General features: G+C 45.8%; 1 protein-coding gene across 1 annotated transcript; it reads right to left on the bottom strand.

Annotated features, from left to right (window-relative positions):
* Window positions 1-50,376: 50,376 nt before the first annotated feature.
* FERD3L (Fer3 like bHLH transcription factor) lies at window positions 50,377-50,772 on the bottom strand. Its single transcript, XM_075588633.1, has one exon. It carries the CDS (start codon window positions 50,770-50,772, stop codon window positions 50,377-50,379), a length of 396 nt encoding a protein of 131 aa, XP_075444748.1.
* Between the last annotated feature and the right edge of the window lie 21,317 nt (window positions 50,773-72,089).

The raw sequence follows: 72,089 nt of genomic DNA, 5'->3' as shown, positions 1-72,089 counted from the left end.
AAATTACATCTCAGTTTCACTGGAGGGACAAAAGCAGAGCCCCTCCTGCCCTGGGTACCACCACTCAAAAAAACCTCTCTCTCTAATTTATTTTTCTTATCTCTCTATCTCCTCCTGACCTGCCACCCTCACACATACTCATCCTCTGCACACCAACGAATGTGTAAAAAAGAGGCAGGGAGTGCGATTGGTAAAAAAAAATGTCCTCAGTTTCGGACCCTGTATAATCTTCAGAACAAATTCCTTTGTATTCCAGACTAGGATTATGCAGAAACCGTGCGGCCAGAATCCTCCAGTTGATTCAGAAGACTCCATCACAGATTCCGAGGGCGTAGTCAGCCTGGGGATTTCATTATACAGATTGTACTGCACCCAAAAAGTCGGGGGAAAGTTGTGGAATAAATTTTTACAGTTTCGTCGATTTCTATTGGCTATTACAAACAGAGAGAAGTATATATATAGCCCATTTAAGCTGATGTATCGCCGTTCACACAGCTTTTAAACACAGCATGGGACTAGCAAAGCAAGTACAAACCACTCACAGACATGGTTCAACCTTGATGGGTATCATCAGTGTGAGGATGGTTTATACTTGCTTTGAAATAAATGGGCTCCGTGTGAATGGATATTCCAGGCAAAAGGTGACACATTGTGTGCTCATTTGCATGTCATTTCCCAGAATCCCTTGCTGCAGTGGGACCATTGTATGCGAGGTGATAATGGTTGAAAGGCAGGGTTGCAGACCTGTCTAAGACTTGTGAATGTGCTCACAAGTGATATTCTTTATTGGATGTATGTGAATGTGTATACTTAGTTAAGTTATGGTAAACAAAAGTGACAAAAACCCTCCACAGCAAAGCATTTAGCAAATGGAAATATTACTGTATGCTCATTTGCATGTCTTAGACAGGTCTGCAACCTGTCCTTTCAGCATTATCACCCAGCACACAGCGCTTCCACTGCAGCAAGGGATTCTGGGAAATGACATGCAAATGAGCACACCGTGCCACCTTTTGCTTCAAAACCATTCAATAATGGTTCCTATAGGCTTAAGCTTGCTGCATGGTCACAGCACATCCAGGGTTAATATGCATAGCCAGTAAATCCACTCACAGACAGCTGTTTCGACCTTCATGGTTCTCCTGAGTGTGAGGTTGGTTATACTGGCTCAGCAAAAATGAAGCAAGGATAGGTTTTACCATACTTATACATATTTATATATTGTTATTTCATCACTGTCCTCTAGGGAATGAATAGGGCAACTACAGGACTTTTGCAGCACACAGAGTTAATACTCTCTAGAATAGCTGTTCACCTGCCTGCTAATTAATCAGGATGGAATCCCTCAGTGAATAAGTAAGTGTTTAAGGCAAACACAGAGTGATGCCATGCAGAGAGATAGTGTGAGCATTCGCCATCCTGGCGGTCGCAGACCATTTCCTCACCTCAACAAGCCGTCCGTGATGGACAATCAGGATGCGCGTGTCTTGTGGTCCCAGTATGCGTGCACGGACCTTGCACGGCCTGATTCCCCGTCCACGGATTAGGAACCCGCCCCTCGCTCTGACGCACGACTGGTGCGTTCGTCCAGCCTCCCTGCTGATGTGCGGTCCAAGCCCCGCCCCCGCTCTGGTGATGGACAGGACAGGCGTCGGAGTGACGCATGCTCTGGGCTCCACCCCCTGACCTCCGTGAGAGGCGCGGGTCGGCGAACGATGGTTCCCGCCCCCCTTGCTCTAAGGACATCCAGAACCGGCGTGGGAGTGACGCGTTCTCCAGGCTCTACCCCCTGACCTCCGTGATGCGTGCAGGTCGGCGCGAGCAGTTCCGCCCCCATTCCCGATTAGGCTGCGTCATAGGGCACACCTGTGTGCACCAGCAGCCTATCGGTGCTTACTTCCTGGTTCCGCCATGGCTAGCTATTGGAGGCTCTGCCTTTATATACCTTGAGCCTGCTCTCATTCCTTGCTGAGCATAGTCTAGTGTGACCCCGTGCCTTGCTGCATTCCATTTCCTGTGACCTTGCCTTGCTGATTAACCTCTTGTTGCCTACCTTGCTTGTTTTTTTTGATTCCGCACCTCTCCTCTCCTGATCCGGCTACGAACGACCATTCTCCTGTCTCCAGTCCTGACCTTGGCTAAGTACTCCAACGATCCGATATTCTCCTATCCTGAACCCGACTATCCGCTACTCTCCAATCCTGAACTTGGCAACGCACTCCGACGATCCGTAACTCTCCACTCCAGACCTGGCAAGAACTTACACTACTCTCAAATCTATAACCCTGACCTGGCTTGAACGACTCCTCTACATCCTAAGTGCGCCCCCATGGCAGTGGGTCGGCGTTAACCAATTCCCTACCTCAGCACCGTAGTCGCGCCTCGTTTGTGGTGAGCTACGCGTTACAGATAGGCTGTTTTCCCCAGAGAAGGGGGAGGTGCAAGCGCTCCCCATATGTGAAAACTGGTACAGAGGAACCTACAGGGGGAGTTTCTCTGGGATCATGTGGGACCGAGTTCCCCTGAGAAGGAAAGGACAACAAGTCCTGTGCTGAAGCAGTGACTTCTGCTCCGAAGGACTTTCAAACAGATAAGCAAAAACCCTTTGTTATTGCTATGTGGAAAGACTGTGTAGATTGTTGCATATGACAGGGCATGTTTTAGCTGGGAACCAGTATCGTTGGCCAGCGGTCTTTAGAGAGAACTGAAGTAAAGTGAGTTAGTTTCCCAAATGGGAATAGGATTTTATTATTTGGTTTTCTTAAAGGGTCGGTGGGCATGTTGTATGATTTTGATCCCTGTAAATAAACCCCTGAATAGAAAATACAATGTTTCCGGCCTTATATTGCGATGAAAGACACTGCAACATGGTGTGGGCATCACTATATATATATACATATGTAGCCCTTTTTCTGGACAACTTCCTAAGGGACTACTGTTCGCTGCATAACACCTACAGCTCCAGGAGAACTGAGCCTCCGCTAGCTGGGTTCGTTGGGATCCACTTGCACTATGGGACAGCGTACGCCGGGGGCCTCAGGTAATAGCAGTATCAAGGGCAGAGCTTCGGGGCATATGTCCTGTTCAGTGACATATAATATTTTGCGCCACAACTGGTCCCGATCATAGTAGTGGTCTTGCACTCGGGCAGTGTCCATAAGCAGGAGTTTTCTGACATGGTCTGTCACAGTGCCGAGTGAGAGAACGGCTGGGACATGCCCCAGGCTGAAAACACGTGTCAGAGGAATCTCATGCCGCTGGGCCCACTTGCGCACCTCAAGCGGCGAGGGCACAGACATGGTGGAGTACTTGTTGCACAATTGAGAAAAAAATTTAGGGGCACCCCAGGTCTGAATCTCAGCAGCGCCTCCAAATGTAGCCCTTTTTCTGGACACCTTCCTAAGGGACTACTGGTCGCTGCATAACACCTGCGGCTCCAGGAGATCTGAGCCTCCGCTAGCTGGGAGCCTGGGGTAATAGTTCTAGCGCAGCGCCTCCATTTACCCAGGATCCCCGTTACGTAAGATCGCCCTGGGCAAGAAACATACCAACAATGCGTGCAACCAAGTTTACTGTGCATAAGTAACCATGTCTTACTCTCTACATAACATCACACATAACTTATATTATACGTTAGAGTCCTGGTACTGCGCGGTTCAGCCGCCTTCCTAGTGAAATCTGTCCTGTATAACCGTGGATATGCCACGCTCTATAGAGTGCTGTCCTTATAAGAGGTTAGCTGATATACTCAGTCCGCTAGCCACTTGCTAGTGTCACTATTAGAGTTATTCCTAAGGCGGGATCAGTGCCTGATGACCGGTGTTGGTGCACTTGGTTTACAATTGTACCTTCCGGTCATGGCGGTGACCGGTGCCTCTTCGCAAAGGGTCAGTTGCCTCCGCTCGGATCCTCCGGACGTCGCGGTGTCCAGCCGTCTGATCCCAGATGACTGTGACTGTCCACAACTCCGTGCGCTGTCCTTAACTAAGGTGACAATTCTCTCCACTATCGGGCGTCCCTACAGTACAGCAGCCTACTGTGACTCAGGGATAATCTCCTATGGACCTGGGGGTAATAGTTGGCCTATGCAAGCGGGTCACGGACCCCCTGCAATCACACTCCTCCTCTCGCTCGGTCCCGAGCTCCTCTAACTAGCGTGGTCTCTGCCCCCATGCTTCCTGTTCCTGTCTCCGTAATCCCTGCCCTCTTATTGGCTCCTAGCATCAGGTGATTGCCCCCAGAGCTCGCGGGAGTTGCCGTCCATATCAGAGCCTTTCCTTATTGGCCCCCCTTACGCAGGCGCGACCTCACGACCTCACGACCTTGTCCGTGCCCTCGCAGTATTGCGCAACAACATGGCGGCGCCCTATATACCGTGCCGTCAGGGAACCTGCCATACTCACACACCGGGTTTTAGCACACCCTTACACTCTCCCCCCCGCAGAACCCAGCTTGGGCTATATCTACATAACTTTATACACAGGTCAACGCACACAGTACATTACTGACACTCTAGATTAAATTGCACAGCTCAGTAAACATTACTACTACCGACTGTACTCTGCGGCAAGCCCACTGCTGAGCCTCATAATGGGGTGCCCCGAATTGGTCGTACGCCATCCTCATTGGAGGTTGACCAGTTCTTTGGCTTCGGCGAGGTAGCTCTTCAGCTACCTCCTCTGTAGGAGAACAAGTTTCAGTGGGCATTCCCGATTCTGCCCTTGAGGGGTTCATTGGATCTACAAAGTCTCTTTGTGGCACAAAGCACGGGCTCTGTGGGTCTAACGGCTGGCTCACTGGAGTCAGCGTATCTGTCGTTGGACCAAGGGGCTCTTTACCCATAGCTCCTTCGGGAGATGCCCCCGCGGTCGGAAGGCCCCTTTGAGAGGTTCCCTCCATCGGATTCTCAGAGGTGGCATTTATTACAGTCTCTAGGCCATCCTCTGTAATTCCATCTTCTCCATCTATTGAAACGGTGGGCACTTCCAATTCGTTGTCCCCTACTTGAGGTATGGGGAGCAGATGATTCCTATGCCATACTTTTACTTGGCCTTCTGAATCCTTGATGCGGTACACCGGAAGGCCAGGCATCTGTGATTCTACTTCATACACCCCCTCTCTCCACCTATCAGCCAACTTGTGTTTCCCCGGAATGCCTAAATTACGTAGAAGAACAGAATCCCCCGGACGAATCTCTTTATGTCTCACTTTGTGGTCATAGCGCCTCTTGTTGCCCGCATTTAATTGCGCCGCCGTCTTTTCCGCTAATTTATACGCCTGCTGTAGACTGTCTTTCAGTCTCTGTACATATCGGAAATGCGTTCTGTTGGATACCCCATCGGTAGATATCCGCAGTCGCACATCCACAGGTAGTCTCGCTTCCCTTCCAAACATCAAAAAGTAAGGGGTGTACCCGGTAGACTCGTGACGGGTACAGTTGTATGCGTGCACCAGTGTCTCCACATGCTTGCTCCACTCTGTCTTCTGAGAGCCAGTTAGTGTCCCCAGCATGTCAAGTAACGTGCGATTGAATCGTTCAGGCATAGCATCCCCCTCAGGGTGGTAGGGAGTCGTCCGTGACTTGGCTATGTTTAACAACTTCAACAGTTCCCTAATGAGAGTGCTCTCGAAGTCTCTACCTTGATCCGAGTGTAATCGATTCGGTAACCCATAGTGCATGAAGTATTTTTCCCATAATACTCTAGCCACAGTCACTGCTCGCTGATCTTTGGTGGGGAATGCTTGGGCATATCTGGTGTAATGGTCTGTGATCACTAATACATTACTGATGCCCCTGGAGTCTGTCTCAATACATAAGATGTCCATACACACCAAATCCATGGGACCAGAGCTTTTCAAATGCGCCATGGGGGCAGCTCGAGTAGGTAAGGTCTTCCTCTGTATGCAGCGGGTACACTGTCGGCAATGAACCTCTACGGAGTCTCTCATCTTTGGCCAGTAGAACCGGTCCCGAATTAACCCGAATGTTTTATCGACACCTAGATGGCCATGATCATCGTGTAGGGCCCGAAGGACCATATTCCGCAGAATCTTGGGCAGGAATAGCTGTCGTCGGTCGGGATGATTATGGTAGGGTATGACCCGATACAGGAGGCAATTGTCCAGTTCGAATTTTCCGAACTCGTTTAACAAGAGTTTCACCAATTCTCTGGGGGCTTGCTTAAGAATAGAGGGGTTTCTTTGCTGCAAAGCTTGTCGGGCCAATTCTACCACTGGGTCTTGAATTTGATACTGCACTAGCTTGTTCCAGGGAATAATCTTGTCTTCTGTAATATTCATTCCGTCCCCGCTTCGGTAAGCCCGAGGGACAGCCCGGGGTCGGCACCCCAATGAGTCGGCTACTCTTAATTCCGAAAAGGCGATCTGATTGTCGACTACTGCGGCTGTAGAACATAGAGCACGTATACCAGTCCCCGGAATCTCCTCCCACACCTCCTCATCCAGGACAGGTGGAAGCCCCGGTCTTCGTGACAAAGCATCGGCCCCCACGTTGGTGGGCCCTGGTTTATACTTGAGGTTGAAACGGTAGTTGGCCAGTGCCGCCAACCATCGATGACCAGTCGCATCTAGTTTGGCGGACGTATTAATGTATGTCATGGGATTATTGTCGGTCCGCACTTCAAACTGTACCCATACAGATAGTCATGTAACTTGTCCACTACTGCCCATTTGAGGGCTAGGAATTCCAGCTTGTGGACAGGGTAGTTCTGTTCGCTGGGGGTCAAGCTTCGACTCGCGTACGCCACGGGGCGGAGCCCGGTGTCGTGTTTCTGATGCAACACTGCTCCGAGTCCGCTAAAACTGGCATCCACGTGTAGCACATACTCGCGATCAGGGTCGGCATAGGCCAGTACCGGGGCCTGTGTTAGACTGGCTTTCAGCTTTAGGAATGCTTGTTCACAAGCCGGGGTCCACCTTTCTCCGAAGGGGGTTTGTGCTGTGACATTTTTTCGACCGGCATCCTCAGGATAGATCTTTAACAGGTTATTCAGGAGTTTGGCTTTACTTGAGTAGCCCTCCACGAAACGTCGGTAATAGCCACAAAACCCCAGAAAGGATCGCAGTTCCTGGACGTTACTGGGCCGGGGCCAATTCACTACGGCCTCTATCTTCCCTGGGTCGGTGGAAATCCCTTCAGCGGAGACGATGTGGCCCACGTATGTCACGGACGTGCGGCAAAATTTGCATTTGTCCAGGGATAGCTTGAGCCCCTCCTTCTGAAGCCGATCCAATACCTTCAGTAACCGCTCCTCGTGCTCCTCCAGGGTTTTCCCAAACACTATAATGTCGTCCAAATACACTAGGCATTCTTGTGGGTTCATGTCTCCCAGGGTCTGTTCCATCAACCTCTGAAAGGTGGTAGGGGCCCCGCAGATCCCTTGTGGCATTCGCGTGAACTGGTAGAACCCTAGGGGACAGATGAAGGCCGTCTTCTCCTGGTCTTCCAGACCCATTGGTACTTGATAGTATCCTGACCGTAAGTCTAGTACACTGAACCATTTACTTCCCGTCAAGGCGTTCAGAAGGTCCTCAATGCGAGGTAGGGTGTATTGGTCGGGTACCGTGCGGTTGTTCAATGTTCTGTAATCTACGCATAGACGCACCGCCCCATTCTTCTTACGGACCACCACGATGGGAGAAGCGTAGGGACTGTGTGATTCCTGAACAACACCAGCTTTCTCCATTTCGGCTATTAACCTCCGCACTTCTTCCACATCTCGAGGGGCTAGACGGCGGGAGCGCTCCCGGAATGGGGCAGTGTCGTTCATCCGAATGGTATGGCGGGCGCTGCGACTGCACCCCACATCCATATCACTCGTGGAGAACACCCCTCGTCGTTCTCTCAGCTTGGTCTACAATCTCTTTCTCCAGTCTGCCGTTAGCGGCGAGTCTCCGAAGTCAAAGGCCAAGAGGGGGGCCACGGCATGAGTGGTGGCCGCCGGCCGTCCTTCCAAAGCCTCCTTTTCGGGTACCACCGGGTATATTCTGCCCAGCGGCTGCCGACGATCAATACACATGGGATACGGGGAGATATTCTGCACATACACCCAGGTTCTGTCTGGAATCTTCCCCGGCCACTCTCTTACGGAAGCTAACAGTTCATAGCCAAGCCGCTGGTCATCCCGTGTCATGCTCTCCAAGGAGAAGAGCTGATCTTCCAGACGTCTGTCCGGGTAGTGGCAGGCCACGATCATCATTCTCCCTTCCCCGGGCGGGATCTGGGTCAGTCCCCACTCTTGACTGTACAGCATTCCATGCTCCTCTTCAGTCGCGATTTTACCGCAAGCCTCTTGTAGGGCCAGACACGTAGTGAGGGCCAGCAGCGGGGCTTCGCCCGCTTCTTGTAGGTACATGCGGATCACTGACTGCACAATGTCGGTGTTGGTCCCCATGATTATCGGGGCGCTGGGGTGGTCTTGTCGCTCGGGACACACTAAGGCTTCCACTTCCATGGGGTGGTGCTTACCGGTGTTCAGCTGGGGAATGTCCAGATGTACTTTTACTACTCCATCGATGGGGTAATCTTCGTGGCTCAACCCCCTCAACCGTAAGGAGTCAGCGGATAACAGCGGCAGCCGGTGTAAGTGTTAGTCATAGAAGGGCCTATACTCTATGGTCTCCTGGGATCCCGTATCCATCAACGCCGACGCATTGATGCCTTCAATTACCACCCGAACGATGGCAGCGGGTCCAATCCGATTGCTTGTTGAGGGCTGGGACACAGCTCCACCGTCCTGGGGAACGCACGGCATAGACTGAACCGGCCGAGACGCCGTTCCCCGTTGGGAGGGGAAACGCGCCCGAAGGTGTCCCATTTTCCCGCAAGTGTAACACTGGATTTGACTGAGGTAGGTATCACTTCGGGCGGGAGGTGAGTTTTGCCCTGACACCGGGCGGGGCCGGGCAGCGGTCGGCGCCTCCGGAACCTCTTTGTCTGGGTCCCCGCTCTCGGAGGCCTCGGCTTTAGCCTCTGACTTTTTGGTGTCCTTGTTTCCACCCGACGCCTTCTTCCCAGGGGTTAAGTCACGCCCCAGCAGCACAGTCTCATGCGCCTGGACTCGGTCCATTAGATCACTGAATGCCAAGGCTTGCCCAGGTACTAGGCAGCCGCTGACACGTACAGACACCGGATGCAGAGGCAGGAGCCCCCTCAATAGCTGGGTAGTGCGCAACCCGTCGGCATCCACCTTCGGCACCACGCCCTTTCTCACCAGGGTCCACAGATCCAGATGCAGACGTCTGAGAAAGTCGGACACCATTTCTCCCTCTTTCTGGGCCAACGCATGAAACTTGGCCATCAGAGCGTAGACGTCCACAGGGGCTCCATAGGTCTTGGTAAGGCAGTAAATGAGTCCCGCCGCGTCAGCGTCCGGGTGATCGTCCTGATAGCAGTGCACCATATGGGACGCTGGGGGTCGGAGACATTCCACGATACGCTGTCGACGGACGGCGTCAGTGCAGGACCATTCAGGCAGTACCTGTTCCGTGTGATCCAGCCACTCTTCAAATCCAACTTCTCCCTGAGGCGTGGGTTTGTCACCTGAGAACGCCTTTAACTTCCGGTATTGGTGGGCCTGTGTGGAGTGATGGATGGCCTCTTCGAGCACAGGGATAGAGGCATTATCCATTAGGCTACCCCCGGCGGGGGAGTAGGCATTTAGGCGGGGCATACTGAGTCTAGTCAGGGCGGGCCTCAGGACGGACGGGGTGAATGAAGTGCCCAGGCCCATTGCAGCAGGCCACCTAGAGTGTAAACTGTTTTCAGGGGTGCGGTCGGAGCCACTGGTAACGGCACCTAACGAGCTGGGATAGCCCCTCTGGGGGGTAGAAGCGGCCAGTGGTTCGTTGGGATCCACTTGCACTATGGGACAGCGTACGCCGGGGGCCTCAGGTAATAGCAGTATCAAGGGCAGAGCTTCGGGGCATATGTCCTGTTCAGTGACATATAATATTTTGCGCCACAACTGGTCCCGATCATAGTAGTGGTCTTGCACTCGGGCAGTGTCCATAAGCAGGAGTTTTCTGACATGGTCTGTCACAGTGCCGAGTGAGAGAACGGCTGGGACATGCCCCAGGCTGAAAACACGTGTCAGAGGAATCTCATGCCGCTGGGCCCACTTGCGCACCTCAAGCGGCGAGGGCACAGACATGGTGGAGTACTTGTTGCACAATTGAGAAAAAAATTTAGGGGCACCCCAGGTCTGAATCTCAGCAGCGCCTCCAAATGTAGCCCTTTTTCTGGACACCTTCCTAAGGGACTACTGGTCGCTGCATAACACCTGCGGCTCCAGGAGATCTGAGCCTCCGCTAGCTGGGAGCCTGGGGTAATAGTTCTAGCGCAGCGCCTCCATTTACCCAGGATCCCCGTTACGTAAGATCGCCCTGGGCAAGAAACATACCAACAATGCGTGCAACCAAGTTTACTGTGCATAAGTAACCATGTCTTACTCTCTACATAACATCACACATAACTTATATTATACGTTAGAGTCCTGGTACTGCGCGGCTCAGCCGCCTTCCTAGTGAAATCTGTCCTGTATAACCGTGGATCTGCCACGCTCTATAGAGTGCTGTCCTTATAAGAGGTTAGCTGATATACTCAGTCCGCTAGCCACTTGCTAGTGTCACTATTAGAGTTATTCCTAAGGCGGGATCAGCGCCTGATGACCGGTGTTGGTGCACTTGGTTTAAAATTGTACTTTCCGGTCATGGCGGTGACCGGTGCCTCTTCGCAAAGGGTCTGTTGCCTCCGCTCGGATCCTCCGGACGTCGCGGTGTCCAGCCGTCTGATCCCAGATGACTGTGACTGTCCACAACTCCGTGCGCTGTCCCTAACTAAGGTGACAATTCTCTCCACTATCGGGCGTCCCTACAGTACAGCAGCCTACTGTGACTCAGGGATAATCTCTTATGGGCCTGGGGGTAATAGTTGGCCTATGCAAGCGGGTCACGGACCCCCTGCAATCACACTCCTCCTCTCGCTCGGTCCCGAGCTCCTCTAACTAGCGTGGTCTCTGCCCCCACGCTTCCTGTTCCTGTCTCCGTAATCCCCGCCCTCTCATTGGCTCCTAGCATCAAGTGATTGCCCCCAGAGCTCGCGGGAGTTGCCGTCCATATCAGAGCCTTTCCTTATTGGCCCCGCGTTCGCGCGCTCCCCTTACGCAGGCGCGACCTCGCGACCTTGTCCGTGCCCTCGCAGTATTGCGCAACAACATGGCGGCGCCCTATATACCGTGCCGTCAGGGAACCTGTCATACTCACACACCGGGTTTTAGCACACCCTTACACATATATATATATGGGGGAAGACACGGGTGCCCAATGCTACATCAAATTGACAAAACAAATATGGTAATGAGTATAAAGTTTAAATACTTGAATAATAATAGTAATTACTTGGTTGTTTAGTTAAACCCTTTGGCCAAAGCGTCGTAAGCCTGCATACCAACGTCAAGGTAAACCAAAAATGCAGGTCCTAACACTAAAGCTGTGAACCCTTCCTGTTACCTCTGTAAGAGGGGAAGGAACTGCAGTGAGTCCTGTCCATTGCTGCTAGTTGTCAGAACCTCCCAAGTTAAAAAGGTGGGGAGGGGCGAGCTCTGGGGGGAGGTGCCACCTAACCTCCATAGACTGTTACCAGTCAGAAATTAATTAACACACAATCCCAGATAGCTCAAACTCCTACATCCACCACATCATGAATATATATTTATGTCAAAATGAGTGCTACTGAGCGTGTTAAATGTATACGTACAACAGAAGACACGGGTGCCCAATGCTACATCAAATTGACAAAACATATATGGTAATGAGTATAAAGTTTAAATACTTGGCACCTCCCCCCAGAGCTCGCCCCTCCCCACCTTTTTAACTTGGGAGGTTCTGACAACTAGCAGCAATGGACAGGACTCACTGCAGTTCCTTCCCCTCATACAGAGGTAACAGGAAGGGTTCACAGCTTTAGTGTTAGGACCTGCATTTTTGGTTTACCTTGACGTTGGTATGCAGGCTTACGACGCTTGGGCCAAAGGGTTTAACTAAACAACCAAGTAATTAGTAATATTATTCAAGTATTTAAACTTTATACTCATTACCATATATGTTTTGTTAATTTGATGTAGCATTGGGCACCCCTGTCTTCTGTTGTACGTATATATTTGCCACGCTCAGTAGCACTCATTTTCGCATAAATATATATTCATGATGTGGTGGATGTAGGAGTTTGAGCTATCTGGGATTGTGTGTTTATATATATATATATATATATATATATATATATATATATATATATATATATATATATATATATATATGTATATGTATGAATATGTATATATATATACCCCCTGTTCATAAAACCCTACAATATAAATGCTCTGATTTATTTTATTCTTTGGATCTGATGGGTACATTTTCATCTTTGTTGATCATGTTGTAAAAACCCAGCTGGCAACCTGTTCAGGATGTTATTGTTTCAGGAAAGTGTTTACATACTTAAAATACCAAGAGACACATGTCGTAAAGAAATTCATGTTCTTTCTCTTCTTTGTCAAAATCAATAAAATGAATGGATAGAATAAATATACCTACTAATTACTAAACTTGTCTTATGTTTTAATGAGTGTGTATTGTTAAACATAATGTCATAGTCACTCAGGAATGTGCGTCAAGGTCCTAGTGTTACCGTCCAGAAAGACTAAGGGCCTCATGCAGAGAGCAGCGAATTTTAGAATTGGAGAGGGGGAAAAATTTTAGCTTTATTGGAGAGTTTTTATCTCCATATGCAGAAAGGGCATAAAACTGCCTTTCTGCATATGGAGAGTTTCAACAGCGCTATAAGCGCTGTTGAAACTAGTGGGGAAAAAAATCGTTTTTTTTTTTTTTTCCCTCCACCGGCCGCGGAGCGCAAGCTGCTTGGTGGAGAGGAAAAATGTTGAAAATCGCGCCATTTTTTTGGCGCGAACAGCCACTAGATGGCGATCGCGGCTCTCTGCATTAGGAGAGTTTTAAAACTGGCGAGATGTAGGTTCTCGCCAGCCGCGCGGCGAGATTTTCAAAACGAAAAAAAAAAATGGCGCTTTTTTCCAAACTCGCCATTTTCGCCTGTTTTTTGCGCGATTTTCGTCGGAAAATGGCGAGTTTGTTCATAGCGCTGCTCTCTGCATGAGGCCCTAAATGCTATATACATTTCGATCAATACTCTACTCTTTATAGCTGGTAAATTCATAGGGGGCTATGCACCAAGCAGCGCGTTTTTGCACCTGATTGGGAATTTTTTACTAGCCAATACAAAGTGAAGCCAAATGCGGGATTCACTAACAAGTGAAGCGCATTATGGTCTGGGCGAGCAAAAATATTGCTGATCGTGCAAGCTGCTTTTTCCCCCCAGCTATCGTGCTTAAAGTTCTACAGCCGATAGCACGGCTCTTGCAGGTGATCGTACTGTGCAAATATTCATTTTAATACTAGTGTACATGAGTAGGGGGTCTCCTGAGCTGAACTGCATTAGGTTCAGCTTCAGGGACCCCTACATCATGAGATACAGGCCCTGTTATGGGGTGCCGGTATACCCTATGCTTTTAAATCTCCCGCGTCACAGGATTTAAATCCTGCAGGGAGGATACCGGCACCCCATAACGTGGCCTGTATCTCATGTAGTAGGGGGTCCCTGAGACTGAAACCAATGTGGTTCAGCTCAGGAGACCCCCTGCACATCAACACTAGTATTAAAACACACATCACAATGAAAAATAATTCATTACCATTGCAGCTATCCGCTATGGTAATGAAGCTGCTTTAATATAATTTGTATTAATATTGTGCGGGAGCAGAGGGTCTCCTGAGCTGAACTGCATTGGGTTTAGCCTCGGGGACCCCCTGCTTCCCGAGTAACAAGCCCAGATATGGGGTGCCGGTGTCTCCATTATTTACATGTCACACGTCACGCAAGACACTGGCATCCGATGCCCCATACCGGGGCCTGTAACTCGGGAAGCAGGGGGTCCCTGAGCCAGAAATCAAAGCGGTTCAGTTGAGGAGACCCCCTGCTCCTGCATATTATTAAAAAAAATACATTCAAGCAGCTTCATTACCTTAGCGGCTATCCGCTAAGGCATGAAGGGGTTAAGTCGCAATAGCATGTTTATTTTGGACAATTGTCACCAATAAACATTGCAATACACAACACACCCACCCCCTGTGCCCCCAACAACCCCTATAACCCCAAGCATACATAAAAGATCTTTTTTTTTTTTTTTTTTAATGCACAGGAATTATACTATAGGCCAACGATGGCCCCCGGGTGTTCCCCGTGGGTGTCTGGGGGCCACAAAGGGGTCTCAGGGTGGTCCCCGCAGGTGTCCTGGGGTCCCCGCTTGCTTGCCGTACCAATCCTGTCCCAAAAAAAAGAAAACTTTTAAATAAATACACCCCCTCCCCTCGCCCCCTAACACATGCAGTACAATAATGGCCAAAATTACTATTATCCACATATGGATAATAGTGTATTTGCCCATTTAAAATACAACATTCAGCAGCATAAATAAAGCGAATAAATCTTGCACTCACCCCTGCCAGGCTGCAACGATGAAGACCGTTCTCATCCTCATCCCCGTCCATGTCCTCAGTTGCCACAAACAATAAAGTACATTAGGTACCATGTGACGGCAGCCATGTTGCTTTTGATGACATCATGTTAATGGGAAAGGAAGCACAGCCATTCTGATTGTCTGGCTTCATTTCCTTTACATAACGTCACCAAAAAAAAAAGAAAAGTCACATGGTTTTCACTGGCCAATCAGAGCCGTGTGAACCATTTTCTGAAAATGTGACATCATAGGTCTATAAAAGCCTGTGCAGCATCATATGGGTAAGAAGCCGAGGAGGAAGGACATCCTCCTCCAATAGTATGACAAGGACACAACTGCAGAAGCTGGAAGAAGATACAGATGAAAAAGAAGACCACAGAAGACCCCCCAAAGACCCCAAAATTGGATTACAGATGAAGAAATTGGATTTACAGATGAAGAAAAGGACTTTGGATATTTTTTTACCAGTGGCCTGTTCATGTTTGAGTTTGTGGATTGGTTCAAGAGCTTGCGATGTCCCTAAGATTCGGAGGGTGAAGACATCTAAAGGTAAGAAAAAACTCAGTGGCTATGCACTAAGCTCCGCGTTTTTGTGCCCGAATGGAAAATTTTTGCTTGCGTCAAAAATATGCCAGATCGCGCGAGCTGCTTTCCACACCCCTCCCCCCCTGCTATCATGCTTAAACTTGTAAAGCGCGATAGCTGATAGAAAAAAAAAACCTGTAAGAACTGCATGGAGATGCAGCGTCTCCATGCATGGCTCTTACAAGCGATCGTACTGTATAAATATACATTATAATACTAGTGTACATAAGCAGGGGAACTCCTAAGCTGAACTGCATTGTTTCAGCCTCAGGGACCCCCTACTTCATGAGATACAGGCCCCGTTATGGGGTGCTGGTATCTCTTGTGCTTTTAAAGCTCCAGCGTCATGTGACCGGGGGATTTAAATCCAGCTGGAGGATACCGGCACCCCATAACGGGGACTGTATCTCATGAAATAGGGGGTCCCGAGGCTGAAACCAATGCGGTTAGCTCAGGAGACCCTCTGCTCATGTACAGTAGTATCAAAACACACATCACAATAAACAATAATTCATTACCATAGCGGATAGCCACTATGGTAATGAAGCGGCTTTAATATCATTGCTTCCCAAGTTACAGGCCCAGATATCCCCTGTGCTTTGAAAGCTCCCGCGTCACGTGACAGGGGGATTCAAATCATGCATGGGGATACTGGCACCTTGTAACGGGCCTGTAACTCGGGAAGTATGGGGTCCCCGAGGCTGAAATCAATGTGGTTCAGCTCAGGAGAACCCCTGCTCCCGGACATGTTGCTTAAAATCTATATAGAAATGTGTTAATAATTTGGGCACCTACACACTAAGGCAAGTAAGGTGTTACAATAGTGTCCCCTGAGGTTCGTGTATGTCCCCTTAGTTTCCTGGGGGTATCTGTGGGAGAGTCCCTGGAAGGTGTGAACCCTTCACTATAATATCGTTGTTAATTACTTCCTTCATGGTTTTTATTAAATCATAGCTATGGTACTGTAGAGGTTAAGTGCTGAAATCCTGAACTGATTAAGAGGGAAGCACATGTGAGAAATTATAATCAAACGTTTGCGCGGAAATTTATTACACACCCTATATAAAGCAGCCATTTTATTCATTGTGTGTCGGTGCTGTTGGGAGTGAGGGTGAGATAGACTGGACTTGGTGGTAGGAGGAGAGATTTGTGAGTGATTTTGTTGTGATTGAGTTGTCTTTTGTTCTTCTATTTGTTTTCAAACTTTATTGTCTTGTTAGTGTGATAGTACTTTGCTAGTGTGTCATTTAAAAAAAATATTTTTTGTGACTGAGTGACAAAAAGTGGACGTGGGAATGGAGGAGTGGAGGAGTGTGGGAGAGGTGCGGTGGCTGAAGGAGTGGAGTAGCGTGGGATTGGTGGAGCAGCCGTGGCTGGAGTAGTGGAGGAGCGTGAGAATGGTGGAGTCGCGGTGGCTGGAGGAGAGTGGGAGTGGTGGAATAGCGATGGCTGGAGGAGTGGAGGAGCGTGAGAGTGGTGGAGTAGCGGTGGCTGGAGGAGTGATGGAGCATGGAAGAGGAGTTGCACGTGCAGGTACGTCCCGTACTAGCAGTGCAGGTACGTCCCATGCTGGTAGTGCAGGTACGTCCCTTGCTGGCAGGGCAGGTAAATCCCGTGCTGGCAGGGCAGGTAAATCCCGTGCAGGTACATCCCGTGCTACTACAGCAGGTGGGGGAGGGTAGCAGGAGTAGTGGACAGGGAGAGAGGGACAGTGTCCAGCATCAGAGCACTGAGGCAGAGCAGGCTGATGATGCTGATGATCAGCCTTCAACACCCATGCAGCGCGTGGAAGGGATATGAAACCCATGTTTTACACATAGAGAAAATTAGATCCTTATGAAGGTGTTATGGCGTAATTTCCTAAACTGTACGGATCATTGGCAGGTAAGAACATTAATCATCAAATTAAGTGTACTCAATAATTAAATGTAGCTAAACAGTTAAATGTTTACATAATTTAAAACACTTATTAACGTAACATTGAGATGTTAAATTTGTATGCTATAACGGAGGTGTGCTGCTGATGTATGTACAAATTTTCTTAGTTAAGAATGCGCACATTACATACACTAATGGGTGCCTGTAACTACATGTATATTTTCGTTGTGATACATATACTCATCCTATCTGTTACAACATCCATTTCATACATTACAATAGTTAATATATAAGCAGAAATTATGAAATCACACTACTGAAATGTAATTTAGCCTATAGTTGTGTATTAATCATTTTTAACATACTGTATATACACAGCGGGAACGAAAAGCAGCGAAAAAAACAAACTGTGGTCATAGATCAGCACATCTGTCCGTGCATGTGGTCAACTCAGAAAAACAGCCGAGATGTGCAAAAAACGTTTCAGCGATATTAAACTGCGCCTGAAATAGAAGATGGCAAAGGCTGGTCGCCATGCATTTGGCACAGGAGGCGGCCCTCCTGCAACTCTCAACTTGCAATCATATGAACAGAACATGTACTCCATTATGGATCATCAACTGGTTTTTGGGATTGGAGGGGACAGGGATATCGGTCCGATTCTTTCACAGACGTCACAAGGTGAGTACTATGATATTCAATCTGTCTTTTTTATGCATAAATACTGGATTAAAACGCAATCATTTATACATACAGAAAATATTCACTGTAGTTTATATGATGCTTTCAACTAATCCATAAATTACACAGGTCATTATGTTCACTTTTTATAAATCAGGCTTGTTATGTAACTGATACACTTATACAATTTATATATCTTAATAAATGTGCACTTACACGTATGTGTGTCTCCATCTATTATTATTAAGTATCTATACGGTCATGGTTGGGCCATTGTAGGTTTTGCATAACATTTTTGGGATATATATTACATCTCAAATACCACAAATACAAGAGTAGTGTATGTATGGGATCTATCTATCTATCTAATTTATCTATCTATCTATCTATCTATCTATCTATCTATCTATCTATCTATCTATCTACCTTCTATATGGCCCTGAGTGAGGTCTCTCTGTGGGACCGAAACGTTGGCTGGGGTGTAACTTTTTGTTATTATATATCTGTTTTTGGACTACTTTATGCAGTGTGCTGTCTCTCTTTACTGGACTTTGGCTGGTAATTATGTCATTTGGATTCCTATGGGATGAGCATCTGTTTTATGCCTATATAAAAGTGTGCTGACTGGCTTTGTGTGGATTATATATATACATACATATATATATATATAACAAAACACACAAACAAACAGTAGCGCTTAATAATTAATTATGTGAATATTAACGTGTTTAAATCTATAAAGATTGGGTGAATACTTAATTATAATAATAGTGATAATTAGACTAGTGCTATTAATAGCTATTAGTGTTATTACTAATTATAAAAATGGTGTTCATAAATCATAAAAAAAAGTCACTCAAAGTTCACACAGGTGTAGTCCATCAGGTCCACTGAGGATATGTAAAAATTAGGATGGTATCCAGACCCCAGATACTAATGGTTCATGCAGCTCCTTTGGTGTGGTATAGCCACCCACAAAGTACCTACAGAAAAAAAACAAAGAGCAGCGCAGGCACCATAGTGTTATACTGTATAAAAATAGAGTCCATTTAATAAGACACGCGGTCCCAAGGAATCGCACATACAAGATTTAAAAAACAATAAGCATGAAAGAGAATAATCCCTAAGGGGTTCGTCAGCTGGGTGGGAGGGGTCCAGTGTAAATACTCTGCTTGAGTAGGTTACAGCCGTTGGAGCTCCTGACACACACCGCTGTGCTGTATATATCAGCCTGATAATCCACTTGCAGTATAAATCCTTCAGTCAATGGAGATTCCGGCTGCTAGCCGCGTGTACAGCATGAATAACAGGGCTCCACAAAGGCAGAAGGCACCTCCTCTATCCGTCGCACGCTGACGTCACCACCTCGTCCCAACTAGTTTCGTCACTAACATGTGACTTCCTCAGGGGTATGGACACCTAAGAGCACTTCCTATATGTATCCTAACCAATGTAAACCTATCCCCATTAGTGGAAACAGCTAGCTGGTTCAACACAAATAAAAACATATAAACACTTCCCATACTGTATCTCCGGATTATAAAAATTGTATATCTACAATAAGATAACATTAAATAAGTATTAGTTATAAACTAAAGACACACATTAATTTAAAAATTGACCAATATAAGTAAAGTTAGATACTCAAAAGCAATCCATTCAATCAAATAATATGGATGATTGTGGATTGAATTGGTGGTCAGTACTCACGGCAAGTAAGATAGAGAATTCTCAAATAAATCATTCACCGGGACTGAGCATCAATCAACTCACAATAGGACTTGATATAATTATGATAAAAAATATAAATAGTTTTGACACAGATACATAGCAAGATGACAACATAGAATAAGTTGATAGAGTATGATTTGACTATTGACATGTATCTAATTGTTAAAATGCATGTTAACTCACGAAAAGGTGCTAACTCCCAGTGCTGATAAACATATATACAAATTGCCTCTGTATATAACTCAAAGGAGTCATGAAGAGAAAGACCAAAAGCATAATGACAGAGAACATCAAGATTGAAACCATATTAGTATTAAGAATGTGAGCACACAGCACCACAGGCGGAGCTCACGGCTCTCTCCTTACACTGCGCCGACCCTTCCGCTACTAACACGCAAGCCTCCTTCAGCTGCATCGCTTACACCTCGGCATGGTAGGACGCACCATGAGGTACTTTCCCTATGCTCTACGCCGCAGCCTTCGGCGCGGAATTGCCGCTCCGCGCGCACACGCGCACCCCACATTGCTTCTTCTCATGCGCACGTCAGACTTACAGTGCACTTACAACAGACCCTGAACTTACCTACGCTCAGGCTCCGCCCCCACACACTGCGCGCTTACAATCTGGCTCTTGCTGAGTGTCACCTGGGCTCTAAGAACATCAGCCAATGCGCTGAAGCTCCCTGGGATGCGCCAGGCACGCCATCTCTCCTGGTTGGCTGTTACAGCTTTATATACCTTCTCTGTCCTGTGCTTCCTCGCTCATCATAGTTCTGTTTGGGTAATTCACAGTGCTTGTTCTTTTTTTCTTTCGGTTTTGACGCGGCTTGCAGACTTCCCTCTTTGGCTCTTGACTTCGGCTTGTTCCTGTTTACGTACTGTGACATAGTCCAAAGATATTAGGCAGCTTTCTGCCCGGTTTTAGGTCAGAAAGTGCAGGAATAGTGTAAAATAATCCGTTCCACAGCTTCAATTAACTCAGGCTGGTGGATGGAAAATCCAGACCACAGTTTACAATGTGTCTAGTTCTCCCTCACCGGCTCTCCTAATCACTAGAACAGGTATTTAGAGGAGAGAGGTTGCTTTTCAGTCTCTCTTCTTAGAGCCTAGAGGCTGGGGGTTTCGCTGGTCCCCTGCATCCAGTTCGGGGAGGACACCCCTTTCAAGTATCGCAGTACCAGAGGATTTGCCTGGACACTTGGGACCGAGTTCCCACCACGAACAGATAAGACAAACAACCGTTTATTGCTGTATCTAAAAGATCTAGTGACCCTAAATGAGAAGGCATTGTTTTAAGCTGGGGAACCAGGTTAGTTGGCCCAGCAGCATTTAGAGAGGCTGATTCTGCTGTGTAGTTAGATCCCTGAATGGGATAGGATTTCTTTATGTGATTTGGTTTTTGTTTCTTGAAGTAACAGTGTGGGAAATATTATAACACTGATATGAGTAAACCGCTGAAGGTTAATAGCTGAGTGCCTCCTGCCTACACATGTTAAAGCTGCAGTCCCTAACTGGGATGAAAATAAAGCAAGCAGAAGCCTGAGTTAAGCAACGTAATACTTTGTATGATCCTGTTATTTATATAATTAACCCTAGAAGACTGTGTCGGGAAGATCCCAGACAGACGTGAGCGCTACAAAAGAGGGGCGTTTGTCACAGTACCTTCTGGCTCCCCTCAACCAAGGCTCTCACCTCGACTCTTCCGTACTTCTCCTACCCCTGATCTTGGCAACGGCAACGACCATTCTTCTGGAAAAAATGGTACCAGCATGTATTCACGCAATACTCCCCATCTGGCTTGGCACCACTCAATACCACAACCCGGACACGTCCCTTGGGCTGTTGGTGTGTGTATACATACCTGGCACCTCAGTTCTAGGGACAGGTCTGGTCTGCGGGCTACTCCGGCGTAACATTATGATGAGCCCACAAGACGCAGACCAGGCCGAACTGAGGCAATCTCTATGCTAATACAGCAAAACCAGGCCATGGCCGACCAGATTGTGTGCCTAACACGCCAGATGGCCAAACTTTCGGCTCATGCACCTGTACCTCTTTCTCCTCCACAGACTGCAGAACCAGTCAGACCCAGTAGTCAGGACGTGAAGATACCGCCTCCCAAGTCGTACGCCGGCAACCCGCAGGAGTGCAGAGGTTTCCTTAACCAGTGCAAGGTTCAATTTGAAATGGCACCCCTTCAGTTCGACACCGGCCGGAAGAAGGTAGCCTACATGTACAATCTACTGACAGGCAGGCACTGGCATGGGCCTCGCTAGTCTGGGAGTTGCGCCCGGACCTAACACAAGACTACCTAGCCTTCAAGGGTGAGTTCCAACAAGTCTTTGATTCTCCTGCGCTCCGGGAGATGGCGTCTGTTTCCCTCCTCCAGATAACTCTGGGGCGAAGATTGGTGACACAGGATGCGGCGGAATTTCGCACGCTCGCCGCAAAGATGAACTGGGAACAAGAGGCACTCATCTCCGTCTTCTGGCAAAGTCTCTCGGAGTCCATTAAGGACGAACTTGCTCGGCAACCCAGGCCACACCAACTGGAGGCGCTTATCGACTTGGCGGTACGCATTGATCAACGCATCCAGGTATGACGCTCGGAGCGTTAGCATGCTCGGCCACTAACCTTCCAAGCATTCTCCCCGACTCTCCTATGGTTCCTAGACCGTCTTCTTCACAGCAGCTGGCACTGGGGTCTCCCGAGCCAATGCAATTAGGGGTGCATCAGATCCGGAATCCACAACGACAACTCCGCTACGCCGGTGGACTCTGTTTCTATTGTGGATCCCCTGAACATCTGGTCCATGCATGCCCTTTGCGTCTGGGAAATGGGAACACTCAGTGAGTATGGAGGGGCTCTTACTGGGTGTTATCTCTTCTCGTCCCTTTCCTAAGGAGGCACTGCCTAAGAAACTTACGATTCCTATTAATCTCGCAGGAGCTGACTTCCGCACCTCTACTGCTGCCTTTATTGACTCCGGTGCTGGAGGGAACTTTGTAGATCTCGATTTTGCCAAACAGAACCGTATACCTTTGGTGAAGAAGGCCCAACCTATCGCCTTTGTAGAGATTGATGGATGTTCGCTATATCCAGCCTTTATCTCACTACAATAGAAAGTAGGAGAAAAAATCTCCAATACCGTGCTCAGCTATATGGTATTCCTTAGAAAGATATAAGTCATGTATCATGAAAAAGGACAAAGTGGAAAGGCTGTCTTCTCAAATATATATAAGTACCGTGTGTCCCATATAGTTAACCCCTTCCTCTAGCGGGCGGGACCTGAATCTACTGGTAAAATCAGTAAAAAATATCTGATTACCTAAGAACAGTTTATAGTCCCCCTGGGAAGTATATGGGTACAAGGAACATAACCCCCAGAGCGCAGGTGAGCGGACTGGGGTACTCACGGTTTGGAAGGTATCAGCAGTTCCTTAGGCGTGCATCACGCTGGTAATGGACGAGTAGAAAAATCCTGCAGGAGGTAAGCGGAGCACAGCGAAGCAAATGCAGGGGCTATACACCAGAGTAGGTAAAAATCCTTTATTGCATGATCAACATCATGTTAGTGGACAAGTAAAATCTCTAACGCGTTTCAGGCTTCTGCCCTTTATCAAAGAGAACTGTTTTACTCTCTGCAAATGCCCTGTTAATATAGATCTCTCCCCGCTAACAGCTGATCTCAGTAAGGTGATTTGCGCGCGAGTTCGCCAAGCTACAATCTCATTGGTTGTCTGATGCAACCAATGGAATGAATGAAACAATTCTACTGTGTGTAACGAGTGCGGGTAGTGTATCTGATCAACAGAGCGGCGGCAAACAAAGAGAAGAAAAATGGAACATTGACGCAAGAGAATAATGTAGTCAACATTTCGGGGATAGATCTAACAGAAGGAGAGACAAAGATTCTCAACAAGGGACTGAACTTTGGAATTCAGGACAATTTTGATCTTTTTAATACTGTTATAGATTTGCAAAAATACATTAGAAAATTATCTTTAAAAAAAATTTTCAACTCTAGGCAGCCTGCTGTCGGTGACATCCCTACACCAGATGACCCAGAAGATTCTATTCTGGGCCCTCTGGTGGGGGGGGGGCGCGGACGACAGGCTGTCCTTCAAAGAGTATACAGCTATACAAGATATGAATGACTTGTTTGATGAACAAAATTTGTCAGATGTTCAAAATGTTAGTGCCTCAGAACAGTTCCTCTTTTTGACCACTTCCAAACATACATCATTTAGGAAGAAATCCATTTTCTGTCCTATGTTTTCTAAAGGCCCACACCTAGAGACATATGAAAAATTAGTGGAAAAAGACCTGCAATTACTAGCTAAGGGGTTTAATTTCACCACTACAATACCCAATAATTTATCCAAAGAAGAAGGCCAATCGTTGGCAGCCTTAAAAGCTAGAAAAGACATAGTGATAAAAAATGCAGACAAAGGTGGGGCCATAGTGGTAATGAGCCCTGAGATGTACTGTTCTGAGGCAATGAGACAACTAAATGATACTGATGCATATTCCAAACTTACTAAGGATCCTACACAAATGTATCTTAAAGAAATTGAAAAGGTTATAGATCTGGGCAGAGAGTTGCATGTTCTATCTAAACAGGAATCAGAATTTCTGTTCAATCCCTCTCCCATCATACCTATTTTTCACCATCTCCCAAAGATCCACAAGTCGCTTGTGTGTCCGCCAGGCAGACCTATAATATCTAGCATTGGATCTTTGGGAGATGGTCTATCTAGGTATGTGGATTTTTTCTTGCAGCCGTTGGTTCAACAATTACCGTCATTTTTGAAAGACTCTTTTGATTTACTCCTTGACATAAAAAACTTCACATGGTGTCACACATACACTTGGGTCACATTAGACGTGACGTCTTTATATACAGTCATAGAACACACTAAAGGTATTAAAGCAGTCACTTATTTTCTGAATAATTCTAATCTTCACTTGGCACAAATCACCTTTCTATTGGATAGTGTATTATTTCTATTACAGCACAATTATTTCACCTTCAATAACCAATTTTATTTACAAACACAGGGCACGGCGATGGGGACTTCATTTGCACCCTCATACGCCAATTTGTTTATGGGACTTTGGGAAACTCAACACATTTTCGGTGACACCAACCCTTACAGACATCACATTAAGTTCTATCGTCGCTATATTGACGACCTGTTATTAATTTGGTCTGGAGATGCAAACACACTCTCTTTATTTTTTACATACCTTGAATCCAACGACTGCAACCTTAGATTTACACATATGGTACATGATCATCATATCAATTTTTTGGACCTCCACTTGTATGTGGATACTGATCTTTCCATACAAACTAATATTTACAGAAAAGAAAATTCCCGCAACTCTCTGCTCAGAGCGAATAGTGCACACCCTAGACCACTCTTGAACAGCATTCCCAGGAGTCAGTTCTTACGTCTCAGGAGGATATGCTCGAAAGATGAATGTTTTAATGACCAAGCAGAACAACTTAAGACAAGATTCAAGGCTCGTGGTTACTCAGATTGCATTCTTGAAAGTGCATTACAGAATGCAATACATTCTAACAGAACAGATACATTGTGTAGACAAAAGAACACTAAAAAGAATAAAAGCATTCAGGAGGGTGACATACCCTTATTCATTACCACATATTCAAGACAAGCTGGCACAATAAGATCAATCCTTAACAAACATTGGGAAGTACTTAGATTAGATGGGGACCTAGATAGAGTCACACTCTCTAAACCAAAAATAGTCTATCGCAAAGCCAAATCATTGGGAGACCACTTATCACCCAGTATGTACAGAGACAGAATGTTACCAGAGAAAGGGCTTCCAAAAGGATTTTACAAATGTGGAACTTGCAACTTTTGCAAATATGCATTCCCCATCAAAACAATGAGGAATATTTTCACGGGACACAAATACAGGATTAACTCATTTTTAAATTGTAACTCAAAATATGTAATTTATGTTCTCAAATGTGCATGTGGCTCTAGTTACATTGGTAGGACAATAAGACCATTAAAAATAAGGATCAGGGAACACATCAGAACCATTAAAAATAAATATGACAACTACCCAGTGGCCAGACACTTCAATAAATGTGTGCAGGGTTCTATAGATCACTTAACATTCAGTGTTTTGGAATACATACCTATTCACCCTAGAGGAGGAGACAGAGAAACACTCCTTAACCGTCGAGAAATGCACTGGATTTATACCCTTGGGACATTGGCCCCCAAGGGTATGAATATTGACTGGGAGCTGAAACACTTTTTAAACTAAATTGAACTAATATCAATTTATCACATGACATATAATGTCCAAATCATATAGTATATTCTTTTTGCAACAAGCTTGGCGTACCTTGACATATCAAAAACATAATAAAACAGTGCATGATGGGTTGTTATAATGTGGATTAAACAAATGAAATGGGAACAATTAAGAAATATGTATACATGTGACAGTCAATAAATGGGTGATTTCTGAGAGATTCTTCATGAATATCTGAATGATATATTGGGAAACAACATAGTTCTTCCATTGTAGACTCACATGTATACATATATTTAGTTCCATATTTATTATTATTTCTATTTTATTTTTATTATTTTTTATTTATTTTTCAATTTTATTTTCAATCTTATGATGGTACACTACTCACTCTTATCATGTATCTGTTTTCATGTATCTGTTTTTTTATGTATCTATTTTATATATACAAATGCCTATGATGAATAATGTACTGTGATAGTTCCCAACATCCTCCATTCATACAAGGCTGATTATAGTGAGAAGTATAAGGATATAATTAATATATAGAAGAACATACTAGTATAATTAGAAAATTATCAATACATCTATGCAACTGCACTATTTTTAGGCTCTTATAGCTTATTATATCACCAGCTAACTTATACTATTTCATTACACGAACATTAACAGCCTTGCTATATGACTCATACCATTCCGTTATCTCCCTACTACCATTTCAGCCAAGTAGATTGTTTTTCTTGTCTTTATTATATTGATACATTGTTTAGATTAGGTTGTAATGTTGTTATACACACTGTTTCTTTTTACTGACATACTCTGCAGCCGCTCTGTTGATCATATACACTACCCGCACTCGTTACACACAGTAGAATTGTTTCATTCATTCCATTGGTTGCATCAGACAACCAATGAGATTGTAGCTTGGCGAACTCGCGCGCAAATCACCTTACTGAGATCAGCTGTTAGCGGGGAGAGATCTATATTAACAGGGCATTTGCAGAGAGTAAAACAGTTCTCTTTGATAAAGGGCAGAAGCCTGAAACGCGTTAGAGATTTTACTTGTCCACTAACATGATGTTGATCATGCAATAAAGGATTTTTACCTACTCTGGTGTATAGCCCCTGCATTTGCTTCGCTGTGCTCCGCTTACCTCCTGCAGGATTTATCTCACTACAGACCGTACCTCTCCTCCTTTCTAATTACTCCCACAGCGAGAACCTGATCCTTGACGCCATTCAGGCCCCAGGTACACCAGTAACCCTCGGCCTACCTTGGTTGCAGAAGAACAACCCTGCCATTGACTGGGTCTCACCTACCCCCATCACCTGGAAACCGAGGCCAGGTAAGGCCCCCGAATCTTGGCTAACACAATGACTCTGGACTCCATTTTTCCCCCCATGTACCTCCCTTTCCGCGAGGCCTTTAACAAGGTCCGCTCAGAACAATTGCCTCCTCATTGGTCCTACGACTGCCCCATCTATTTAGTCCCAGGATACACCTAAGTCCAAGACTTACCCATTGTCGATACTTGAATCTCAATCCATGGATGACTACATAAAGGAGAATCTTGAGAAAGGGTTCATACGGCCCTCCAATTCCCCGGAGGGTGCGGGGATCTTCTTTGTGAAGAAAAAGGATGGTACTCTGAGGCCATGTATTGATTACAATCAAGAACCGCTATCCCCTCAACCTTGGTCACGGAATTCTTCGATAAACTGCGAGGGGCCAAGATCTTTTCCAAATTGGATCTCCGTGTGGCTTACAACTTGGTCCGCATCAGGTAGGGCGACGAGTGGAAGACGGCCATCAACACCTTCAGTGGGCATTATGAGTACCTCGTCATGCCTTTGGTTTATGTAACGCCCCAGCCATCTTTCAGGACTTTATTAATGACGTATTTCGTGAGGTGCGCACCATCTTTGTTATTGTTTACTTAGATGACATTTTGATCTTCTCCAAAATCTCCAGGATCACATTCGCCACACCTCGTACGTCCTCTCACATCTACTCAAACATCACCTATATGCCAAACTAGAGAAATGCACCTTCCATCAACGCTCTACCCAATTCCTGGGCTACATTATTTCTGATGAAGGTTTTTTGATGGATCCAGGTAAACTCCAGGCAGTTATAGAATGGCCCAGACCAGAAACTCTCAAGGCTATCCAGCGTTTTTTCAGGATTTGCGAACTACTATCGGAAGTTCATTCGCAATTTCTCCACTCTAGTGGCCCCCATCACAGCGTTGACTAGAAAAGGGGCTGATCCTTCTGCCTGGTCCGCCGAATCTATCTACGCCTTCCAGGCTCTTAAAGAGGCCTTCGTCACGGCACCGATCCTGCGCTACCCCAACACGGATCTTCCCTTTGTAATAGAAGTTGATGCATCGGACTGTGGTGCAGGGGCAGTACTATCACAGAGGTTCTCGCACTTCATCCTCGTGCGTATTTCTCCAAGAGATTTTCCTCCGCCGAGAGGAATTACGACGTCGGCAACAGGGAGTTATTGGCCATTAAGATGGTACTACAAGAGTGGAGAAATCTGTTGGAAGGGTCAAAAGAGCCATTTTCTATCTTAACAGACCACAAGAATTTACTATATATTGAAGGAGCACGTCGCCTCGGCCCTCGACAACCTCGTTGGGCACTCTTCTTCTCTCGCTTTAACTATCACCTATCCTACATCCCTGGAATGAAGAACATGAAGGCAGATGCATTGTCCAGACAATACTCCTCGGAAGACAGGCCTGAGGCATCTTTGGAACCCATCCTACCTCCCGAAATAATTTTGGCTACTTCCACCTTCAAATCGCTAGACAAAATCTAAAGGGACCAGCAACAGATCCCTTCAGACACGGCGATCCCCTCTAACAGGCTCTTCGTCTCACCCAGATTCGTTCCAGAGGTCCTAGTTTGGGGACACTCATCTAAAACCGCAGGACACCTGGGCTTCAGAAGAACGTTAGACTTAATTTGTCGGAACTTTTGGTGGCCCAGTACGTCTAAAGACATTGCGGAATTCACTCGCGCTTGCCCTGTTTGTGCCCAGAACAAGACTCTTCCTCAGAGACCTCAGGGACTTCTCCTCACATTGCCAGTGCCTGCTTGTCCATGGTCCCATATCTCCATGGATTTTATAGTCGATCTCCCTTGGTCTAGGGGCTTTAACACCATTTTAGTTGTCGTAGACAGGTTATTGAAGATGGCCCACTTAATTCCCCTCAAGGGACTGCCCTCCTCCCCCTTGCCTAGCAGACATTTTTTCCGAGCATATCTTTAGGATGCATGGCATCCCATCTTCCATTGTCTCTGACAGAGGATCCCAGTTCGTATCCAAGTTCTGGAGGACATTCACTAAAAGACTGGGAATTGTCTCTTCCTTCTCCTCTGCATACCACCCCCAGTCCAATGGACAGACAGAGAGAACTAACCAGTCGCTGTAAAAATACCTCAGATGTTTCATCTCCGATTCCCTGGACGATTGGTCCCAACTCCTCCTGTCGGCAAAATATGCGGTCAATTTGGCCTGAAGTGAATCCACCCGAGAGTCTCCATTCTTTGTCAATTATGGGTTTCACCCTCCCTGCTTACCTATATCCAATGTTGCTTCTGGGGTACCGACAGTAGACAAATGGATTTCCACTCTCCAAGACATTTGGTCCAAGATACAATCGTCTCTCCAGAAGGCCGCCTATACTTTTGGTCTACAGGCCAATCGCCACCGCCGGCCGTCTTCCAACTTCAAGCCAGGGGATTTAGTATGGCTCTCTTCTAGAAACATCCCCCTTCTCCTAAATTCGCTCCTAGATTTTTGGGCCCCTTTCCCATCGTGGAGCAGATTAACCCAGTGGCCTTTCGCCTTAAACTACCATCCTCCATGAGGATCCCAGACGTTTTTCATGCCTCGCTATTAAAACCCCACATAGTTCATCGTTTTTTTCCCCAAACAGATCAGAAAGCCAGACCCAGTCACGGTACTCAATAACGAGGAGTACGAGGTACAAGTCTTACTGGACTCCCGCGTCTCCAAGGGGCAGCTTCAGTTTTTGGTGCACTGGAGGGGTTTCGGACCCGAGGAGAGGTCTTGGGTTCCGCTCAAAGACATCCATGCCCCTACCCCCTTACTCCGGTGTCAGTTGCTGGGGCATCATGGGGCTGCCTGTGGGGATCGGGGCTGGGAGGGGGGGGTGATTGATGTGGGGCTGGTGGAATCGGTGCCGGGCTGGGGTGCGGGGCTGCTGGTGAGGGGGATCGGTGCTGGGCAGGGGTGCTGCTGGTGTGGGGGGGGATCGGTGCCAGGCTTGGGTGCTGCTGGAGGGGGGGATCGGTGCCGAGCTGGGGTGCGGGGCTGGTGGTGGGGATCGGGGGGGGGGTGGGGGGATCGGTTCTGGTAGAAGTGAGGCTGCTGGGGGAAGTGCAATGGGAATGCTGGGGGAAGTACGGTGGCTGCGAGGGATGTTTGCAGCTGCCAGCGCCTCACTCCACCTCTTCCCCCCTCCAACCTCCTCCTGATCGGGCGCGTGGTGGCCATTTTTTTTAAATTTAGCGCGACCCCGGGGACCGCTCTATAACAGGGCTGAGCTGAATATACTATGCACGCTCTTATGTGTATTTTTGACTGTTGACATCTATCAAATTGTCAAAATGCATGTTAACTCACGAAAAGGTGCTAACTCCCAGTGCAGATAAACATATATACAAATTGCTTCTGTATATAACTAAAAGGAGTCATGAAGAGAAAGACCAAAAGCATAATGACAGAGAACATCAAGATTGCAAACATATTAGTTCAAAAATGATAACCGACAATTCAGGTGTTATTAGGGGTCCTTAAAACATAAGGATCTTATGTTTAAGGACCCTTAATAACACCTGAATTGTTGGTTATCATTTTTGAACTAATTGTTACGCCGGAGTAGCCCGCAGACCAGACCTGTACCTAGAACTGAGGTGCCAGGTATGAATACACACACCAACAGACTGAGGGACGTGTTCGGGTTTTGGTATTGAGTGGTGCCAGGCCAGATGGGGAGTATTGCGTGAATACTTGCCGGTACCGTTTTTTCCAGAAGAATGGTCATTGACATTGCCGAGATCAGGTGTAGGAGAAGTACGGAAGAGTCGAGGTGAGAGCCTTGGTTTAGGGGAGCCAGAAGGTACGTAAACAGGAACAAGCCAAAGTTGTCTGCCAAGCCGCATCAAAACCGAGAGAATCAAAGAACAAACACTGTGAATCACCCATACAGAACTATGATGAGCGAGGAAGCACAGGACAGAGAGGGTATATAAAGCTGAAACAGCCAACCAGGAGAGGGGGCGTGCCTGGAGGATCCCAGGGAGCTTCAGTGCATTGGCTGCTGTTCTTAGAGCCCAGGTGACACTCAGCAAGAGCCTGATTGTATGCGTGCGGTGTTTGGGGGCGGAGCCTGAGCGGAGGTAAGTTCAGGGGCTGTTGTGAGTGCGCTGTAAGTCTGACGTGCACATGAGAAGAAGCAATGTGGGGTGCGCGCCGGCAGCTGCAAACATCCCTCGCAGCCACCGTTCTTCCCCCAGCATTCCCCTTGCACTTCCCCCAGCATCCTCACATCTACCAGCACCAATCCCCCCCCCGATCCACGCTACTAGCCCGCACCCCAACCCTGCCCCGATCCCCCGCCAGCAGCACCCCAGCTCGGCACCGTTCCCCCCGCAAGCAGCACGCAAGCCCGGCACCGATTTCCCCCCCCCCCCCAGCAGCACCCCTGCCCGGCACCGATCCCCCTCACCAGCAGCCCCACACCCCAGCCCAGCACCGATCCCCCCACCCCTGCACCAATCACCCCCCCAGCCCCGATCTACACAGTCAGCCCCACGATGCCCCAGCAGCTGACACCGCAGTAGGGAGGTAGGGGGGGGCTGTGTGTGTGCTGTGAGTGTGCTGTGAGTGTGCCTTGAGTAGTGAGTGTGTGCTGTGTGCAGTGTGCTGTGAGAGTGTGCTCTGTGTGCTGTGCAGTGTGCTTTGAGTGTGCAGTGTGTGCAGTGTGCTGTGCAGTGTGCTGTGAGTGGATTCAGTGTGCTGTGAGTGTGCTCTGAGTGTGTGCAGTGTGTGCTGTGTGCTGTGAGTTTGTGCAGTGTGTGTGCAGTGTGTGTGCAGTGTGTGTGCAGTGTGTGTACAGTGTGTGTGCAGTGTGTGTGCAGTGTGTGTGCAAAAAAAATGTGTTTTTTTTAAATTTCGGGGTCCACGCTCAAACCGCGCTATATGCGGATCTGTGTTATAGTGGATCGTACTATAACGGGGTTGAGCTGTACATGACATGATAACGATGATCAATTAATCTATCATGATTTCAGCATGTTGTGCTCATGTATAGTGTATCTACAAATATCAGTGCTGCATTTAATTATATATAGTTCATGTTTGACGGATATCTTATTCAAACTGTATACACAGTGAAGTGTGAAATGATTATACATATTTTACACATTTAAGTAGAACTTACTTTAATTCAGTAATGCTAAAGAACGTGAGAAGGAAATGTATATATGTGGCGCCTAACATGTACTGTAATATACACAAAATTAAAGGATATATAGAACCGGGACTGAAGAGTGATTCAGATCCAGAATCGTGCTCCAGCAGGTGATTATTCATGCTAGAAACAAAAACAAACAAAGTGCATTGCGTAATACTGCGTGATATAACAAGACTAACATACACATAAAAACAAATGAAAACAGATGGCTGAGCAAAACAACAGGTGAACAATTATTATAAACATTTAATAAAAGGACATACGACAAAATGACATGGCAATAAAATATTAAATATATAATGAAACACGTCCCACTAAGACCTCTGCTGCTTTGGTAAAAATGCCCACTCACCAGATGAATGGTAGTGGCAGGCAGTGGATATTTTTGAGAGTATCCCCTCTCGTCTGTGGCTTGGCAGCTTGGGCGCAGTTCCTCTTTGCCGGTGGCCTCCTAGTCACCGGCTAGTGTTTACCAAACGGAGCGCTCGCTCGACACGCAGGCAGAGTGGTGTTGCGCAATCAGCTGGAGATGGTGAACGGCCGTGGCAGATTCGCCACAGAGCAGCCCGATAAGCTTGCAGATAGTAGCAGCAGATTCGTTGTGGTACAGCCGACAGGAGAGGTCATCAATCGAATCAAACCAGCAGTAGGGTCAGTGGGACCACCCTACGCGTTTCAGAAGACTGAGCTTCCTTCCTCAGGGGTATAAAGATCAAGTCCCAAAATGTCCATATATATACATATATACACAATTTAATTAAAAAATGCAGTTCATCTGATAATAGTCCCGGACATGCGCAGTGGTGAATGCCAGAACTGCTTATAACTCAGCTAACACAGAGACAGAAGAAGACATATAAACGCTATACAATAAACATATAACGATGCATGAATAAATAAATAATTAAATGCTAAGTAAAAATGTAGTGGTGTGACATGTATGAATGTGATAGTGATGGAGGACAAAATAGCTCTCTAACAAAGATAAATGAACTATATACAGCTAAACCCAGTTATAACGCGCCTCGTTATACCGCGATTCGGTTATAACGCGGTTTTCCCGTGGCTCCCGTTTTTAACACACTGCACACACTCACTGCACACACACTGCTCATTGCTCACACTGCCACACTGCACACACACTGCACACTGCACACACACTGCTCATTGCTCACACTGCACACACTGACACACTGCACACACACTGCTCATTGCTCACACTGCACACACTGACACACTGCACACACACTGCTCATTGCTCACACTGCACACACTGACACACTGCACACACACTGTATACTGCACACACACTCCTCATTGCTCACACTGCACACACTGACACACTGCACACACACTGCACACTGCACACACACACTGTTCATTGCTCACACTGCACACACTGACACACTGCACACACACTGCACACTGCACACACACTGCTCATTGCTCACACTGCACACACTGACACACTGCACACACACTGCACACTGCACACACACTGCTCATTGCTCACACTGCACACACTGACACACTGCACACACACTGTATACTGCACACACACTCCTCATTGCTCACACTGCACACACTGACACACTGCACACACACTGCACACTGCACACACACTGCTCAATGCTCACACTGCACACACTGACACACTGCACACACACTGCACACTGCACACACACTGCTCATTGCTCACACTGCACACACTGACACACTGCACACACACTGCACACTGCACACACACTGCTCATTGCTCACACTGCACAAAATGACACACTGCACACACACTGCTCATTGCTCACACTGCACACACTGACACACTGCACACACACTGCTCATTGCTCACACTGCACACACTGACACACTGCACACACACTGCACACTGCACACACACTGCTCATTGCTCAAACTGCACACACTGACACACTGCACACACACTGCTCATTGCTCACACTGCACACACTGACACACTGCACACACACTGTACACTGCACACACACTCCTCATTGCTCACACTGCACACACTGACACACTGCACACACACTGCACACACACTGCACACTGCACACAATTATTATATAGAAATAAACAGACAACTGCACTTTAACAGATGTATTTTGCCTGTACAACGTCTTGTGACTTTTGTTTCACAAAGTTAAGGGGGTGGGAAGTCATTGTGCTGTGGGGGGGTGGGGGGGTGGCGGGGCCCTGCGCTGCGGCTACGGCGGGCCCTGTACTGCGGCAGGGGGGGGGGGTTAGCGGTCTGTGTGTGTGAGTGCGAGTGCCTGTCTGTGTGTGTGAGTGCGTGAGTGCCTGCATGTGTGTGCGTGCGTGTGTGTGTATGAGTGCCTGTGTGTGTGTGTGTGTGTGTGTGTATGTGTGTATGTGTGTATGTGTGTATGTATGAGTGCTCCAGCCTGAGTCCGTGGAGGGGGGGGGGGGAAGAGTAGCGGGTCCCTCCTGCAGCCAGTGGAGGGAGTGGGGGCAGAGTAGCAGCTCCCTCCTGCAGTCCGGGGAGGGGGGGGAGAGTAGCGGGTCCCTCCTGCAGCCCGTGGAGGGAGGGGGGGGGAGAGTAGCAGCTCCCTCCTGCAGTCCGTGGAGGGAGGGGGGGGGAGAGTAGCGGGTCCCTCCTGCAGCCAGTGGAGGGAGAGTAGCAGCTCCCTCCTGCAGTCCGGGGAGGGAGGTGAGATTAGCGGGTCCCTCCTGCAGCCCGTAGAGGGAGGGGGGGGGGAGAGTAGCAGCTCCCTCCTGCAGTCCGTGGAGGGAGGGGGGGGGAGATTAGCGGGTACCTCCGCTCAAGCCACGCCCCCCCTCCCTGTCAAACCTCCCACCTCCCGCTCACCTCCCGCTCCGGCTCTTACACTTACTTACACACACACTCAGACACTTACAGACACTTACAGACACTCACAGACACTCACACACACTTATGCACACTCACGCACACTCACGCACACTCACACACACTCACACACACTTACACACACACTCAGACACTTACACACACTCACAGACACTTACACACACTCACACCCACATACACACACCCATATACACACACACACTTTCTCTCCCATATATACATACACACACACACACTCTCTCACTCTACACAGACGGGGGGTGGGGTCGGAGCAGAGGAAAGGCCGCGACCAGCACCACCACCCGCTCCCCCCCCTCCTCCCGCGCAGGCAGCGGGAGCACCGGGGACAGCGGTGGGGAGAAGAAACCCCCCGCTACCACCTCCATGCAGGCAGCGGGAGCACCGGGCACGTGGAGGGATCTGAGGTAAGCGGCGACCTGAGGGACATCCCCGCTCCCATCTCCTGCCCCGCGGCCTGTCCCGCGGTGACAGGGGGAAGCGGGGACAGGAGGGACATCCCCGCTCCCATCTCCTGCCCCGCGGCCTGTCCTGCGGTGACAGGGGGAAGCGGGGAGCGGAGGGACATGCCCGCTCCCATCTCCTGTCCCGTGGGATGAATATGCGCTAAAGCGCGGCGGCCATTTTTTTTTTCCGCGACCCCGTTAGTAACGCGGTGGTCTTGGGGTGGACCCCGAGACCCGCGTTATAACGGGGTTTAGCTGTATGTATAAATATAAGCTAATGTACTAGAATAGTGTAATGTTGTGATAAAACTAATATGTGAATATTATATAATAAGTGAATATATAAATATTATATTATAGTAATGTTAAACTAAAGAATGTGTTAACTATATAAATGTTGAATGATAAATGAATGAACATATGAATAACAAAAAGGGGATGAAACCTCTATGAGTACTTGTAGACAATATGCAATATTGAGTGGCTCTTATTGAAACTGGAAAAGGACCATATTATTTACATTTAGGAGCCAACTAGAAAGGCTTTCAGATCAAACTCAATGTTGAGACCTAATGGGGCAAGAGTACGGAGTGCGTAGATCTGTGGGAACTACATCCCTACTCTGATTGGCTCTAGTAGACCATGTGACAGAGGCTTTGGGGAGAACGGATGTGACATCATCCAAAGCCTGTCACATGGTGTAGTTCCAATGCTCTGATTGGCTACCGTACCATGTGTGGGCGGCCATCTTTCTTTTCATGACATCATCTTAAAGGCAAATAAAGCACAGCCATTCTGATTGCTGGCGTCATTGCCTTTAAATTACATCATCAATTGTTTTTAATTTTCGGCCAAATCACATGGTTTTCAAGGCCCAATCAGGGCCGTGGGAAACATATGACGAAAATGTGATGTCATTGGCCTATAAAAGCCTATGTCGTCTCATTTTGAAGGCAGATGCCGAGGAGGACGGACCTCCGGAAGGAAGATGAGGACAAGGGCGTGGCAGCTGAAGGTAAGAAGACCCCCAGAAGATCCCAGAAGAACAAGAAAGAAGACGGAAGAACAAAGATCAATACCCCGTTGATGCTTTGGATTACAAATGTAGTGGTGTTCCCTGGCCCTCCCTTTGTACCTCCGCTGTGGGGGGTGGTCACGGGCGCTGTCAGGGTCACGCGGTAGATCTGCGGCACATTTGGAAGGTGGGGGCTGAGCAGGGAGTGTTCTGTGGCGGCCCGATAGTACAGGGCGCTGCCATGTTGTGTGTCGCGCATGCGCATTACCAATGCGCGACGGGAGGCCCTGAGGAAGTCGCACATGCGCAGTGAAAAGCGCGTGAATGGCTGGCCAATCACCAGGAGGCTCAGCAGTAAACTACAACCCCCATGAGCCTCAGCGAAGCCACCTGACACCAGGGAACGAATAGGATTGCAGGGATTGCTGACAGGCAGGAAAGGGAAGCATAGGGGAGAGACCACGCTAGTCAGAGGGCACCAGAGGAGCAAGGGGAGAGGTAGTGTATGTGCAGGGGCATGGGCATCCGCAGAATTTTTTTCATGGGGGGGGCATAATTTATAACCACAGCGCAATGGCGGTCCCGGCTGCGGCACAGATTGGTCCCGACTTGGGAGTGAGATGGCTTTCATTGGTAGGTAGTGTTACCAATGAGAGCCGCATCACTCCCGAGTGCTACCAATGACAGTGTGCTGCGCTTCCTCCTGCGTAGCAGTCCGTAGCACTAACCTACCACTAGCTGCCTGCCGCGGTGCCAGGGGCACCCACCCACCTCCGTCCTGGTCCACCCACCTCCGTCCCGGTCCACCCAGAGTCTGTTTTTGGCGTTTATAGCGCCGTAAACGTACTGTACGGCGCCATAAATGCCAAAAACAGCCCAGGACTGCGAGTGATCCAGGCAGAGCCGCCAACAGAAATCATGGGGCCCAGGACAAATGAAAGGAGCAGACCCCCCCCGAACCCATAGCGCCCCCCCCCGAACCCATAGCGCACCTACCACGAAAAAATATCTTTTAGAGCGCAACTTTTACTTAACTGTTTTCTTATTGTACTACAGAATAAAACATTACAATGCAACCTGTTTATTTTTATATTTTCAACAAAAGACATGTGTCTGCCTGCCTGGGTGGGTGAGTGGGTGAATGACAGTAGAATGACAGTGGGTGAGTGGGTGAGTGGGTGAATGACAGTGGGTGGGTGAATGACAGTGGGTGGGTGAATTACAGTGGGTGGGTGGGTGAATGACAGTGGGTGGGTGGGTGAATGACAATGGGTGGGTGGGTGAATGACGGTGGGTGGGTGAATGACGGTTGAATGACGGTGGGTGGGTGGGATAATGACGGTGGGTGGATGAATGATGGTGGGTGGGTGGATGAATGATGGTGGGTGGGTGGGTGGATGAATGATGGTGGGTGGGTGGGTGAATGTTGAATGTGGGTGGGTGAATGACGGTGGGAGAGAGTGACTGGGTGACAGTGACTGGGTGGGTGGGTGACAGTGACTGGGTGGGTGGGAGACAGTGACTGGGTGGGTGGGAGACAGTGACTGGGTGGGTGGGAGACAGTGACTGGGTGGATGGGAGACAGTGGGTGGGTGGGAGACAGTGACTGGGTGGGTGTGAGACAGTGGGTGGGTGGGAGACAGTGACTGGGTGGGTGGGAGACAGTGGGTGGGTGGGAGACAGTGACTGGGTAGGTGGGAGACAGTGACTGGGTGGGTATGAGACAGTGTGTGGGTGGGAGACAGTGACTGGGTGGGACAGTGACTTGACAGTGAGTGGGTGGGTGACAGTGACAGTGGTTGACGTTGACAGTGGGTAATGGTGACAGTGGGTAAGGGTGACAGTGGATGACAGTGACAGTAGGTTAAGGTGACAGTGGGTGACAGTGACAGTGGGTGACAGTGACAGGGTGGGGTGACTTACCTTGACCGGGTGGGTGCAGCTTGTCGCCGGACCCTTCCCCCTCCTGCCCCTGATATCCCCTTCTGCCCCCGATATCCCCGTGGCAGCTGCCAGGGACGGGAGGTGGGTTTGGGGAGGGGGCGCGGGAGGAGGGCTCGGGGGGGGGCACGGGAGGTGGGCTCGGGGGGGGGGCAAGGCCACGGGAGGTGGGCCGGGGGCACGTGGGAGGTGGGTGCGCGGGAAGCTGGCCAAGGGCGGGAAGCGGGCCGCAGCGGAGCTGGTACTTCCCCCTCCATTCCACGTTGGGGGCGGGAGGGGGAGCGGGCCGCAGAGGAGCTTGGCTTGTACTTCCCCCTCCATCCCACGTTGGGAGCGGGAGGGGGAGTGGGCCGCAGAGGAGCTTGGCTTGTACTTCCCCCTCCGTCCCACTTTGGGAGCGGGAGGAAGCGGGCCTTACTGCAAATGTGTACGTTATCATGCTCTGAGCTGTTGCTCCTTGTCTCCTCCTTCAATTTGCAGTGTACCTGACATTAGGTGATGTATTACAACCTGTTGCTGTAGGCTAAGGTGTGCTCCCTTGGCTTTATATTGTGTGTCTCTCTCTAACTTCTCTCGCAACTGTGTCACTTTAGACATACCCTAGAGACTTATGGGGTTAAGAGTGTGTTGCTATTATGTGATTTGACCACTTAGCCATAGCCACCGTAGTTTGGCCTGTTGTCAGCTTTACTGTGCTTACCTTTTCAGGTACCTTAGAGTACTATTGTTGTCAATTTTGACATTGGTTTTGTTCCCATTGGGATATACCTGTTGGAGGATTTGTCAAGTTTTGCCACGTACAGGGGATCCATGCCCTATTTTAAACTTTCTGTGCTCTGTTTTTAACCATTGTTCTGTGGCAACTATCCAATAAAGATTATGTGAATTTGTACTGAAAGGCATACTAGAGTGCTTTTTGTTTAGGGCCCTGTCTTTCTCTCACCCTATCTACCTGCCATTATAGCACCACCGACATATCACTGTATATTGATGAAACTTTAGTGTCGGTATTTAGTTGCATTTATCTATCTTGTGGATGCGGGGTCCTCCTTTTCTCCCACAATATATATATATATATATAGTTGCATGATGAAGCCACTGTACAAATGAATGGGTGAAGGGTGGGTATCGGGCCAGGGTGGCTTAACCCCTTAATTACCTTTGCGGTTATTATCTGATAAGGTGATTAAGGGGTTAATTGATATCAGAATGTAATTGCAATGTATTGGCTATGTATTTTGTTGGCAATGGAGGACACAGGGAATTTGCTGGCGAAGGGGCTTCATATTGATGAGGTTAGTAGAACTTTATTTATTTTAATATGCTAGTTAATGTGTTTAATAATGGGCAAATAATCTATTATCCATATCTGGATAACAGTTATGTTGCACATTATTGTATTGTATGTGTTTGGGGGGGGGGGGATTGATGTATTTAATGTATAGGATAGGTTTATTTTTTTACATGCAGGGTTGGTTCCTTAGGTCTGCGGGGACCTCTGGAGACCACCTGAGGTCTCCTCGGACTTCTCACAGGTAAATGGCTGCCGGGTCCAGGGGGGACACCTGAGGGGAAGAACCGGTGGCCCCACATATGTGGGGGCACTGCGGACCCATAGGGACCACCCAAGGGCCCCCAGACCCTTGTGGGAACCACCCGAGGTCCCTCAGACACCTGTGGATCTGACTCGGGGACCCCCAGACACCCGCGGGCCTACCCATTGAGACCCCATTGTGGCCCACGGTGACCCGCGGAGACCACCTGGTGGACCACGGCACCTGGCGGGGACCACCCATAGGCCTCCAGACCCTGTTTGAAACCTTTTTCTGGGCCACTGTGAGGTCTACGGACACCCATCAGGCCCACCGGGGACTCCCGTGGGCCTGGGGAATTAACCCTGTATGTAAAATAATAAATCATGTATTTATGGGGGGGCACAGGGGGTGGTTTATGTATTTAATAAATATAATGATGTTTATTGTGGGGCTGTGTATTGTTTTAATTGTGGGAACTGGGGGTGGGGGAAGGGGGTATTGGCCCCAAGGGTATGTGGGTAGGCCTCCCTCCTGGCTAGTGGGTAGGGGTGGTTAGGCCTCATGGGGTAGGTAGTGGGGGAGGGTATTTAGGCCTCCTGAGTGGTGGGTGAGTGTGGGTTAACCCCTTAATGACTGTAGTGGTTAATAACCACTAAGGTGATTGAGGGGTTAGGGGACATTACATGGGCTGTTTTTATTTTTGTTTATGTTTTGCAGCATCGGAGGGGGGCATGGACGGTAATGAAGAGGAGGATGGCCTTCATCGTGGCAGCCGGACATGGGTGAGTGCAATATGTATTTATTGTATTTATTGTTCTTTATGTATTTTAAATGGGCAAATGCACTATTATCCATTTGTGGATAATAGTAATTGTGTCCATTACTATACTGTATGTGTTAAGGGGAGGGGGTATATTTATTTATAAGTATTTATGTGTTGTTTAATTATTTTTGGGGGGCACGGAATTGGTAATTCAGGCCCATGGGGACACCTGCGGAGAACACCCGAGGGCCACTGCCGGGCTATAGTATCATTGCTGTGCATATATTTACTGTATGTTAGGGGGGTATAGGGGTTGTTGGTGTAATATATATTGTGACAGAAACCAGGGGATGGTAATAAATTCCATATATAGGGCTCCCAGGATACTGAACAGTTTCTGTCCTGTTTAGGCAGAACAGGGCAGCCTCACAATACATGCACTCCATCCCACAGTTTGGCAAGTGCTGGAACTGAGGGATGAGGGATCCAGACCAGAGTTTGTTTTCTGCCTGATTTCTGTCACCTGTCCTGCTTATTAGAAATCAGTCCCGGACAGACGGAGGAGCCCCTGAGTAAGCCGTTTGTCACATATGGGCACATGCGGGCAGAACACTAAAAGGTCTGAGGGTTAAAGAACTTTAAAAAAAAAAAAAAAAATTTCTCTCCAAACAAGATGGAAGACGTGGTGAGTGCGCTGGTACGCAATGTCGCTGTCCAGAAAGACGCGAATGCAGCCCTGCAACAGGCGAATGAAACCCAGCAACAGCTGTTAATAGCCCAGCAAAAGACTAACGCAAACCAGCAAGAGACTAATGCAAACCAGCAACAGACGAATACAAACCAGCAAGACACAAACCCCTTGCTGAGAGAGGAGCAACAACGGTTCGCTCTGGGCTTACAGCAGGAACTCGAGATCCTGAAGGGGACTATCAGTAACCTTCCACAGGCAGAGGCAGCCCCAGTCCCGAAAATGATCAGGGCAAGCCACTACCTTCAGAAGATGGGGCCCTCGGATGATGTGGAAACCTATCTTCTCACGTTTGAACGCACGGCACAGAGAGAGGGATGGCCAGAAGCTGAGTGGGCCCGTCTAATCGCACCCTTCCTAAGCGGCGAATCCCAGAAGGCTTACTTTGATCTAGAGCCAGCCGAAGCTAACATCTATGCAAAATTGAAGTTCGAGATCCTCGCCCGCCTCGGCGTAACCACGGCTGTTCGTTCCCAAAGGTTCCACGCATGGTCCTTCACGATGGATAAAGCCACCCGAATCCAGATGTATGACCTCATCCACCATGCTCGGAAGTGGCTACAACCCGAGTTCAACTCAGCAAGCCACATCAGGGAACGGTTGGTCATGGACCAGTTCTTGAGGAAACTTCCCTCTGCCCTATGCCGTTGGGTCAGTCAGAGTGACCCCCACAATGCAGACGAGCTTGTGGCCCTCGTAGAAAGGTACAATGCAGCAGAAGAGCACCCGCAACCCATAGTCGTGGAGCAACCCCACTACCCAAGGTTCCAGGACTCTTCCAGAGACAGTAAAAGGGTACCAGGGTTAAGGGGGGCTGAAGTGCGACGACCGCCTTCACACAGCACCAGCAAGAGTGGCTCGCACACTAAGAGCAACAGCCAACATGGGGAGCCGGAAAAAGGCTCTAAGTGGGACACAGACTATGTACCTAAATGTGTAAATTGTTATGAGAGGGGCCACACCGCGAAAGTCTGCCCACTAAATGCTGAACCCATGCAATGCAACAGCGTTGAACCTTATTCGCTGTAGTCCCAATGTATGGGCACTAGCCCAGAGGACCCCTTAAATAACCATCTGTGGGCATTTGTAAAGGTTAATGGTAAGAGGGTTCGGGCACTTCTTGACTCTGGGAGCATGGTTACACTAGTGTCCGAATACCTGTTGCCCATTAAGAAGAAACAGGTAAACAGTTCACAAAGAGTGGCAATTTGTTGTATACATGGGGATAATCATGAATATTCCACTGTTGATGTTTTTTTTGAAACAGAGTTTGGTTCTTTAGATATCAAAGTTGGTATTGTACCCAAACTGGCACATGATGTGTTAATAGGGACCGACTTTCCCCATTTTCTAAAAATGTGGTCCTCCTCTCAGAATAGCGCCCAGAGTTCAATAGCGGACGATAACGAAGTAACAGAAGAAACAAATCCTTTCCCTTTTTCAGAAATAGAGGTTGACGAGGGCCCAAATAAGAAGGGGGAGTGCTGTAAAATTCCCTTCCCCATGGCTACCTTGGTAGGGAATACCCCAAATCAAGATGTTGAACAGGCACTTACCACCCCAGAACAGGATAAGACCCTCGCTGACCTAGAGGTCAGTCCTGGGAGTTTTAAGAAGGCCCAGTGGGAAGACCCCACATTAGCGGTAGCAAGGGGGAATATACGGGACCAGAATAGTACTCCTGGCCAACCAGATAGGTCACTTGTCTACCCCTACTTCGAGGTAGAGAATGACCTAGTATATCGGGTTGATAAAAGGAAATCAGTTACAACTAAACAATTGTTGGTACCACGGACATTCCGTAATGTAGTATTACACCTCGCACATAGTCACCCATTGGGGGGACACCTAGGGGTGGAACAGACAAAAGAAAAGGTTCTCCGAAGCTTCTATTGGCCTGGGGTTCTGGCAGAAATTACAAATTATTGCTCCTCATGCCCAGAATGTCAGATCACGCCCCGTTCAAAGCGTACCATAGCCCATTGGTACCCCGTCCCATAATAGATGTGCCATTTGACCGGATTGCTATGGATCTAGTAGAACCCCTAATAAAGTCCGCTAGGGGACATCAGCATATATTGGTAATATTAGATTATGCCACCCAATATCCGGAGGCAGTTCCCCTACGTTGCACCTCTGCTAAAAACATAGCAAAATAGTTAATAGTTCTGTTTTCCCGGGTCGGAATTCTAAAAGAGATCTTATCTGACCAAGGAACACCATTTATGTCCCAAGTAACAAAAGAGTTATGTAAACTCCTAAAAATCAAGCATCTCAGAACCTCAGACTATCATCCACAAACAGATGGTTTAGTGGAACGGTTCAATAAAACCTTAAAGAGCATGTTACGCCGGGCGGTCGATAAGGATGGGAAAAACTGGGATTGTTTGTTACCATACCTGTTATTTGCCATTAGGGAAGTTCCCCAATAATCCACAGGCTTCTCCCCATTTGAACTATTGTATGGCCGACACCCACGGGGCTTACTGGATATAGCCAAAGAGACTTGGGAACACGAGGTTACCCCTTTCAGAAGTGTAATAGAGCATGTTGCCCAGATGCAGGACCGCATAGCTGCAGTCCTACCTATTGTGAGGGAACACATGGAAAAAGCTCAAGAAGCACAGAGGAATACGTATAATAAGGGTGCTAGGGTCAGAATTTTTTTTCCAGGCGATAGGGTGCTAGTTCTGGTTCCCACCGTAGAGAGTAAATTCCTTGCTAAGTGGCATGGGCCATATGAGGTCTTGGAAAGAGTGGGAGAAGTAAATTATAAGGTGAGACAGCCAGGTAGGAGCAAACCTGAGCAAATTTACCATATAACCCTACTTAAGCCCATGAAAGATAGAGAGGTCTTGTTAACTCTAGTACCCCCAGGTCAGTCAGAGAATCGAGAAACTGACCCAGAGGTTAGCATAGCTGAAACCCTGTCCGTTCATCAGAAACGAGAGGTTCAGAATTTAGTGAGAAGAAACAAAGAAGACTTCTCTACACAGCCAGGTAGAACTAGCGTAATTGAACATGACCTAGTCTCTGAACCGGGGGTCCGAGTTAACCTTAAACCGTACCGAATCCCAGAGGCCAAAAGAGAGGCTATAAGTTTAGAGGTTAAAAAAATGCTAAAACTAGGCGTAATTGAGGAATCCCAAAATGGGTGGAACAGCCCTATAGTTTTAGTCCCAAAGCCAGATGGTACAACAAGGTTTTGTAATGACTACCGGAAACTAAACGCGGTGTCAAAATTTGATACTTATCCTATGCCCAGGGAAGATGAACTTGTAGAGAGACTGGGCAAAGCCCGATATCTCACAACCCTAGACCTAACAAAAGGGTACTTGCAGGTTCCCCTCACAGAAAGGGCAAAAGAAAAGACAGCCTTCTCAACCCCAGACGGCCTCTTTCAGTATAGGGTGCTGCCTTTTGGCTTACATGGAGCTCCCGCCACATTTCAAAGAATGATGGATAAAATTTTAAAACCACATGCTCGGTATGCTGCCACCTACCTGGATGATGTGGTAATCCATAGTGAAGATTGGCAATCCCACCTTCCAAAGGTCCAAGCTGTGCTCGACGCAGTTCGGTCTGCTGGTCTAACTGCTAACCCCGCTAAATGCACTATTGGTCTGGAGGAGGCAAGTATCTGAGGTATTCTATTGGCAGAGGTTTACTCAAATCTCAAACACTCAAAGTAGAGGCGATACAAAATTGGCCAAGGCCAGTTACAAAAAAACAAGTAAGGACCTTTTTGGGGTTAATTGGGTACTATAGAAGGTTTATTCCCAATTTTGCAACTAAGGCAACCCCACTAACCGACCTCACAAAAGCAAGAGGACCACTAATGGCAAAGTGGTCCCCCGAAACCGAACAGGCCTCTAGAAGCCTGAAAGAAGCTCTCTGTGCCCAACCAGTGTTGGTCACACCTGACTTTTCCAAAGAGTTCGTAGTCCAAACCGACGCATCTGAGGTAGGGCTGGGGGCTGTACTCTCCCAGGAGTCTCAAGGTGAGGAGCACCCCATCCTTTATTTAAGTAGAAAACTAAATCCTCAGGAAAAAAATTACTCCATAGTCGAGAAAGAGTGTCTCGCAATAAAGTGGGCTGTAGAGACGCTCAAATACTATCTGTTGGGGAGAAAATTCCGGTTGGTCACAGATCATGCACCCCTTACCTGGATATGTCAAAACAGAGAGAAGAATGCTAGAGTGACCAGGTGGTTCCTAAGCCTACAACCCTTTAAATTTTCTGTGGAACACGGGTCAGGGCACAAACATGGCAATGCCGACAGGTTGTCAAGGATGCATTCCCTAATATCCATGGTCGCTCATCCCTTGGGGTCTGAGCTGGGGGGGAGGATATGTGACAGAAACCAGGGGATGGTAATAAATTCCATATATAGGGCTCCCAGGATACTGAACAGTTTCTGTCCTGTTTAGGCAGAACAGGGCAGCCTCACAATACATGCACTCCATCCCACAGTTTGGCAAGTGCTGGAACTGAGGGATGAGGGATCCAGACCAGAGTTTGTTTGCTGCCTGATTTCTGTCACCTGTCCTGCTTATTAGAAATCAGGTACTTAAGACAGATCTCCTGTTTTCCTCTCCCCTCTCCCCCAAGAGCCTGGAGACAGGAAGGCTGCTGAAAGCAAAGAGGGGAAAAGCCTCTCCCCAAACAGGTTAAAACATTCTGTTCTTTTTGTCTAAAACTGCAAAGTTACTTATTTTGTTGTTGGAAGTGGAAAGGCCACTTCCACCCTGAGTTAGGGAAAATCTAAGTTAAGTTATCGCTCAGGTGAGCAGCTTTTTGTTTTGATGTGTTTCTGTTGTATGCACTGTGGCAGTCTCAGTGCCTGGGACTGAATAAACCAGGCATAGCCTGTTTAAAGGAACAGCACGTGACGCCTCGTCATTTAACCTACCCTAAAAGACCGTGTTCTAACAGTCCCGGACAGACGGCGGAGCCCCGGAGTATGCCGTTTGTCACAATATGTATATATTTATTTATTTCTATATTTATTGTGGGGCTGTTGTGTGTGTATTTTTTTTATTGTGGGTAGCGGGGGTGGGCAAAGTGCGTATTAGCCCCAACGGTGGGTGTTTAGGGCTTGCGGGTGGGTAGTGGTAGGGCTTAACCCCTTCATGTCCGCAGCATGATTGAAGGTAATGAAGGGGTTAAGTCCACCCACAACCCCCCTGCAAGCCCTAAACAGCCACCAGGGGCCAAAAACACCCTTCACCCAACCCGCTACCCACAATAAACTTGGCACGGCTGGTTAACCCCTTCATTGCCTTAGCGGTTAGCCGCTAAGGTAATGAAGTGGTCTGTAAATGGATTTTTCAGCCTCGGATGCATGCCGGGGGGCTCCGGTGCTGGTATTAATGGGTATCAGCTCCGGAGACCCCCGGCATCAATCCCAGGCAGGAAAAAGGCCTGATTTTTTCTAAGTGTCGACCTTGCCGATGCTTCTCCCCCACCAACTTGACAACTTTAGTTGGCGGGCCGGATTGCCGTGAAAATCTAAATTCTAGAGTGCCGATCAGCAGCGAAAAGCTGATCGGGGCTACTAGAATTGAGCAGGTTTCAAAAAGTGCCGATAAGTGCCGATAAGTGCCAAAAATTAGCTTATCGGTACCCGGCTGCCAAAAAGTTTTTTCCAGCAATAAAAAAATGTTGATTTTTGGAGCTTATCGGCGCTTATTGAATCAGAGAGGCAATATTGGTGAGAAAATGGCGAAAAAAGGCTTTTCGGCGCTTACTGCATGAGGCCCTTAGTGTTTTCATATATCCAAAACTGTAAATTCTTTGCAACTAAGGACCTGCACTTTTTCTTTAAACGTACCTTTACATTAGAGAATTTACAATCATATCATAAGCCCGTGGTCTATCTCTACCTCTCCTTACTGACTCTCTTTACCATTACTCTCCCTTTCTTTACATATCCTCTGCTATGTTTTTTATTTTGAGTAACCAATTGTGAATATATTTTCATGTGTATATATGCATAGCAATATTTATAGTAATTAATTTAGAGTAAATTATTTGTTTAAATTGTGCTTGTGTTGTGAAACCTGTTTTGATGGTGCTGATCTGCAGTAACATAATAATGTTATCAGTTACAGATATATCCTCAGCTGAAAATGAAAACATGCAGAAAGTCATTTACAAAGGCAAATAAGTTCTGCAGATGCCACAAATTAGACAACATGCTTTAAAAATATAATTCTGTGCACCACATCTTCTGTATGCAGCCGTGTGAAATTGCTGAAAGGACAATTTATAGCAAAAGCTTGTAATTTCATCCTGATTCTTGAAGTAGTTCAGTACATATCCATGTCCGATATTATCTCTCATTTTTTACCGGACAGAGTAACCAACTACCGGGCTGTCGATACCGGGTTCAATACTGGACACCTGGCAACCCTACTCTCCCCAGCTGCTGCTGCGCCCAACATGGGAGAGAGAGAGGAAAGCCTGACAGGGTGCCCACAGCAGCTGGGGAGAGCCAAGACACCAGAGGCCTAAGAACATCCCCAAGGTAAGTGTGTGTTGTATGTATTTAGGGTGGGAGTGGGTAGTGTAGTATGTATTTGGGTGTCATGAGTGGGTAGTGTAGTACTGTATGTATTTGCAGGGGGTAGTGTTATATGCATTTGGGAGGGTGCAGTGTAGAATATATTTGGGGGGTATAGTGTTGCATGTATTTTGGGGGGGGTAATGTTGTATGTATTGTGGGGGGATTGTGTGGGGGAATAGTATGTGTATTGGGGGGTAATTGTGTGTGTGTGGAAGGGCAGGAGGGGGGTTTGAGGTAGGGGGAATGCGTGAGAGTGGGGTAATTGAGTGAAAGCGGAGGGGGAAGGGGTGTAAGAGATGGAGTGAGGATGAGAGAGTTTGAGGGGGGAGTGAGAGTGAAAAAGAGACAGGGTAAAAGTGTGAGATGGAGGTTGAGAAATACATGGGGAGAGGGGAGGGAATAGAGGAGGGGGCTCATGAAGAGGTGTGAAAGGTGGGGGGGCTTGCAAGACCACCAACATGGGAGGTGGGTGGAAACTCTAGTCTTTGGCCCTGGGAAATCTGTTGGTGGCCCTGCAGGTGAGACGTGTGAGAAGTTCAAACTTTAAGCAAAATAACATAAAATACTCTGGTGTCAAAAGATGTCTGTTCAAAATGTATTTCTTTGTAGCTTTAAAACCAATATGATAGACATGTATTTGTTTACAATTCCAGCATTAAAAAGCTCCTTATATTTAGACAAGAATTAAACGGAAAAAAAGCTTGAGTTTTTGCCTTGTGTTCTATGTTTTTTACTGATGTTTGAAGTAAGTTAAAGTTCACTAAGTAGAGAAGGTAGGAGGTTGTAATCACTGGGTGCTCCAATAATATTTATTGTTCTACAAGCAGAAGCTTTGGATAATAGAAATAGAGTGAAATAGAGTGATAAGAGTCATTACAGCTTTATGTTGCTGTTTTTTTTTTGTCAATTTTTGGCCCTTAAGAAAAAATCTTTATAGTGCTCTCTGATCCCTTCCAGTGCTGAATCTGTTACAGTATGTGATTTTTATAGCATATTTTCCCAAAAATGTAAACTGTTTATATGTATTTATACTTAAACTTTTAGAAAAGAAACTACAACTTGATATGATACTTTTAACCTGTATTTGATGTTGCTTCTTTCTTTAACCTACATTCAGTACTACCCCCAGGCATTTTGTTACAGCATTATCAGATAATGCCAAAATAATTAAAGTTTTTCTTGCATTTGACTTATCCTGTGAAGTTAAATCCCTCCCACCTGCAGGTGTAAGTGCAGCATCCACTGCTATCAAAAGCCAATTAGTTCGCTGCAAGTGGCTAACACAAAGGATGAAACTCCAGGGTTTCTCAGGGCTTCCAGCAGTTATGTGCCAACACTGAGACTAAAAGTGGCCTCTTGGTCAAACATTCCACTCCGTCTTTTTAATATCATCCATGTCACAGCCAATAATGCAGAAATATTTCACACTTAATTGCATTTTATAGTTGTTTCTAGTTTTCAAGACTCATAACAATTGACATATTATTTTCAAGAACTGCAGATTTGTCCCCCTTAGAGTAGTGATTCTGATTTTTAAGAGCAAAACCTTGATGAAACCAGAAAAAAAAGCTATAGAAATGCATGCATGTAAATGTAATTGCTCTAGATATTTATCTACTTTAAATTGTTTCTCATAACAATCGTACAGTATGTTTCAGTTTTACTCATCAAGGTTCAAAATTCTAAAGGCTCACTTCATTTTAAAGTTTTTGGAATTAAAAAACAAATGCACAATATTATTTAAATTAAATAGTATTTTATTCCTTACGTTAGCCACATTTCTCAAAGCGACATATATGGAAATCAATCCAAAATGCATTTTCAGTCTACACACATAACCTACTACAAATTTAATATATATTTATCAATATAATTAGAATCACACATAAACAAAATGTTTTCAGAATGTTGGATTGCCAAATACATCAGAATTCATCTCAAATTCAGGCGATTAGTAAATAACAGTCATTTTCATTTTGTCTCTATATATTAACTCTTCGTCTCGTGACAGATATTTTATTTTCAGCTCATACTCAGCATCAAAATTGATATAAAAAAGATGCAAATGATATCTGTGAAGCATTCCCGTTCTTTAACTACTCAAACACTACATTTTATATATGTATATTGCTATTGATTTGAATGTTAAATTAGGGACATCAGTCCTCTTGATTATGAACTTTCCTTTTTCTTCTCAGAGCTGTTGAGCAGTTCAGTCATGAAGGAAATATAGACTATTGCAAGACGTAAAGTTTCAATTCTGGAAAGTCTTTTTTCATAGGCAAAAGTCGGTACCTTCTTTCGGAGCAAATCAAAAGCTTCATTGAGGTTAAACATCCTCTTCCTCTCTCTAATATTGGCAGCTTGGCGTTGGGAATATGTAATCACTCGTTTTCGTTTGGACCGGCCCAGTGGAGAACTTAATTTCAATTCGTCCTCATCTTCTGTATCCTCATCTTCAAATCTGGATATGGAAGGTACATCCTCACGAAAAGAAAGGGTCCCATCTCCAAATGAAGCAAAATTATAGATTCTGTCACATAGGTTCAGACTTTGAGTGGGAGACATCATTATGTTGGAAGAATGGTGATTAGCCCTGTAGGAGAAATCCATTACATTCACATCAGCAACAAAGTCTAAACCTGTGGAATCCATTACACTTTCCTGGTAATCCATTGCTTAATAATAATTTTGCTGTTTGGTATATTTTTGGAGTAAGATGAGATTCTGCTATTGATATCTTACTTTGCCAAGGATTGTGTGAAACAACCATCACATAGCAAATAGTACGAGGAACATCAATATTTATATCCAAATAGGTAAGAGGATTAGAACGAAAAAAATTGTTTCTTCTTAATGTTGATAGGAATAGACACACAAAATCTTAGGACACGTGGATATTCCAATGATGAAGTAGTTCAGTTCCTAAAATCCTGTTAAAGCGAGGAAGGAAAGTTTCTTTTTGGCAACAGCTCCTAGATCTCACCCACTGAGTTCTTTGTGGGTTCAGAATAATTGTATAATATTGATTCTTCAAAGTAGATGACCAAAGATCTTCTTTTCCATGCAGGGTTTGGTTGTGGCTGCTCTTTTACTGGAATTTCTGAACCTTGTAAGAGAGAGAGATTTTTCCAATTGATATGAGACAAGTGTATGCATGGTTCTTTATGATCTTCTGAAGAGGGGACTTGCCTGCAAAGGGTCAAATGGAAATGTTTACCCTGTTTCCCAGTGCAGAGGCAGCTGAATGACAGGACCTCCATTAGCCTAAGCAAGCAGTGTAGCGTACCCAATATTGCATTCCCAATTGTAACTGTTGGAATCAGCTTTATCCTGCAAATAAGTTCAAATACTGTATGTTTCCAACAGTGCAGTAAAACGCTTCCTTCAATTCCAAAGGTGTGTTTGTTTCTTCTATTATGGCAATCAAATGACTTTTTAAAGATTATAAAACTTCCTCTGGGCTCATCTTATACTTTCAAAAAGTCTTTAAAAGGAGACGTATAAGTAAAGAACAGAATCTTATTTTTAAATTAAAGGAATCAATAGACTTCTCAATTCTCATTATGAGGTTTGTTTTATACTTTGGAGTTCTAATGACGTTTTAATTTTTTTCATGTATTACCTGTTTGTATTTAGAGTGTGACTTTTTGTCAAAATAGTTTTATGCGTAAATTAAAGTTAATTATTTTCCTATTACTATCTTTGAGCATTTCATTACCAATTTATGCTCACATTGGAATACTTTTATTTAGAACATGCCTGAATTTTGCTAATGATCAAACAATATGTAATTTACTTTACAGACATAAATAGACCAATGATTCTTATTCTGTACCTATCCTATTATATACAAAAAAGTATGCCACAAGAAAAGAAAAAAAAAAACAGATTATTTAAATTGTTTGTAAGATATAAATATGATTGTGTTAAAGAAATATTAGACAAAAGTTCTTAGAAATGTTAAATGTGTATTTGGAATATAATGCATGGACATAATTATCAAAATAATAATATGGCTCTGTAATTGAAAGAGAGGAAGCTATTTTATGAATGAAAATGTCAGATTTTCATTATGTTATTAGAAACATATCATTTAACATTGCCAATGAGGTGCAATATTGAAATAGAATACATAGAAAATGCTGTATTTCTTTTATCAGGAATAAAGGGATTTATTTGAATACACGGCAAAAAAGCTGGCACAGTCCCAGTAAATAATCTTCATTAAGAATTCTTCAATACATTTCATCCATTAGTATTCTATTGGTTACTTTACAGATCAGCATCTGGATCTAATTACTATAATTGCAAGAGTTATCTAGTATTAAAATCAGTGCATTAAATTACTTTCATCATCATTAAGGACATTTAAAAAAACAATATATGAATCTTTAGTATAACATTTCATACAGCAAACACTTTCAAAATGAATTATTAACCTTTGACGCTGATGTGAGAAGTAATAGAAAATTGAGAGCCTACATTGCGATTGTACAGTTTTAAGTTCAAAATTATGTATTTAATTTATTACACTTTACATGTGAATAGAGATGTGCAACACTGTTGGGTCTTTTTTGTCTTTTATATAGGAAATGAATATGCTAGTAATATAAAAACTTAACGCTAGACCAGTGGTTCCCAACTCCAGTCCTCAAAGACCACTAACAGTGCAGGTTTTAAGGCAATCTTTTCATTAGCACAGGTGGCTCAATCATTGTGACTGAACCACCTGTGCTCAAGCCGGGGTATCCTTAAAACTTGCACTGTTACTGGTCCTTGAGGACTGGGGTTGGGAACCACTGCCCTAGACCAAAGAAGGTACTGCAACATGCTGATGGTCACGCAGCTTTCCTCCCTCTCCTAAGGCCTCGGTCAGGGTGGCACTGAGTGGGTGCTCACGCTGGCCATGATGAAATACATTGCGGCAATATGTGTGGCCAGCGTGAGTAAGCGCCTGCGCCCGCGCCCGCTCAGCACTTAGAGCTTATTTGATTTTACTGCTCGCAAGCGCGTCACGTGAGCGGTTCGCCGAATGAGGACGAACCAGCTCTCTGACGTCGTTGCCGCGCCCCCAGGTGAGCGCGTGCATAGCCGGCCAAAAATCACCCAGCCGTGCAGGGTGCAGCAGCGCCAGCGTGCCCATTTCCTTCCTGGCCGCAGCCTAAGACTTGCGAACTGTCCGGAGATAGTGGGATAAAAGCAGTGTCTTCCTGGGCATGGTCGCGTCCGCGTGTGGGCACCAGCACAGGCAAAACAACTGACAGCACGCTTTCAAGGTGACTTCGACATGAAGAGGTCACTGGGAGCAGTCAGAAAAGTGCTTTGAAACTAAAACTGTCCTACATTACATTACTGCCCACCTGTGTGTATAAGAACCACGGTGCAGCAAAGCGGTTTTGAAACGTAGGACAGTTTGCGGATCCCAAGTGTGAATGGACCAGGACAAAAGAGGACAGAGTCCATCACTACAGTATATGCTGGGAAGCTATCCACAACACTGATGCAAAAAGTGCAGTTTCTGAGTGCATTATTATTTTTTACCCAGTCTATTGTAATAACTTTATTGTGCCATGATATTTTCTCTTCTGTTTACATTAAGCGAAGAATCCTGATTAAGCTTAAGTTTAGCCTTATCCAATTGATGTAACCTCTGAATAATCATCTGGGAATTAAATTATAAACTGGAATAACCAGCTAAATCTGTAAGTGTACCTGCAAAACTTAAGTGTCTAATTGAGTCATTTTGCTCATTAACACACTGCTATCTTTCTGGCATTTACCTTATGTTTGGCACCTGTACTTGAGTCTACGCGCCAGAGGACACCTTTTCTTCTCTACTTGCCATTTTGGAGGGACGTGGAACTCTCTCGATGGAATCTGGCAGCCGGACTGGAGTATACCTTTATTTACGGAACTATTTTTTCGTTAATATTTAATGTGCTCTTTTGAATACATTTAACACATATATCACATTATGGTTTATATATTATTACTAGGTTAGTGGTTAGCACTACTCCCCCCCTCTTTTTTTTGTTTGTTTCACACAACAGAAGATGATTAGTAGCCAGAGAATATACAGTTGGTGTTACGTGACAGTGAACTATGAACTAAATGATTTCCAAAAAAGATGGTTCTCTCAGGCCATATATCGATTAGAGAGGCCTAAATAAAATCACCGTAAAAAAAAAAATCAGTATTCTCTACCTCTCATTCCTGAACTTTTCGACTGCTTACGCAAGGCTATGATCTTCAACAAACTGGATCTTTGTAGAGCTTACAATTTAATTCGGATAAGAGAGGGTGATGAGTGGAAAACAGCCTTTAATACCTGTGACGGTCACTACGAATACCTGATCATGACATTTGGGTTATGCAAAACAACAGCCGTATTTAAAAATGTAATCAATTAGATTTTCCATGATCTACTTGACCAATTTCTCGTGGTATTTCTGGACAATATCCATATTTTTTCCAGTTCTTTGTCCAAACATCGGGCATAGGTTAGACTGGTCCTCCAAAGACTTCGGGACCACTCCCTCTTTGCCAAGCTCGAGAAGTGGCAGATCGAACAAAAGAAGATTTTTCCTTGGGTATTTCACCTCTTCCCTTGGGTTCGAGATGGATCGTGCGAAAGTATCTGCAGTGCTGGATTGGCTCTTACTGTCAGGTCTCAAACCAATGCAACAATTTCTTGGATTCGACATCTACTACTGACGATTTATCAGGAAGTTTTCCAAGGTGTTACGGCTCTTACTAAGAAAGGGGTTAATCCTAAGATATGACCCAATGAGGCTGTACTGGCTTTTGAGAAGCTCAAGTCCGCCTTTTCTTCCGCACCTGTGCTGATCCATCGAGATCCTACGAAACCCTTCGTGCTTGAAGTGGACACATCTGATCTGGCAGCCAGAGCCATTCTTTCCCAAAGGAAGGATTTTCATGGGAAACTCCACCCCTGTGCCTTCTATTCTAATAACATTTCTGCCATGGAAAGGAACTATGATGTTGGAACTTCTGGCTATGAAAATGGCCCTTGAAGAATGGAGACATTTGCTTGAGTGGACAACTTTTCCGATTACAATCCTTACAGACCACAAGAACCATGACTACATATAAGGAGCAAAGAGATTCGGGATGTGTCAGGCGAGGTGAGCTCTCTTCTTCACACGGTTCAACTTTGTGATCTCATCATCCAGGATCCAAGAACATCAAAACAGATGCTCTATCCCGACAATTCTCTCCTGACGGTTTCGGGGAGGTAGAGAAGGCTCCCAACATTCCATCTTCACAGATCCTCTCTGCTGTATCATCATCACTTCTGCAACAGATTTCGCAGGCTCAGGCAGAGGATCCTAGGTCAACATCCACGCGTTCATCTAAATTATTTGTCCCCCCGAATTCCGAAGTGAGGTGTTGCAATGGGATCATAACTCCATGACGGCTGGTCACCTGGGGGTTAGAAAGACAATTTCCTCTAACAAATCTTTTGGTGGTCAGAGATCCGCAAAGACATAAAGTCGTTTTTGGCAGCCTGCATTATAGCCTGCATTATATGCGCTCAGACAAAGGTGCCAAGGACATTACCCTGTGGGTTGCTCCAGCCCTTACCTGTTCACACCTGCCCGTGAACCCACTTATCCATGGATTTTATCGAGGAACTACCTCCCTCCAGTGGTCTGACTATCATACTGGTAATAGTCGATCGCTTTACTCGCCAAGCTCATTTTGTTCCTCTCAGGAAACCACCTACAGCTTCAGAAAAATCTGAAATCTTTATTAAGGAGATATTTCGCCTTCATGGAGTCCTGATGGATATAGTCTTGGACAACAGATCCCAATTCGTCTTAAGATTTTAGAAGGCCTTCTGTCAAAGAATGAGAATCTCCCTTAATTTTTCTTCTTCCTACCATCCCCAGTCCAATGGACTACCGGAAAGGGCCAACGTCCTTAGAACAATTCCTGTGATGCATTGTATCTGAACTTCAGGATCACTGGGTTGATATGCTCCCACGGGCCGAGTTTTCCTGCAACTCTATGAAACACGATTCCACACTGGAATCTCCATTCTTTTGTACCTATGGGTACAACCCTGCTGCCCATCCTCCTTCCAGTCCTCTCTCTGATGTTTCTGCAGTGGATTATAAGATCCAAGAACTCCATTTACTCTGGAAGAAGATCCAGGCCAATTTGACTAAAGCAGCCCTCCAGCAAAAGACCCAGGCAGATAAACAGCGATGACCACATCCCCCATTTCTAGTGGGAGATCAGGTTTGGCTGGCTACAAAATTATCCATCTGAAACTGCCTTCTTCCATACTCTGAACTAAGTTCATTTAACCTTACTAAATTCTGAAACAGGTCAAACCTATGATGTTCAAATTAGAACTTCCGACTAGCTTGAAGATACCTCCAGTGTTTTATGTCTCCCTCCTCAAACCTTTCATGCAGAACACCTTCTCTTATCCTTTTCTCCCTCCTCCTAGACCGTTCTTGGTGGACGGCCATGAAGAGTTTGAGGTACGTCAAATAATGGATTCCCATAGCTTCCATAGCGGGCTACAGTATTTGGACCACTAGAAAGGTTATAGAACAGAGGAGAATTCATGGATCAAATCCAGGGATGTCCATGCCCCCAGCCTGGTCTGGGCGTTTCATCAGAGATTTCCTGTCAAGCCGGCTTAGATTGCCCGGAGGTCGCTCCTGAAGAGGGGGGTACTGTAAGGATTCTGCCCAATCCGTGCCAGGTTTTGCAGGAGTTCGGGTTTTCCAGGTTGCCTGCTCTTTCTGCTCAGTTCAACCATTTTCCTTACTGGCAGTCTGCTATATAAGGCTGCACTTCCTGGTGGGAGTCCCTGAGCAAAGTTCTAACGTTTGCAGCTCTTGTTGGTCTTTGCAGTCACGCTTAACCCTTTTGCCTGTTTTGATTCCCCTGTTGCTGACCCTGGACCATGACTCCAACCTCGCTGCTTTCTGTCTGTCTCCTGGACTTTGCAACTCTGCTGCCAGCCCTGGCCCCTGCCTGCTTACCGACTATGGATACTCTGTCCCTGGGCTCTGGTCAGTTTATTTGCATCCCTACCTCAGCCCGAAAGGTCCACTTCCTGATTTGAGATGAGCACCGTCATAGCTCTCCACTCCTCACACTCCCTCCACTCCTCACAAGCACTCCACTCTTCACACGCACTCCACTCTTCACACGCACTCCACTCTTCACACGCACTCCACTCCACACGCACTCCACTCTTCACACGCACTCCACTCTTCACACACACTCCACTCTTCACACGCACTCCACTCCTCACACGCACTCCACTCCTCCTCCTTTCACAAGTCAGTCACACACATTATTCAACAATACTCACCACTACACACTTTCACACAACTAAAAGTAAGACACAGACAAATGACAAACAAATCAAAACATGCACATATCAACCCAACACAAGAACGGAAACAGTCCCACACAACAATGATAACAAGATAACACATTCAGACATCACACAAAACACGCTCAAATATCCCAAATACCCAGTACACTCTTCCTCCCAACCGCACTGCCAGCGTGTGTGATAAAAGCTTGGGTTTATATACTTTTCTACATGAGATAGTCTGGCAATATTTTGCCACCAGTAACGGAGAGAAGGGGAGATTGAGGGAATATATTGAGCTGGTAGTAGACACTGCGATACTGCACCGGCGTTTATTATTCGAGTGTTTTGGTACTGCTCATTATACACTGTGGCGCACTGGTAATACTGTGATCTGTATTGGTGAGAGAGATTACACTCTGACTACGAACACACTGTCCGTTATTGCGCTGTGTATATACTGCGGTTCACACATGTTATACGGTTACACCCTTTATTCACTCAGGGAGTAGGTTACTAGACAGGTTATCAATTGTAATATAAATAGTAGTATTTACTCTATACCTGTGTATACTTATATCTACTCTCACCTCACTCCCCCCTCCGATTCTGAGCTTACCTGGAGGGTTCACTTTATGAACTATATATGATACTAATATAGCATTCAATCTCCTGTTATCACCCACACCTTGTGTTTTAATGGTTTTTATGTGTATTGATCATGCGTCATTATGTTACATTAACTAGAATAAATTCTTTATTGTTTTGCCTATTAGGCTTTTATTAGTAATTGTTCATCCATAGAACTTGGTGCGATTACATTTGATTTCCCCTACAGCTTGTTTGCACACATATCAGGGAGCATTATACCCATATTAACACTTAATTAGCCTGTCTGTGCAGTGTTAAAAGGGATCTGTGGGAGACTGTTCTTGTCTTCTTGTTTACTCATGGAGCAGAAGTATAGCTAGAACCAGCCATGACTACCCCTATAAAATAGGTATTCCCTAGATCAGGGGAGTGCAATTTTTTTCCCTGCGCCCCCCTGCCAGCTCTTCCCCTATCTTTGTGCACCCCCCCCTCTTACCTTGGCTCCGGCATCGGCGTCATGACGTCACGTTGCCGTGAAAATGTGATGTTGCCATAGCGACGCGTTTACAGAGGCCTTCACCGCTTCCCCGGCACTTAATTTATGTGCCTTCGGGAAGCGCGCATGGCCTCTATAAACCCTGCATCCCCCGCAGACAATCTTGCACTCCACAGTTTGCGCACCACTGCGCTAGATTAAGGACCCTGACAGAAAAGCTCTCAGATGGAGAGGCCTGTGTTCAGCCCAGTAATATTCTTACAGTCAAGTTAATTGAAGAAAACCTAAACCACAATAGTAGGTAGTTCCCATCTGCAGGACTAGGAGAGACCTGGGTGGGCTGCAAGTGATTTCCAGATAAATGGGTCTGGATCTGCGACCTGGCAAGGCAAAAGGCTTCACAAAAGGGAGATGAGCCACTATTAGTCTCATGGTGAGAGGAATGGACAAGTATGGAATTGTATATGCTGAAAATCTGTCCTGTTTCCACAAGAATTGTGCCTCTTCAAGAAGGTTTGTGATACTTACAGTATGAAATTAACTTCCCCTGTTAATAAATGTTGTAAAGTTCCTGGTGCCATATACCCTTATTTTTGACTCCTCATAGAAGCTAGCGCGGATCTTCAACCCTGAGATGCCAGGTAATGACTGAGCACCTACATACCTTTATTCAGGTACTGTACAAACTATGTTTAAAGAGACAGAGACACTTTTGGGACTATTAATGTTCCACCATTTTCACTGTACTACTTATCCCACATGCTCAGGAGGGGGGGGGATACAGTAGGAGTGTTACGTGTACTTATTTAATAAACAATGATATGATAACTACTGTACTTAGTGCAGACAATTAAACTATAACCTATCCTATTAGTTTCTGACCCGATGATTTGAACAGCAATAAAGAATCTGCCACATACCATCTGAGAAAGTGATTCTGAATGATCCTGGGAGCAGTGCAAAGGTAAATAAGAGAGATCAATGATGCAGGGGTTGTACATACTTTATCCTTTCTTATGTTTTGTTTATCTTTGTAGTGTAGTTATGGACAGGTCTTACGATCAATTGAATGGGTGGTAAGGTGTCTTATGGTTTAATACAGCTTAGTTAATATTGACCTAAAAGTGTAAGGCATCTCTAGAAGTTTCCAGATGATTATAGGTGGACTGGTAGAATTGAGTGTGGTACAAATACCATTCTGACAAAACGTGGCTGCTTTTTGCTTTGAACTAGAAAAAGGAAATGAAAATTCACACCTGCATACACACAACATAAGTATGTATACAATGAGTGAACCAATGATTAACCCACCAGGTTAACCCAACGGAATCCGTTCTGAAAGTACCGTTGGATAGTGAGCGGTGAGCGTTGGATAACACATTCTGGCACTGAAATACGGCCCATAGGGTTGCATTGTAATGCATTGGATATTCTATTCATTGTAAAGTGAAACGTTGGATAGCGAGGACTACCTGTATTTTGTTCCATGACTATGTGCATGAGTTTTGTCATAAATTATATAGTACAATATTAATTTTATGGCAAAACATGTTCCACTGCTTGATAATTTATGAATATGTAACTAGAATCTACTAGTGATGACATTTTTTAAAATTCTATGTGAGAATCTGATTTTGGTTACAAAAGTGAAATCTGAAAAATAGTTCAATATCTACTCGAGCCCTTACTTGATGACTTGCAGTGAAGCTTTTCAAGAGCCTAACCTACAGTTCCCTTTGATGTTTACCTTTGTATTTTTATTTAATGGTGTCCACACCTGGCACCACCATGAAAATAGAAACACATCTGACATACAGAAATGAAATAGCACATCAAGACAAGCTGGCCTGCAATACATTTCCAATATAGAATTTACAGATCCAAACAGAATGGAAACTTACTAATGTGGATGTATATGCATTTTATGTTTTCCTTTCCTTGCACTTACTTCAAACGAAACCTCAGATTCAACTGTGACTTTCCATTCATCTACTACATGGCAGAAACCAAAAACATATGCATGCCTCAACTTCAATTGTAAATTGTCTTCCAGGTAAATTATTTCAGACGGAGAAAACAGCCTCCTGTTTCTTTGATTTAGAAAATAAACCTCAAGATATTAATTTTTTCTGTATTTTTTGTATTCGAGGTATAACATATAATAAAAATACTTTACAATATTAAAAAAAAATAGTTCTGCTAGTTAACAAAAGCACATCACAAGAATATATCAAATGAAAGCATATACAGTATGTTTTCGTTTTAAGAAAAAAAAAAACGATACTGGATCAGCACTCAAAAAATAAATCAACGAAAATGATTGTCTTATATTTTCCTTTTGGTCTCACCAAGTATCTTTTTTAACGTACCAAAAAAACAGCAATACAGAAAAAATCTCAGCGCATACAGGGAAAGGAAAAATTAGAACACATACTGTTATATGTGCACAATAGAGCAACGTTTCAAGGCCTCCTGGCCCCTTCGTCAGAATTGATATTTTTTCTGTAGTGCTGCTTTTTCTGATACATTAAATAAGGTACTTGGTGAGATCAATAGGAAAACGTAAGTCTATAATTTTCTTTGATTTATTTTTTGATTGCTGATTGTTCTGCCCAGGCTCACTGTAGCTAATGAGTAGGATCAGGCAGTTTAAACGTGTCCTTTTTAAATGTACACAGAGTCCTATTTTATTTAACTTTATTGGAGGGTGGTTAACAGTAGCATAAAACAACTTGCAGGTAGCATTTGTGATAGGAAGGTAGAAAATGAATGCCTTGTTCTGGGATGAAAGGGGTGTTACTCACAAGGCTGCTGATTGCATAAGGAAGCATGCTTGCCTGGACACGCAGGAAATAAATTCAGGGCTATGCCAACTAGCAAGGGGGTGAGGGGTCAGCCCAACATCCAACTAAGCAAAGGGGATTTGCCAAGGCAACAGGCTGAGGAGCCAACAGAGAAAGTTACACAGTGACAACATTACACTGAGGAGTGATGTCTGCTTCAGAACTGGGAAAATATACAGAGAGGTTCCAGGACACTGATCCAGTATGGTTTTTGTATAGTAGTATGCATTTAGCAGTATAGATGCAGGATCATAGTACCTCCATCTGAATGATATAAATGCAAGTTCATTCTTCTCTTTTTTTTAAAATACATATTATTGCATATTGTTACACGTTATTACTTTAATGATTTCTGTAATGATCCTAATTTACAAAATAATTTCTTAGTCTTCTATAGCCTGGGTCCCCCTGGTTCCCTGTTGTCCCCTTACCTTTCCATAGGATTATAGCTACAAGTTTCTAAAAGTACAAGGAACTACAAGTTTCAGCAGCCTCAGGGGCTGCAGGACGTTTTGCCAGGCAACCAATAGGGCTGAGAGATATATTGCAGTTAGAATTCTGACAGTTGGGATTCTGACTGTTAAGGGGACAGTTAGTTGTAAGCAGGATAGCAAGGGGATAGGTAATGTCAAGGGAGAAGTGCTCAACTGGAATAGGTCAGAACATCCCCTTAGGTCCCAGCTAGACCCCATCACTAATAATTTGTGTGCTGTAGGGATGGCCCCAAGATAGGGACACTTCCCTTAGCAATATAGTGTTAGTCAGCATATACGCAACGGATGCACGCGTTGTGCGCTGCCTGCATCTGGGACCAGACCAGGCCATCAAACCAGAGACTATCCTAAGGTGGGACCCTCCAACCAGATACCACCCCACGCGGAGGCGGGTCTTCGGTGGACAGACCGATCGGTTGTTTGTTAGTACCCAGCAGCACCAGGGTGCTGGAGCGCCCGGACTGGTATATCTACAAGTGCACCAATACACGAGGGCAGCACTGTCACACACTTGGGGTGGGATTGGCTACTGTGGCCTGGACACTGGGACACTGGTGCTCCTGCACCTAATTACTGTGGGGGATATTCCACGGGTCGGTATAGCTATATATATATATATATATATATATATATAAATATATATATATATATACATATATACAGTGGTTGACAAATCACCAAAAAATCTACTCGCCACCTAGTACCAAACGTGTGCTGCTTGGGCCAATATTTACTCGCCCGGGGGTTAAATCCACTCGCCCGGGGCGAGCAAATGTATAGGTTTGTCGAACATTGTGTATATATATATATATATATATATATATATATATATATATATATATATATATATATATATATATATATATATATATATATATATATATATAAAAGAAAAGAAAGTAGCACCAAAGGTATTCAATTATATACCAATTATATACCAATGTATGACAATAAATGTTATTATATAAAAAAATGATTTTCCCTTTGATTTAGTTGCATTTGTTGCGACGAAACGCGTCAGGTACGTACTTTACGACATTACGTCATCACGCTGTGTGCTCCTTTACGGCCGGGGAGCACATGTAGTGTTATTAAGGCTAACTCTGGTACCAAATGGACTTGGAAGATTTCGAGTGAACCGGAAGGACAGCGCTGTTTGAGAGACTATTTCCAGCGAATCTTGGACTCCCTGCTGCGGTTTGGACTTGCCTTGGTCGTGATTATAAATCACATAATGCCTTTCATTAACCTTTACTTTGTGAGTGTTTTTAATCCCCCCATCCACCCTTCCCTATTATTAAATGTTACAGTGTTACACTATGGGGCGTGCGCTCTCTGTTTTGTTTTTCTTATATATATATATATATATATATATATATATATATATATATATATATATATATATATATATATATATATATAGTATTGCTATATGTCATGATGTATTGTTCCTGTTATAAATTACTGTCTAGTAAATACTGTTACATATACCCTGTGTGCAATTACTGATTGTATTGTCTTGGGAGGGGCTATCCCACTGTGTGAGGATCCTTCCCAGGTGGAGGCGCTGTTAGTATATTCGTTACACACACCCCAGGCTCCCAGTGGCGGAGGATCAGGCCTCCTGTTAGCCACTCAGGTAATAGCAACACACGTGGTCACCCTAGACACAGGGGGAGTGGGGGAAGGGGGCTACACTTCGTATTGAAGTGGTATCACTAGGCAAATGAAAAAAACAAACAGAATTTTTTGCTTTTGTAAAGGGTAATTATTTAATGGGTTCAATATTTTAGATGTTAATTTTAATTGCATTCACCACAATACAGATTCCATTTTAAACCAGGAAAACGCCAGCATTACCAAAAGCAAATGGTAATTGTGCTTTTATTTACTTACCATATAAAAAAAATTTTCCATGAAAACAAACCGATTGGCAGACATATGTAGCCAGGTCTTCCCCTTACCCCTTACCTCTGCTGCAGTGGGGGAACACAGCGGGAAGGTGTTAGTGGCGACGGGCTCGCCGGAGGCTCCGGTGGCTCCCGGTAAAGGGTGACGCCATGTTGGGAGTGCAGGCACATGAGCGGAGGTTCGCACATGCGCAGAAGTAGTTGCGGCAGCCATTACAGTTAGCGGCTGCTATGGAAATATGCTCTGCGGGGACTACAATTCCCAGCAGCCCCTGGGGCTGCAAGAACACATGGTCTGACCTAGCCAATGGGGCAGCATTCCCTTGCTGCCAGATAGTTACATTTTGCGCTCTGCAAGCCACAGTCAGTTTGAGCTGGGACACAGAGAGGTGATGGTGTATGTGCGTGCAGAGGTCTGTGACACCTGTACTAGGTCAGACTACTCCCAGTAGGCCCGACTCCCCTGAAAACTTGTGGCTGCTACAGGGACAGGCCCTTAGACAGGGACACTGCCCCATTAGCTTCTCAGTTTCAGGGACACAGCTGCGACGTTGCGCATCATTGGCGGCCTGCGATCTGGGTCCAGACATCACTGCATCCTAGAGACTATCTTCATGTGGGACACTCTAGCTGGAAACCACCCCACGCAGAGGCAGACTCATCGTGGATGCGGACTCCATCGCTGGATTGTCGGATCCTTTATGTTACATGGCGTGCCCGTGTGCTGGAGCACCAAGCTGGTACCTACTACACTAAGTGCACCAACCATTACACCTAGACTAGTTGGCAGCGCTGTCTCACACATTGGATTTGGGTGTGGGACTCTTGGGACACAGTATTGGGAACACGGTGGTGGGTTACGGCCATGCGAGTCTTGGTTGGTAGCTGTAACTGATTAGCAATTACTATTACCGTTATGATATGTGTTGCCAGTAAAGGTTATTGTTATTTTGTACAGTTTGTGTGGTCACTAGTATTATTGGGTCCTGTGAGGGGCTCCTCCCACTACGTTGGGATCACTCTCAGGTGGAGGCACTGCACCGAGACTATTGTTATATCACCCCAGGCTCCCCATGGAGGAGGCTTAGGCTATGGCCCCGCTCCCTCAGTCAGCGTGCCCGCACTGCATGCAGGCAGCGCGCTGAGAGGTACAGACCGCTATCTGCGGTCTGTAGGGAGCGGGAGCGGCGGCCGTGGTTTGAGCGGAGGGGTGCGTGGTTTGAGCGGGGGACGTGGTTTGAGCTGAGGGACCCGCTACTCCCCCCCTCCCTCCACGGGCTCGGTCTCCCGGGCTGCAGGAGCGAGCTGCTGCGGGCTGCTGGAAGGTAAGCAGCTCCCGCTCTCTGCCCCTTCCCCCACAAATGCCCTCCTCACACACGCTGATTCACACACGCTGATACACACACACACACACACACACACACACACACTCTACCTTGTGGAGGAAGCTCTCTGACAGCTCCCGCTCCTGCACCCGCCGCTGATAGGCTCATCAGCGCACCACGTGACGCGTCACCGCTCGGGATCACAATTTTCTTGCATCCCCTGGCGGCTGATGCGTCACAGCGCATTGTGAGCCATGCAGCAAGGGGGGACTAGGACCGGCTCAAGAAGGATACCCCTGCTGGTGAGGAACGCGCACACGGCCGCGCGCGCCACCGGACGCAGCGGGACCAAAGCCTTATGCCCTCTGTGAGCCAACAGGTAGTGGCAGCACCACTAACCTTCCTGATTAGGGGGAAACAGGACTACATATAGAATAAGGCCCTAAGGTTCAATTGTTACTTCACTGTCATATTTTAGATATTTGAAGTACAAACATGGTAGTGTTTTTATAGAAATGTTTAATGTTAGTATATTATTTAGTAATACTAATAGTGTCCCGATTTATTTAAAATTTAAATATACAATCACTCTAGACACAGGGTAGGGTTTCAATGTTGATGCATTAACTCCAGAAGAATTGCAAATGAAGTGCCCCAAAGAACCTAAAAAGTGCAAAGGTACATGTTGTACATGTAGCCCATGTTCCCCCCCCCCCCGACGCAGATGTCTATCTAGGGTGTAGTGAGGCTGTCTACGTGTACTTGGGTGGTGCATACCTGCTTGGAACAGGAGGGCCTGAGTCTCCCGCGTTGGTAGTGGGGACAACAGGACCAGGCTTTCTGGGGTACATGCCTCCATCTCTTTAGCAACGAAGATGTATGCTTCCCAGCAGGATGGGATGAATGGGGGGCCTCAATACCCCTGCCTCCACCCCACAGGGTAGGCCCTAGGAGTGAGGCTAGATATCCTTCCCATCACCCCCTAAATAGGGTGAGGGGCAGTGGTCCACCTCTATAGTCCTGTCCGCTCTACTCAGAGGGGCTCTGAGGTCTCTCCTACAAATATCACTCTCACGTTGAGCAGGGCCTCTCAGGTCAGGCATGCGCCCTGCTGGGTCTTACTACACTTCAGACCAGCATTCTCCTCCGCTCCAGGACATCACGCCACATACTCCCTCCAGGCTCTCCACAGACTGCCAGTCCTGACACTCTGCTCTCCAGACTCTTCTCCAGCTCAGACTGACATCCTCACAGAACTGAGCATGCTGAACTGCCACCTCTTTCTCTCAGCTCTGACTCAACTCACAACATGAACTGACAGAACCAACTGACTCAGACACACACAGGACAGCCCACTAAATAGAGTCAGCCCTGCCCCTCATGATGTCAGCAGGACCTCCCCTCTGTCTAGGCCTGCACAGAGTCAGGGGGGCCCACATCCATCACTCCAGGCAGGGCTTGAAGGGGGGGAAACCCATGGTTACTACTGGCGCCTGCCCTTACCAGGGCTTACTCCAGTAGGAGAAGGATAAGTAGCCCGCTCTTACTTACAGGGGCTACTTACAGTATATAGAAGCAGTGTAACTGGAGATACTGATCTGTATATACAAGCAGTATAAATATAGATACTGTACAGGATACTGTACTGTACTGTACAGGATATACTATAGCAAAATTAATACTTTGTGCATAGGTTATCAAAATAAATGCATGCACTTATGCATGGGAATGACGGCAAATAGGTTAAGTGTAAGTGGACAGTTGGGGTAAGTGCAAGTTCACGTGGTGAAATAAAAAGTGTGACGTGTAATAAGTAGACTAAGTGCAGAAGAGTAGGGAATTTGATAGTGATAGTGAGTGTGAACACTACTAAATGCTTAGATAAGTCACGGTGAAAAGAAACTATGAAAGCTAACAACAAATAAAATCCTTTTTCTTTTTTCTGACATACTTTTTTGCTTTCATGGTTTGGAAAGCTAATGTATACTTGTACAGTAGCTGAGCTCTGTTCTCCCCAGGCAGAGGAACATACAAATGGATTTGAGTTTTAGACATGGTCCCAGTTTGCTTTGAGAATGTTTCTGTAGATTCACTTAAGAAAAATAAGAATGATGGCAAAGATTTTGTGAGGTTTTTTAAAAAAAAGAAATGCACAAATTTGAGAAATGTTTCCTTTACATTGTTCTCTCTTTTAAACTTTTGCATCGTTATGAGAGAGTCAGTATATCTGTGGAAATTGCCACACTTTTTAAAAGTCGATGTGAAATTCAGCAAAACTAAAAAAATATATAATGCAGGCAACAGTCATATAATTGTAATTAATGGGTGGCCATAAATGAGAAAATTATTAGGATAGCATGGTACACTCACATGTACAAATCAGACCTTTTTTATTTCACTTTATTTTTTTAGATTTCTCCCCACTATATTTATTAGGACACTTCAAGTTTTTAACCCTGCAGTGTCATTTGACACCGCGTTGCTGTGGTGACATGTCACCAGAAGCCATCTGAGCCATGGTAAGTGACGTTACAGAGGCCTTCGTGTTCCCTTGGCATTTGATTTAAATGCCTTCGGGAAGCGCGCGGGACCTCTGTAACTGCCGCGCCCCATCGCAGAGAATCTCGTGTCCCCCCTGGGGGCATGCTCCCCAGTTTGCGCCCCCCTGCTCTATGTAGTAGAGGAAATACAAAGGACACAGTATAAAATAGGAAGTGCATAGGAACCTGCTGATAGGGTCTACCTTAAAGTAGTTGGAAGCTTGACTGGTGAACTTACTTACAAAAAGAAAAAGATATACAGTAGAAATAAACTAAATAATTTGTCCTATTGATGTGCATTTGGGCTTCTTTGTTTACTATTTGAGGTCACTTTCAATGTTTTATAGGATTTACCAATTATACCGGCGCTTTATCCGAGGTTTCTCCACAATGTGATTCTGATGACTGCTTTGAAGTGAAAACGTTCTCAGTTCTCTTGATCTCTCCAAATTCAACTCTCTTTGAACAATTAAAATGTGCTCAGCAACTCTCCTGTTGCATCCAGGCTCAACTTTGCAATTCAGTGTCGAAGTTGACGCATCTCACACTACACTTGGGGCAATCCTGTCACAACATCAAAGACCTAAGATGTTATTGCATCCTTGTGCTTTTTATTCTCGTAAATTTAGCCCACCTGAAATAAACTATAGCATCTGAAAAAAAAGGACTTCTAGCAATCAAATCCGCTTTGGAAGAAAAGCTGCACCTGCTACAAGGAACACTTCATCAACTATTTTTATAGATCATGAAAGTTTAGAAGAAAAGCCATGGTCATTGTATTTTATTTGATTTAATTCCATTGTGTCATATTTCTCCAGAACATGAAACAGCAAAGCAGATACACTCTCAAGGCAATACGATGGAGAATTGTCCATGCCAGTACCTGCCAGCACTGTCCTGTAACAGAGACATTTGCTGTGGCTACTAATCTGAGAAGACACATTCAGCAAGCAACCAGCACACTCCCAAATGAGCTGTCCATTCATCAGTCTCTTCCCATGCCATTCAAGGAACAACAGCGCTGTTTGTTCTTTAAAGGTTAACTCTATATATTAACTCTATATTCCATATATGATATGGGTGACCTTGGTCTAACCTGATGTTTGTAATTTTACTGTGTGTTGCCTGGGAAAGGCTAGAAGCAGCAAAGGTACACTGGCATACTGGGGAAAAAATAATTCCCTTTGCGGCACACCACAGTAATTATGTTTTATGAAAATACTGTATTTCAAAATGTTACATAAAACAATGGGCATCCAAATGCAGGGAATAAAGTGAGAACAGTTATAAAACCTATAAAATAAACCGTTCTGTGGTAGAAAGAGGTAGATTGTGTATTTAGAACTGGGTATGTAAACAAATGTTTGCACTCTATATTCCACCTGGCAATATCCAGTTGGAGGTCCTGAAAACCCATCATAACTCAGTGACTGACAGTTACCCAGAAATTAGGAAACAAAGGATCTCCTTTTGCGCCAGTAGTGGTGGCCCAGTCTTAGCCTTGATGTTGAAGATTATGTCACTCCTGTGAAGTCTGCATCTGCAACAAGATACCTTGCACTATACTGTGCAGTCTTTTGCAACAATTACCTATCCCAAAGCGACTATGAAGTTTGATTTCTATGGACTTTATTGTAGAACTTCCGCTTTCTTAGGGTTTGGTAGTAGTGGATCAATTGGATAAAATTGCACACTTCCTACCTATTAAGAGATTTATGTCAGCTAAAGAGACTGCTAATCTCTTCCTGAGTGGAGTTTTCAGATTGCATGGACTCCCTGAGGAGGTGATCTCCAATTGTGGAGACCAGTTCACATTCCATTTCTGGCAGGCTTTTTGCACCCTGTTGGGAATCAAGAATCACATGTCATCTGTGTTTCAACCTCAGTACATTAGGCAAACAGACCGCACCATCAGACCTTGGAGCAATAGCTCTGCTGAATCAAACAAGTGCATGGCCAACAAACCTACACATAGATAGCTGTTTTGATCAGTGTGGAAATGGCCACTGACCTTGTAATGTGAAGCTTGTAGTAGCTACAAACCAGGCACACAACTTAAGTTATAGAGAACACTTTACTGGAACTTACAAAACCTTGTCCACCAAGTTCAAGGGCAAGAAGAGTGTATGGTGGACAAAAAATCCTCGGCTCCCAAAAACAGCTCCAGTATCTGGTGGACTGGAGGGGCTATGGTAAGAGAAAGATCTTGGGAACCAGTGAGAAATTACCTATGCATTCTAAAGGATTTTCACTGGGCCTATCCCAACAAGCCAGGTCCCAAGGAGCCTGGAAGATGCATTATGAGAGAGGGGTTACTGTCAGGTCTGACAGTATCAGAACCCAACACCTCTGCTCTTCAGGGTAACAACTCAAGCAGTGAGCTAAACCAACTGCTGGATAGATCTTCTGGAAACACAAAAAGAATAGGGAGCACAGGTTAGGGATGATGGAGTGTATCAGTATTTTCAATGAAGTATTAAATACAGATATAACAATACCCAAGATTTCTTAGCTATAGTGTGGGGAAGGTGGTAGCTCTTCTGCCCAGCATAAATTTAAATCTCTACTACTCACTGGTCACTCCTGTTGCCAATCAGCCTAGTAGACATTCCCCCTGGCTTCAGTATTAGCTGATCACTTCAATTTCCTTGTTGCCAGATCAATATGCCATTGCATTCAGTATTGCTACCAGAGCATCTATTTGTCTGACTTGCTTGCTGCCTGCCTAACAGCATTGTTGCTTCTGCCTGCCCTGACCCCAGCCTGTTTAACTGTTATCCTGCCTGCTACCTGCCTTGACCCAAGTCTGCGACCTAGAGTTTTCTATTCTTGATTCAAGACTCTCTTGGTTCAGGTCAGTTATCTATATCCTACCTCAACTTTGCAGTTTGCTTCCTGTTTAGAGACGAGCATCATTACATTATGCTCTAACAAGACACTGACCCTGTTGAGGTAGGGAAGGCTTTTTTCTCCCAAGTGAATCTCCCAGGAACTGGCACTAATTGCCTCTTCTTTGAACACCATTGCTTCCATATTGGAAACCCTCCAGTCTGCACTGAGCACTGCAACTCCGGCACTCGCAGCTCCTCCAGGCCTTCTGGAATTTTGTATACCTACCACACCTTGGTATAGAGGAGATCCTCCTGCCTGCCGGAGATTTTTAAACCAGTGCTCCATTCAGTTCGAGCTCCAGTCATCCATGTTTGCTTCTTAGCAAGCAAAGGTGGCATACATCATCTCTGTACTCTCCGACGAGACCCTGGCGTGGGCCTCTCCATTATGAGAGAGTGATGTTCCCCTGGTAAATGACTCAACCGCCTTCATATGGGCCTTTCAGAGGGCCTTTGATACCCCAGAACGGGTATGCTCCACCTCTGTGTTGCTGCTCCGGATCTGACAGGGTACATGCCTGGGGCAATGAGAAAATTGACTTTGGACCACATCTGCTGATATGGGTCTGAATAACCGAAATCTAGGGGCCATCTTCTGGCAGGGCCTATCTTTGAGGATATATTCCAAAGATGTCTCTAAAAATTGGTATACAACAAAAGACAGGGGTGCCCAATGCTACATCCAATTGACAAAACATGGTAATAAGTACAAAGTTCAAATACTTCAATAATAATATTAATAATTAATTGGTTATTTAGTTAAACCCTTTGGCCAAAGCGTTATAAGCCTGCACACCAAACGTCAAGGTATAACCAAAAATGCAGGTCCTACACTACACTGTGAACCCTTCCTTTTACCTCTGTATGAGGGGAAAGAACCTTAATAAGCCCTGTTCTTGCAGCAAAGTGAAAAGACCTCCCAAGTTAAAAATTGGTCAAGGAAAAGTACCAGTAACTCTATATTATTATTTTAATATTTTAATATTTATAAATAAATTATCTTCTTTGAGACCATGTTTGATTATGGAGTTGTGTGTGTGTGTATATATATAGTCATGTGAAAAAGAAAGTACAGCTTCTTTGAATTCCATGGTTTTACATATCAGGACATAATAACAATCATCTGTTCCTTAGCAGGCCTTAAAATGAGGTAAATACAACCTCAGATGAACAACAACACATGACATATTACACTGTGTTGTGATTTATTTAACAAAAATAAAGCTAAAATGGAGAAGCCATGTGTGAAAAACTAAGTATACCTTATGATTCAATAGCTTGTAGAACCAACTTTAGCAGCAATAAATAATCTTTTTTCTGTATGACTTTATCAGTCTCTCACATCGTTGTGGAGGAATTTTGGCCCACTCTTCTTTACAACAGTGCTTCAGTACATTGAGGTTTGTGGGCATTTGTTTATGCACAGCT

Source organism: Ascaphus truei, chromosome 2, assembly GCF_040206685.1.
Source record: "Ascaphus truei isolate aAscTru1 chromosome 2, aAscTru1.hap1, whole genome shotgun sequence".
Classification (NCBI taxonomy): domain Eukaryota; kingdom Metazoa; phylum Chordata; class Amphibia; order Anura; family Ascaphidae; genus Ascaphus; species Ascaphus truei.
This window is presented reverse-complemented; position numbering and strand designations above follow the sequence as displayed.

Coding starts and splice junctions, on each gene's coding strand:
- FERD3L (XM_075588633.1), bottom strand. CDS start 50,772: ATGTCTCCCACTCAAAGTCTGAACCTATGTGACAGAATCTATAATTTT.